At 42.3% G+C, this 71,717-nt stretch overlaps 2 protein-coding genes and 1 long non-coding RNA gene across 8 annotated transcripts in view; 1 reads left to right on the top strand and 2 right to left on the bottom strand.

Annotated features, from left to right (window-relative positions):
* Positions 1-5,883, bottom strand: part of col9a1c (collagen, type IX, alpha 1c) — a 32,221-nt gene extending 26,338 nt beyond the window's left edge. For 3 of the 4 annotated variants that reach the window (XM_078954551.1, XM_078954550.1, XM_078954552.1), the window contains exons 1-2: positions 5,704-5,880; positions 1,006-1,091 (exon numbers count right to left, since the gene is read on the bottom strand). In XM_078954551.1, the coding sequence (XP_078810677.1) occupies positions 1,006-1,091; positions 5,704-5,732 (115 nt within the window). In that variant the 5' untranslated portion in view covers positions 5,733-5,880. Of the gene's footprint in view, positions 1-1,005; positions 1,092-5,703 lie in introns of all 4 variants that reach the window. The other variant, XM_023960205.2, reaches the window with a different exon arrangement.
* A 298-nt stretch (positions 5,884-6,181) lies between these two features.
* On the bottom strand, positions 6,182-6,995 carry LOC144995122 (uncharacterized). The gene is made up of 4 exons (XR_013658757.1): positions 6,869-6,995; positions 6,695-6,769; positions 6,383-6,449; positions 6,182-6,276 (listed from the first exon to the last, which is right to left on the bottom strand). It is a non-coding gene; the product is annotated as an uncharacterized LOC144995122 (long non-coding RNA).
* A 5,213-nt stretch (positions 6,996-12,208) lies between these two features.
* On the top strand, positions 12,209-56,682 carry fam135b (family with sequence similarity 135 member B). Of its 3 annotated transcripts, none has more exons than XM_011481302.3 (20): positions 12,209-12,466; positions 18,329-18,425; positions 22,174-22,253; positions 27,824-27,963; positions 35,163-35,233; positions 36,739-36,912; positions 37,440-37,566; positions 44,538-44,697; positions 44,886-44,935; positions 45,155-45,310; positions 47,567-47,640; positions 47,711-47,865; positions 47,951-49,586; positions 52,482-52,648; positions 52,731-52,822; positions 52,908-53,005; positions 53,523-53,674; positions 53,756-53,866; positions 54,061-54,174; positions 54,693-56,682. In XM_011481302.3, exons 1-20 carry the CDS (start codon positions 12,340-12,342, stop codon positions 54,896-54,898), a joined length of 3,987 nt encoding a protein of 1,328 aa, XP_011479604.1. In that variant the 5' UTR covers positions 12,209-12,339; the 3' UTR covers positions 54,899-56,682. The 3 variants fall into 3 exon arrangements, with proteins under 3 accessions (XP_011479604.1, XP_020563024.1, XP_020563023.1); XM_020707365.2 differs by having other exon boundaries at positions 12,221-12,466; positions 47,720-47,865; XM_020707364.2 differs by having other exon boundaries at positions 12,222-12,466; positions 45,161-45,310.
* The last annotated feature ends 15,035 nt before the right edge of the window (positions 56,683-71,717 follow it).

Here is a 71,717-nt window from a genome sequence, read left to right as displayed (position 1 = left end):
TCCTTCCTTCCTTCCTTCCTTCCTTCCTTCCTTCCTTCCTTCCTTCCTTCCTTCCTTCCTTCCTTCCTTCCTTCCTTCCTTCCTTCCTTCCTTCCTTCCTTCCTTCAACATTATACAGCAGTGTTTTCTTGTTTTCATGGGAGAAATGCAGACATGTTGCCAAGGTGGACTCTTTGGGGGCCCCCACATGGAGCGAAAGGCGGAGCCTTATAGATTAAGGCGTCTTAGGAAAATGAGCTGCGAAAACAACTAATATTTCATTAAAAAATCATTCTTTAGTGTTCCAAAGGTAATATATCATCATAAACTGTATATGGATACAGTTTTCTCTGAAAGGCTTAAGAAAAGCCTGATATAGCAATGAAACTTTGGAAGAAGAGGTCACTATACTTGTGCTATACTTTGGTCTGACAGAAGTTATAAAACCTTTCATGAAAACAGCGAGAAATGACGACGACCAGAGGGACTCCCCACTAAAACAACCAGAGTCAGCTCATTTGCAGTTGACAGTGTGAACAGAAGTCATCTGGAAGCTATTTCCATGTCCTTCACAAACTGCTAAATGAGATGTGGTGAGACGGTATTTCTAATAATTCATTTACCACCACGAAACAATTACATGAGTGCAAATGCAAGTCTGAGGTGGTAAAGTTGCTGACTGTTGTGGTGTTTTCCTCAGTCATTAGTGCAGGGGGGACGTCAAACACTCAGCTGCAGAGCTTGGCAGTAAAAAGGTGGACCAGCACACTATTTGCATAAACCTCTCTGTGTGCACTTGTGTTAGATTGATTGTCCCTTCAAGCAGGAGCAGAGGTGGATTTGTTGTGATTTTTATGGGGGGGGGGGATTAATCCAATTTAATCCTGTGACACAGGACAACACTTCTGTGCTATTTTTGGCTTTTGCGTTGCAAAAAGCGAATGACCTAGCAACTGTCTGTGTGGGTGTAAACATGGATTCTCCTCATGTTTGCATGACAAACACTTTCAGAGTGAAATGACTTACGACCGAGCGCTGGGCTGAGCAGAAGGCAGAGAAGAGCCACATGCATGGAGAGGGGTGCCAACAATGACTGCTGGTTCAACTGCTTTCTGTTGAGCAGGAGAAGAAGAAATCAGGATTCAGTCAAGCATCCCATTTTGTGTGACAGTTTCTCTTTTGACCAGATCAATAAGACGCAGAAGAGATGGAACAGTGAGACAGGCGACTTGATGTTCAACCAGGCCGAAAAGAAAAGCTAAAAAAGAATTCAAAATAAACTATCAAACTTTTTGCTTTTTATTCCATAAATAAATTTGAAAAAAGGTGCCGGTAACATGAAATAACATCACATATAAACTCTGTAAACAAACGTTGCATTGAAAGTACTGCTATAGGTTCAGAAGTACTCGCTGGTTCCAAAGAGCTGAAACCCCATAGACTTCTATAGAGAAATAAACATCTATTACTCAGACAAACTATTAGTCAGAAGAACCATTCCTGCTCCGATACCTTCTATTAACATGCTATTGATGATCCTCTTTTTATCAATTTTTTTGTTGTAGCTCACATTATTAAAGTTATAAAATGACCAATCAGATGCCTCAATAAAAGTAGGTGGACTAGCATCGAATGTTCAAAGCATTTGATTGATAGATTTTCCTCAGCCTCCTTTTAGTGAAAGGGGTGTGGCCTTCTAACATGTTCATTTCTGATTGGAGAGAGTGGTTGTCATAGAAATGCAGACTACGACTGACACAGACTGATCACAACTTAATGAGGACATCTTGCTCCAACATGGCGACAGACATAATCCCAAAAGTGGCAAATTAACTGACTTCAGTTGGTTGGAACCGGGAGTAGGTCATGTTCTATCGGTGACGTCACGTTCACTCAGTCCAGTTCTCCGTTTATAGTCAATGATTACTTCACACACCCATGCTAGCTTAATGCTAGTGGTAAAACACTGCACTGGAATTAAAGACTAAAATGTTATACAGACGAACTGAAAAAAAACCAAAAAAAAAACAAGATGGCCTGGAGGCTGAGAAATGAACAACCATTGGTAACAAACAGCAGGTTTGTTAAAGCTTGTGTTTGCTAACAGGGTGGCTAACAGGGAGGGAGGTAAATCACAAATTAGACTAAAAGTGGTTCTAAATACATTTAGTGTATTCTTAATAAAAACTAAAACACTAACTTACTTTTTTAAAATTTACTTTTGTATACAAAACGCATCAGATTCTTCAGTTTTTACAGTAAAAAAGCTACAATTAAGCAGTTTAGCATGCTAATTTGTATGGAAGCGATTCTGTAGCATAATTGAATGAAGCTGCATTTTGTGACTCAAAATTAAAATGAAGTAGCAATCCGCCAAAATGCTTTTTCATTGTCTTCTTCAACACGCCTTATTCTGTCACTTAATTCGAATGATAAAGAAAATGGTATTTGACATTTCATTTTCAACAAGGTCTCTAGTAAATGTGTAGCAAAATTCATTTAGAAATGTCTATTTGACAATTAAAATGGATTAATAGAAATGCTTTTTAATTTTCAAAATGTAACTGCATCAAATGACTAAAAATTCAAATGAAAAATCAGTACTTGAAAATGCTTTTGCATTTGTGAGAATTACATCATCCTTCATTTTGTTCCGGACACCACTGGAAACACAAATTCATATGATGGCTTCTCAGATCGTAGCCTTCGGCGATCGGGAGCTTCGGGTCGCGGGGCTTTGCGCTCCGCTATACGAAGGCAGCTGCCGGTCTGAAGAAAAAAAACTTGTCCGCGGTGCGACCGAAGGAGGACCGCAGAAGGCGGAAATGCTGCTACGTAGTCCTGAGAAGCTGTGTACAATCACCAGAAGTTCACAACCAACACAAAGCCGTCTTCTCTGCCGCTAACACAAAGCTCTACTGCTCCTAGCATGTCTGTGTCTCTTATTAGCCGGACATGTGAAGTTAGCACTGATGTCATCGCCCCGCCTCCCCTCTGGAAATGCTTATTCGAATTGAATAATGCGACAATGTTTGCAGGGTGGATGTGAAAATGAAAATGCAATCCCCTCTTTGCATTTTTGTTTTAATTATGACAAAGAATAAGCGGTTTTTAGGTAGAAATGAAAAAGCATTTCGAAGTATTGCTTTTTCATTTTAATTTTAAATCATTTAATGCAGTTACATTTTGAAAATGAAAAACATTTCTGTTAATCCATTTTAATTGTCAAATTAGACATTTCTAAATGGATCTTTATACACATTTACCAGAGAACTTTTTGAAAATGAAATGTCAAATATCATTTTCATTATCATTTTAATTAAGTGACACAATAAGCAGTGTTGAAGCAGAAAATGAAAAAGCATTTTGGCGGATTGCTTTTTGATTTTAATTTTGAGTCATTTGATGCAGCTCCATTTTGAAAATGAAAAAGCATTTCTGGTTTTGACTTTTATTCTTAATTATGCTGCATAATCGCTTCCATAAATTTGCTCATTGTCACACACGTAAATTGTCGACAAAATTGTCGACAAAAACAAGCAGAGAAAAGTTAAATGGGTTAAAGAGTTAGCATTGATATTTGAAACATTTTTAAACTTCCACAAGAAGTGAAAAGAAATGTGAAAGTAGCTCCTCACTTCCTCACACACTTAAGCTCCACTAGGATGACGTTTTAAAATAGTCAGACAAAACCAACAGTTGGGTTTGGGTTTGAGTTCTTTGAACTTCCCAGGAGTTTTGCTGAGGAGGCGATGGATTAGGACTTTTTCTTAAAAGTAATTTTTCTTGAAGATTTTTGTTTCCTTATTTTTTTCCCAGTACGTTCTGGTACATTCTGACCGGACACCCTCTGGTCCTTTGAGTTCCTTCATGTTGGTCTTGAGTTTTGGCTTTCACCCCCGCTTCACGATCAACACGAGTGATGGTGGTTTTAAGGAATCGCCCCGTCCGTTTGGAGAGCTGCTGTTAAAGAGTTGGTGGTACTGGAGACCCAGATCACCTCTCTAGTGGAACTTTCTGATTATCTATGAAAGCCCATGAGTGTGCGTGTGTGTGCGTGTGTGCACATGCGTCTGTGCACGAATGTGCTTTGGCAGTGATTGATGATGAGGTGTGTTCAGAGGAAGAGCTGGTCTCTCTCGTTGTAGCTTTCACATTAACCCTTGTGCTATCCTAGGCACTTTACCATTGGGAGTTGGGTCATCTAGACCCACTAGACAGTGCTCTGAACCTTTTTTCTTCAATGATTTGTGATCTTCACTGGTGTCCATGGATTACATGAAATCTTTCCACCTTTATCCACCTTTGTCATGGTAGGAAGAACACGTCAATGGAAGGGGGGGGTCATCTAAGATAGCACAAGGGTTAAAGCAGCATCTTCAAAGCTGCAGTGAGACCTCCGTCTGCCGCAGATGTCAGTTTATCTGAAGCGCAGTTCTTGGAGGTCAAAGTGCTGAAGGATTTCATGACAAATCAGAGTTATGTTGATTGATTTCATGGAGAATATCAAAGGGGAATTAAGTAGAAGCTGCACTTTAATCCTATTTAAGTGTAAACATGTTGTCTCTGAAGCTAGAAGTCTATATAAAACTAGACCATTAGGCTAAATCTGTTAGCTCTGTAGTATATTATGGCTGATTGCCAAAGGAAACACTGAATTAAGCTTAAGAAACCTGTTTTTAACTAGATCCAACATTCTTGGAAAACAGCAGAAAAACTGAACATCTAAACCTTCAAATACTACAAACAGAGAACGGGAGAAAAAGTCATTTTACATTTTCAAAGAAACAAATTTCACTTGAGCAATACATTTTTGCTATTCAGGACTTGAATGATTCTACTGTGACTTTTTTCTACTGTGACGCTCTTTTCTTTATATCTCTTACCCCTTGTGCTATCTTTGATGACCCCACCCTTCCATTGACGTGTTCTCCCTACCATGACAAAGGTGGATAAAGGTGGAAAGATTTCATGTAATCCATGGACACCAGTGAAGATCACAAATCATTGAAGAAAAAAGGTTCAGAGCACTGTCTAGTGGGTCTAGATGACCCAACTCCCAATGGTAAAGTGCCTAGGATGGCACAAGGGTTAAGGGTGTACCTCACCTCTTGGCCCCCCAGGATCAAGTGAAATGTATGGAGCATTGGTAATAACGCCACAAGAAGACAGTTTCTCTAGAGAAGAACATAAAGGACAGATGCTGGTTTTCCTGGAGGTTCTAAAAAGATCATCAGGCCCGTGTTTAAAGCAGAACAGAGTCAAAGGGGAAGAACCTTTTTCTCACAGAGGATGGACTCATAGATCTAAACTAGTCGAGACAGAGTCAAACACTGATCTTCTCGTAAATAAATTGTTGGGCTCACGGGGGCTTTCCACCATTTACTGCCCACATCCTGAGCCATCCTGGTGGTACTTCAGTAACCCCGTGATCACCCTGAAGTAAAGCGCTGCTGATTATGATGCGGACAGCTGTGCACTGCTGTCATTTTTAACGGGTTCTTTGCATAAAAGAAGAGGCATGAGGGATGTTCTGTTGGACTTGATGACTGATGGACAGATTTCTAAGCTTTACTTCAACCTAAATCCACACCTAAAGTCACAGGTTTAAAGGAAAATACGATACATTGATAATCTTTCTGCAATAAACCCTTATTAATAGTCAATTAGCAGCTTTGAGGTGGCTCTTGATGGTTTGCTGAAGTTCTAGGGGTCTTTATTTACCTCTTCCGTCCCGAGCCGAGGGAAGCCATGTCTCTCTTCACTCTGGGATGGAGACACGCAGGTCTTGGAAAGGAGGCTTTCAGCAGCCAGATGTAGGAGCAAAAGGATGTAAATTCCCTCCCTGAAGTCAGTCGCACCTGCGCATGTTGAGGACTGACTGAGAGACGAGGTGCAGGGGGGCTCAAGCATTTTCGGAGGACACATAAAAGTTTGTAGAGTGGATTCTCATTGGCTGAAAGCTCCTGAGAAGGTGGCGTCTACTTTTTTTATTACCAACACTTAAAATGATGCAGAAACCCACGAGCCTTTATGTGAACACCACCAACTGCTTCCTCCTTTACAGCCCTCATAATGACATGAGCCGCCTGTGTGTAATTCTCTTAATAATTATCGTCCCGATAGGAAAGAAGAATCCAATGAGTGATTAAATGTGGATTTCCACCTGAAGAATGCATGCTAGCTAGTCGTGTTGACATGAGGGAAACCCTGTGATTACCTGAAAGGCCCGAGGCAGAGCAGACGTGCTGTTTATGTATCCTCCAGGTTATGTAACTCATCTGCACTGTAGAAGATCTGAGGAGCAGAACCTGACAGCTTAAAGATTTCCTTCAGGAAAAGTTCGCTGACATTCACAGCAGCTTTGTTTATTCCTCAGCTTCTTTGATTCCCTGACACTTACCAAAGTTACACTTTCTTCGGGATGTGTTTGCAAAACCTCTGCTCCCAAAGTGTCTTGTTCTGCAATCCTGACAGTCAAACATTTCTGTTCATCACCTCCAAAACAGAGACTTGATTTTGTGTCAGGAACATACACACCGCAAAGATCTTTATATAAAAACAAAAAAAGCTGGTAGTCGCTGAAGCCTTGAAATAAAGATTTATTTGCCTTCTTGCACTTTTTTCTGCTCCACTTCAATTATTTAGATTGTAAAAAGTAATCATGCTGAACAAAAATCATCTGACAGATAAAACATTAAAAATAACATCTAACCATGAGGTATTTGCCAAACTAAGCTTTCAACAACTTTTTTTGGGAGATCCCATCCAGACCGGATCACCGTCAGACCTGTTGGCCCAAAATATCACTAATTACTTTTGAATTCAATTACATTTGAATCTTAATTTTCTTCATATTTGTCCACCATCATGAGAAAAATGATCCTACCATGGATGTAATCCCACTATCTGTCAGAGCAGACATCATCATCAACTAAGGGAGTAACAACAGCGATGCTCTCCGATGATGAAGCTACAGCTTCTCCTCGAACCGCGTGCAGAAAGACAGAACTTTGAGATCTTTGGTTTGTCTTCAGTCTGTTTCATGTCATGTTTATCAGAAGCCTCTGAAGTAACCACGCTCTCATTTATTCCCAGCACTTCAGCTGCTTTCTGCATCTCTTCTCAAAACAGTCACTTCTCAGATGAGGAGGAGGAGGAGGAAGAAGAAGGGAGGATTATGTAAACAATCAATATGAAAGTCTGTGTACTGCTAGCTCTGGAAGCTGCTCCTTCCAGTTGTCAGAGCTGGTTTCTCCTGAGCTGGTTTGAACGCCTCTTCTGGGTGTCTGACTCACCATCTGGCTGCTGCAGAACTTCTGCTCTGAGCTTCTCATGCTGCTTCTAAAACCAAAGTCAATTGCTGTTCGTCTCTGGTGGCATTCTGCCATAAGCTCCAAGCTCTCTTGATTAAGAGCAGAGCACTATCGATTTTTTTCTCCTGTCTTGCGGGCGGTTGCCAGATTCATACAGAGTCTAAGAAAAAGCTGGCAGCGTTTTCATGGATGCCGAGCAAGGACACTCACTTTCTCACAATGTCAGCAGGAACTGCTGCCTTTGAAGGCTCGGCTTTTGTTTGGAAGATGTCGGTGAAAGTAAATCTGCTCCATCTTCTCCCACTGCGGCAGCCTTAACTTTCCTCTTTTGTCCTACAACAAATGTTCCTGTGTTTGTCTCTTTTTGGTCCCCTCAGACTCCAAACTGTGACAGCGGTTGGTCACATTTATGGGTCAGCTGGAGGTTTTTGCAACTCGAAGGGAGTTTGTTTCTCTTTAGGGTCCCATTTTATTTGTTCGGTACAGAGATTAAACCAAAAACTCTTCTGTTTAATCTGTTTGTCACTAATATGTCATTGTTAAATCATAGTTCACAGTCAGACAGTTCTGATCATCGGTTTGACAGCTCTTGCTGTCGTCTCAAGAGCAGCTGGAGCAATAATATATGATTTAACAGAATGTGTGTCTGATATAGGATGAAGAGGACAAACATGAGACACTAAGCAGAGACAGAAAAAAGAATCAAACATTTAAAATTCCTAAAAATGTGGTCTGGTCAGAGGGGTTTGAATTTAACTCTCCATGACTCCAATAGTTAAGTCCCACTCACATCATCTTTTGATCTGAACGTAAAGGCGTTCCCAGAGGTCTTTTGATTATGGTTATGCTGTTTTTAGACAAAATCGGAAAAAAAACCCCGGAGTTCATCAGAAATTCACCTATGAGTTATAGGCAGGCCGCTCCCTGTTGCCGAGAGCTCTCTGTTTACATGCTTTCCCACTAGCTTACAGGCCCTCACACACTAACATTAGCAGTGCTCCCCTCTCCCTCTTATTTTCTATGTCATAAATACGATCCTGGTCAAAGGGCATTTTTTCGTCTGCTCCTGATACACAACAATTCAATTATAAAAAAAAATACTCAGAAATGCAATTTTAAGATGAATTTTCTTTGTATATGTCCTCCATCATGAAAAAATGCCACAAGAACATGCTAGAAACACCAAAAACACCATTGTCACTGGAGTAGGTGCTTAACATTTTAGAAAAACTAAAAGATCAGTGAGAGAAATGGGTGGATTTTTCGAAGCAAACCCAAAGAAATGATACAATTAGCAGACTGAGCATTTCAGCAGAGTTTTGTGTTTTCTAAAGCATTGTTGTATTGTTTGCTTTTTAATATTTTTATGACTAAAAGAAATAGGTCCTTAAATCCTTTTAGGTTCACTGTTGAAAATGTCTTTATTTAATTTTATTCATCTTTTGGTTTGCCTTAGAAGATTTAACTGTACAAAAATATAAAACTTTAAGAAACTAGCAACCACTTTTAGCAAGTAAACCCATGTCAGTTCAGGTCAAGTAACCCAACAGAAGTACACTTACTGACTGTCTGGTGTCAGGGTGCCTCCGGCTGCTACCCCTCCCCTCCCTGCTCCTTCATTGGAACCAGCTGACCTGCATCATCTCATCACCTGGCAGACCTTCATAAGGAGATCCATCCCAGCATACTACGCCAGTCCGTTATACTCACTCGAGTATAACCTCATATATACCTGTAGAGGGGGGCAGTGACCTCTGAGACCAAACTGTGGCTGACTGGAGACGGCACCCAAAAGCTGTGTCATGCCAACAGGAGTTTAGGAACAACACTGTTTTGGTTTCAGCAAAAGATGGTGACTAATTTGATCAACTTCCAATATACAGTCATGGCCAAAAGTTTTGAGACTGACATAAATTTTGGAAATTGGAAAAGTTGCTGCTTTAGTTTTTATAATAGAAATTTCCATTTACTCCAGCAGGTTATGAAGAGTGATCAGATGAATTGCATAATCCTTCTTTGCCATGAAAATGAGCTTAATCCCAAAAAAACCTTTCCACTGCATTTCATTATTGTCAGTAAAGGACCTGCTGAGATCATTTCAGTCATCGTCTTAGCTCGTGGAGAGAATGCTGACGAGCACAGGATCATTCTGTCAGGCTGATGGGGTTAGAATGGCAGACTTGAAAGGAGGGTGATGCTTGAAATCATTGTTCTTCCATTGGTAATTATGGTGACCTGCAAAGAAACGCGTGCAGCCATAATTGCGTTGCATAAAAATGGCTTCACAGGCGAGGATATTGTGGCAACTAAGATTGCATCTAAATCAGCATTTTGAAGGATCATCAAGAAGGACAGAGTCTGAATTCTTGTTAAGAAGGCTTCAGGACGTCCAAGAAAGTCCTGAAGCACCAGGATGGTCTCCTGAAGACGATGGGATGGGCGTGCCACCAGTGCAGAGCTGCTCAGGAACGGCAGCAGGCATTTGAGAATTTGTGGTCAATCCTTAAGAGGCGTGTGGACAAACAAAAACCCGCTAATTCTGACAAACTCCAAGAAGTGATTCTGAAAGAATGGGTTGCTATCAGTCAGGATTTGGCCCAGAAGTGGATTGAGAACATGTCCAGTCGGACTGCAGAGGTCCTGAAAAAGAAGGGCCAACACTGCAAATACTGACTTTGTATAAATGTCATTGTTCATAGAAGCCTTTGAAACAAATGAAGTACTTGTAATTATATTTTAGTACATCACAGAAACTGAAACAAAGATCTAAAAGCAGTTTAGCAGCAAACTTTGTGAAAACTAAGATTTGTGTCGTTCTCAAAACCTTTTGGGACTGTAGTGTCCCAAACTGATGAGGCAATAGGAGCTGCAGTCCAGTAAGATCACAGCTTTGAACTTCTCATTGTTCTCTCAGTCTTTCACAGTCTGGAGAAAAATCATGAAGCATCATGAAGTTAGTGTTTTTGTTTCTGTGCACACCCTTTAGTTCAGGGGTGCCCAAACTTTTTTCCTCAAAGGGCCAAAATCTAAATGTGACTGTGGACTGTAGGCCAAATACAATACGTCATTATATAAAAGCAGAAAATAAAGAATTTGGTTTAATGTGTTTATTGTGATTCTGTATTCATCAAGGTAACACACAAGAAGAAACATTCTTTCAAATCATTAAACATGACAGCAAGGCCTTACTGGCAATTTTCAACTAAAAAACAAAACAAACTTTTTTCCAATGAAAACAGCAAACTGCGATCCTTAATCAGAGACATGGAGCTGGTCTTTTGACTTCATCAGTGACTGAATGTTGGGCTGCAGCTTACTCACTGATAGTGTTAGTATGTCTTGCAAGTGTGAGTCTGTGAGGGTCCCCCTGAGTTTGATCTTGTTCAGGTTCATGAGACTAAATGTTTGCTCACAAATGGAGGTGCTGCCAAACAGAGATAGCATTACTTGTGCATTTTTTCTCATCTGTGGGTATCTTTGTACTGACACATGTGGATAAAAATCCCTCAGGGGTAGTGATACAATTTTTCTTTTTAGCTCTGTGTCACATTGAAACTCAATCAACTCCATCTGCTAATGCTCTGGAACTGAGTCGGGGCTCACGCTGAAGGGCTGAGAAAAATGTCCATGTCATCTTCTTAAAGTCCACAAAGCGCAAATCAAACTCCTTGTTTAAGTTGCTGAGAAGTTCTCCATATTCTGGCAACCTGTCCACCTCCACATTCACTTCTGTCAGGCTGGGGAAGTGTGCAAAGTTTCCTAAAGAGACAAAGTCAAATAAGAATGTCCATTAGTATCATTTGCACTACTATGAGGCACATAAGCTACAGGACACAAAAGACAACAAGAGAGCAATGAAAGCAGACACACAAAGACAATCAATGACGTTTTCTGTCAAACAGGCGTAAGCACCACGGACAGCGACACATCACATCGACGGACACACATGGAGCAGCACGTGTTACAATCACAAATACATTTTTATTGACTTACCTGCTGAAAGATGCCGGCAGAGTAGTTGCAGCTTCGTTTGGAAAGCCTTGATGTGGTCAAACAGCGCCGTTATGATCTGTTCTTTGCCTTGAAGTTTAACATTCAGATTGTTGAGCAGGTCGGTCACGTGATGTCCATCATAAAGGCCACGTCAAAAATCCATCTTTTATCGGAGAGGATTTGTGTGTCCCTGCTCGCACTCGAAAGAAACTCCGCGATAAGTTGATGATGGTAAAGAATTTCTTTTTATTGCGCATCAACTTCATCCAAAAAGGTTCTGAACTGGCGGTGTGAGAGTGCCTTTAAGCGGATGCCGTTAATTATTTTGACGAAATCGCGACAACGTCTGCCAGTCCGATTGTCTTTGCACACAGCTGTTCCAGGATACAGTGGTATTGCGCTACCTTTCCCCCACACTCCGAAACCTTTTGGGAAACGAGAGCAGTGAGGCCAGCTTTCTTCCCAATCATGGCAGGTGCACCATCGGTTGTTATTCCAACCATTTTGTCGCAACTCAAGTGATATTTGTCCATTCAATGCTTTGATAAGCATTAAAACGTGACAAAAAACGAAAACATTGTTTTTAAATAAAATGATTGACAGTAACAATATAAACGAAAGTGGGGGGAAATAAAAAATAAAAATATAAAGGGGGCAAATACTTTTTTGTTTCTTTTTTGTTTTCTTTTGTTCTTTTTCAGTGTTTAAGATTTAAACTCTGCTGCAATAATGTCACAATCTTTAGGACAAAAAGCACCTTTTCCGTTCCTCACGTCCTCTGCATGTCACGTGACCCCCGGTGGATTCTTTTGTTTTAATGGCTTTGTTTACATAATGGACAAGCTTTGTGTTCAGGGCTTGTGACGTCACCTCGACCAGCAGGACACAAAGCGCGCGCGGTGGTTGATCCCGAGACTGTGCACGACACGTGGACGAGCACGCGGGCTGATAATGCGACGAGACGCAGCCGCACTTTGTCATATTGAAATCCGGAGTGAGAGACCTTCAGGATGAACGAAGGGAGGGGAGAGAGAGAGACTGCAGGGTCTGGATGAGTAACCATGGCAACAGCAGCAGCAGGACCAGCGGCGGTGGAAACGCTCCTCCGTCAGACAGCGGTCCTCTGAGTCCGGACTGCCGCCGAGCCACGAGCGGATCCTCCCTGCATCTCTGCCAAGGTGAGACTGTTTTCTGTCGTCCGTCCGTGTCACGCGGCTCCCCCCGCGCGCGGGGATGGCGGTGTTGCGTGTGAAGGGAAAGGGAAGCGGCTCGCGAGGCTGTTGAGGATGGATCAGACCGGAAACACAGTCTGGTTTAGACTTCTGTCAACATCTGTGGGTTCTAAACACCTCGCTGGAGGACTTCTTAGTACCGGGAAAAAGGACCTTTCAAAGTAAAAGCAGCAGGAAAGTGTGGACGTGCTTGATGAACTACAGCAGAAGTGAGAGGAAAGAGCTGCAGCAGGAGTTTGTGTATGTGTTAGCCCAGCTAACAGTCAGCAGCAGGAAAACGGAGCAGCAGCAGCAGATTATCCAGGCTGCTGTGCTGCAGGTCAGACACGCGTGACCCGCCAATGGGAACATGTCCTCACATAGCAGCCAAACCACAATCCCGCCTTCTCAGAGCAGCAACTAATTCATTTTTAAATCTCCATATTCATGCCCTGCTGTTGCAAGGACGCTTGTGCACGCGCCCATGCCCTTTCTCAGGAGTAACTTAGCTGTGAGTCAGAGTTGTGAACACAAACAGTGAGTGTTTGTGATCCAAAGAGCACTGCAGGCCTCGGGGAATGATCCTGCTCTGGCCTTTTCCATAAAAACCCCTTTGATTATGGAATATTATGCTGCAGAGATTAGATAGATGCTACTGGCGTTCCTCACAGAATCCCTGCTCAGTGCTCTCATTTGTTCTGTGGGTTTGCACAGAGCTTCAGCCGTCTCTGCTGTGTTAGGCAGGTTTTTCTTTAAATCCATACCTGGACCCGGGTCTGCAGTCTCCTCTCCTTATGTTTTTTTTGGTCTTCTGCACATTACAGCGTTCGGCTCTGTTAGGAAGATGCTAACTAAAGTTGAATTGCTCCTGCTTTGTCTCTCAGTGTCACCCACACTTGAGCACATTCTATACTCTCCTTCTTCTAAAAATACGTTGCTCTCCATCCTCCAGATGGAGGCAGGAGATGTCACTCAGCGTTCCCCGCTGAGCTGACACAGCAGCTGGCCTGTGGGGGGTTGGCAGCTTCAGGGCAGCAGAGGGTTTTGGCCCTGAGGTGGCTGACTTAGCAAGGCTGCAACCTACGGACCTCCAAGAAGCTCCGCATGTGTGTCTGGCATGAAATAGTCATTATAGCGAGGACGCCCGTTTTGTACTGATTAGTGTTTGATGCGAGAGGAAAAATCTGAAAAGGAAGAATTAAAAATGCACCAGCAGCAGACAGGAAGCATTAGCAGGGCTACAGGTTATGCAGTCGCGGCTTTGAGGCAGACGCCAGAGTTCAAACGGGGAGGACAAAGCACCAAATGCCCAAAGACACTGGGGCAAAGGTGCTCCTCCCCTTTCCATACGGTGGGCGTCTTTGAGCTGACTTCAAAACATGGAAGAAAACCACATTTGCCAAGAATACCATATTCTCAAGCAAACACTGATGTCTCCAATCACTCAATGATGAAAAAAGTTTTCTTTTCAGAGAAACTGTAGCGATCGATTAAAGTAAAAGCTGCTCTCAGAGATGTTCTGATCTGTAATCCTTCAGCTCAGGGTAGCTCCAGGTGGCAGAACTTCCTGCTATTGCTTTTACTTCCTTCTGGCCTCACCTCCATTGAAAAGTCAACGCCTTGATCTGTTTACCTCAGACACCACAACCCTCATCATACAGAAATAAAACACTTTGGTGAGAGCATTACAGATGTAAACAGGCTCTGATTGGTCAGAATTCCTCTGCTTCCTTGCATACTAGGAGGGCGCGGGGGGGGCACTCAGGCTTTAGGATGACATTGTCAATAAAACCATGAAGTCAAAACAGAAAAACGCTGGTCAGAAATGTTAACACATCTGAAGAAAGACAGAAAACAAGAGAGATTAATGGAAACCGGTTCAGCCATCACGGGTGTCCGGGACACAGGTGACCCGCACAAAATGTCAAGATCATGGAGCAGTCAGTGAACCCGTAGAGAGAAAATCTTTATGCACAGTTTTTCCACAGGCATGCTGCAGGCGACAGGTCGTAGCAAACACTTAAAGAACACATCTAAGGGTGAAGGGGAGATGCAGGCATGTTGGACCGTTTTTCCTGCAGACTGTACATGGAGCTTGGTAGTGATGTTGACGTGATAAATGTGCCCTCCTTGCTGCAGCCAGCACAGTCAGTAAGGAGCCACCTTATGAACCACTAGAGCACAGGTGTCAAGCTCCAGGCCTCAAGAGCCGCTGTCCACACATTTTCTAACCGACCTGCCATTGAAGCTCCTTATTGGCTAAACACACCTGATCCAGGTAATCAACAGCTGATGAGGCAGGATTTCTGAAAAACTAGCAGGAGGTCGGCCCTCGAGGAGTTTGACACCCCTGGACCAGAGTGTGGCGTAAGGACACGGTGTGACAACATCATAAGTGCATGCAACGTCCAATATTCTTACAAATACTACATGATATTCTTAAAACACGCATGACAATGGTATGTGCCGTTTTTATGATGCCCCTCAAGTGACATCTCTTATTTTCAGCCGCTCCTCTCCACAACCGTCCACGACAACCCAAAACCCTGCAGCTCCCCTACCGGTCACCCCTGTATTTGTGAATGTGACTAAGGGTTTAATCAATTGAAAATAAGGAAGAGTCGTGGAGTTTTGGCTTGCAATTTGACTAAATCTTCTAGTAAAAGTTACGGGTACTTAACGATGCTACAGTACTTTTTCATTTCTCAGAAGTCTTTGTTTCCATTAATGTGATCTTTGGACCAGACAAACAAAAACAGGAGATGCTGGTGGACACTGCTGCTCCAATTCTCTTTCATTCATTTATCTTCTCATGATTCTGAGGAGACCTGCAAAAAACACTCATCATTAGACCCGCTGAAGCGTGTGAGCATGTTTCCCAGCATGCTTTGCAGCTGTCAGCAGCAGGTGCTGTCGCTCCCTAATTTGATCATCTCATCAATGAATTTTCAGCATCGCAGCTCTCACTATCCTCGTGTTCTCTGCTGTTAGTGTGGAGAAAAAAGCAGTGATGTGGATCGTAGTGCTGTGAGCTTCAACCTTCTGGAAGTACACGCTGTTCATTTTCCTCCTCACAGCCTCTCTAGGAGGTAGGGGGGTGGGGGCTTATCTCCTGAATCTCAGAAATTGCAGGTCACAGATAAGCAGCATCCATCAGGCTAACCTGGACTAAACCGAAAATATGAGTCAACACTGAAAGAAACGTGCATCTTCATTTCTGACCCATACTGGACTGAGTCACCAAAACCTGCTAGCTCTTTGTCTAGCGTCTGACTGCAGCACAACAATGCTGATCCCAACAGATGTGGATGTCATCTGTCAACCAAACATGTCAGAGTTAGTGAGAAGTTAGACAAACTAACAGGAAGTCAAAGGAAAGCACAGAAATGGAATTGGGTCCAGGTTTTAGCCTGAGACATTCCCGCGGTTTTCCTACTGCTGCTTTCCACGCTTCCATCTGTGGATCAGTGATGTGCAGAGTAACGAAGGAGTCCAGGAAGAAAAACATTTGGAGGCAAAGAGGGGCTGTTTAAACTGACCCCTTCGAGCTTTCATGTTTCATGCCAACATGTCAAAAGTCTGAAAGTTACCGGAGGATGTTTGAACATTGACTCTCCCCCTGAGATGCTACACAAGCTGTGTGGACAGGATCAAAGCAGAGCTCATGGATATGAAGATAGAAAAATGATCCTCTGCAGGTTTTGTTGGGTGATGAGTGCCCCTCCCCCCCACTGAGATTGCTAAGGGGCGGGATAACACATTCAAACCTCCAGTCAACGGGTGTTTTCCTCACAGAAGTGATGTGAGTGTTGATGTGAGACACTGTTGTGTTACAGTTTTTCTCCATTGGTTTGGCTCATTTCTTGAAACAGGAATTACATTCTGAAAACTCTAAGATTATTTGGTAAAACAGTCTTACAGTTTAGCACAACACAATAGCTCATTTGCAAAATCTAATATATCTCCCAAAACTGTTCTTCATGCTTCAAAACTAAATTCTTTTCCCATGTAAAGAGTCAGTGCCACCAAAATGGCAAAGATCCTTCTCAATAGCTTTGGTTCATTTCTTGATCAGACCGGACGTTGTCAACACTCTTGGTGCTTTTGTCAAAATAATGTGGATGATTCGGCATCATGGTTCACCTGAAAAGCTCATATCTCTCCCAAAACAATTCACTCCCGTGTCAAAAATAAATTTCCTTCTCATTTGAACAGTCAGTGCCTCCAAAATACTTTGTCCTTTTGGCATTGTGTAAGCACTGCAAGTCAGAATGATTAGATGTTTTTTCACTATAGCAGAGGACCATTGAAATATCCCTCATGTCCACCTTTCAGTCTTAGCTCAGTCCTTTATTGACAATGGTAACTGTACTGTTTTTGTATAGCTAACAGAATACAATTTTGTATAAAACTGAAAAAAAGAAAAAGGATTTTAGGGTGAGAGTAGCCTCTTAGGTTTACAGTAACAGCACACATTGCACTCATACTGCCAAGGAAATTCTAACCATTATTATTCACACACAGAAAGTAACTTTCATACATCAGAGTAAAAAGAAAATGTATACAGCATAATGTACTTTATAAAATAAACAAACAAAAACAATGAAAATGGTATGCAGCCTACAGTGCTGTAAATAATGCTTGAGTTACATAACTAACAGTTCTTCACTGGTCGCTGTCCTCACCCTCCCTCTCCTGGCCATCGTCCTCACCCTGCTGGTCATCCACACGCTGCTGTCTGTCTGGCCACTTGATTCTTGTCACACTTAATCAATTGCAAAGATGTACTAAGACATTTGCAATGTGATAAAATCAATAAGAAATTCCATTCTGTTTTGAAAAATTGCCAAGTGGTTTGGAGGTTTGTCCATGTTGTTTTGAGAATGTAATTTCTGTTTCAGGAAATGAGCCAAACCAATGGAGGAAAAACTGTAAGACAGGAAGGTTATTGTACCTTGAAGAGATCCTTCCTCATTTCTGGCCCTCAGGTTTCCTGCAGCATCCCAGGATGATTCATGCCAGATGAAGCAGGAAACGCCTTTGTGTTCTTCTTAGAATCTATTACAAAAACACAGTGAAGAAGCTAACCCACCTCGTTCTTCCGGCTGTGTCATGATCCTGACATTAGGATTCACTCAAACCAAGCAATCCTGCTGGGAAACAAAAAGCATCTACGCTCAGAAACAATGGTTCAAAGAATCAGCATGTCTGAATCTGTGGAAAAGGAAAGTGGGCGGGGCTGTGACTGGTCAACGCTGGTGTTGGACACTTGTCTTCAGATAGTTTTTACCTGTAAACACGTTGAAGCGTGGGAATCGTTCTCTTTCTGTTGATTTGATACAACATAAATAGGAGCAGTGTCCCACGCCGCACACACGCCGGGATTCAGTTTCAAAGCGTTCAGGAGTCATTTGAGATGCTTTCCTGTGGACAGGTCTCTGTTTCATCTCCTATCAGTGCACATCTCTGTAATAATTCTGCAGTCTGATAGTTTTGGATGTTAAACAGTTAAGAATATATAAGGTTAGATCTTGTAGTTAATGAACAAGCACTCATAGAATAACTGTTTAGTCTCTTTTCAAAGTGTGACGCTGTCATTGTCATGGTGATTTTCTCAGAGAAAAGAAAAAAACATTGAAATCGATAATGCAACTCCAGTATAAGCAGATCTAGAGCAGTAACCATAACCAGGAAGTGCAGATCAGGACTGCAGCATGCTCCTTTGCACGCCTCAATGGGTCATTCACACCGCCTGTCACATGATAGTGGCAGCTGGTTTCAAACAAGAATTTGTCCATTTCTGTAACAGAACATGCTCTGTTTCTGCAGGTGATGAGCGGGATCGGATCATGTCTGAAGTACAGGGAACGCTGGAGTTTTCTCTGGAGCTACACAAGTTTCACAATGTGGATCTCTTCCAGAGGGGGTGAGCAGCTCACGCTTCCACTCACAGGCATGCAGAACGTAGAACTGACTCCATGGAACATGATGAGGAGGAACAAGCCAAAAACTAGTTCATAAACGCTGTGATCTTTAAATCAGATAAAGATGTTAACCGTTGGATAAATGTGGATTAAAATGGTTATACTTTCAGCGGCAGTTACACTTTCAGTAGCTGTTACCCTTTTAGCAGCTGTTACACTTTCAGCAGTGGTTACACTTTCGGTAACAGTTACACTTTCAGCAGCGGTTATACTTTCTGTAACAGTTACACTTTCAGCAGTGGTTACACTCTCTGTAACAGTTACACTTTCAGCAGCGGTTATACTTTCTGTAACAGTTACACTTTCAGCAGTGGTTACACTTTCGGTAACAGTTACACTTTCAGCAGCGGTTACACTTTCGGTAACAGTTACACTTTCAGCAGCGGTTATACTTTCTGTAACAGTTACACTTTCAGCAGTGGTTACACTCTCTGTAACAGTTACACTTTCAGCAGCGGTTATACTTTCTGTAACAGTTACACTTTCAGCAGTGGTTACACTTTCGGTAACAGTTACACTTTCAGCAGCGGTTACACTTTCTGTAACAGCTACACTTTCAGCAGTGGTTACACTCTCTGTAACAGTTACACTTTCAGCAGTGGTTACACTTTCGGTAACAGTTACACTTTCAGCAGCGGTTATACTTTCTGTAACAGTTACACTTTCAGCAGTGGTTACACTCTATAACAGTCACACTTTCAGCAGTGGTTACACTTTCAGCGGCGGTTATACTTTCTGTAACAGTTACACTTTCAGCAGTGGTTACACTCTATAACAGTCACACTTTCAGCAGTGGTTACACTTTAGGTAACAGTTACACTTTCAGCAGCGGTTAAACTTTCAGCGGCGGTTATACTTTCAGCAGTGATTACACTTTTAGCAGTGGTTACACTTTCAGCAGTAGTTGCGCTTTCAGTGGTAGTTATATTTTCAGCAGTAGTTACGCTTTCAGTGGTAATTATATTTTCAGCAGTAGTTACACTTTCAGCAGCTGTTACCCTTTCAGCAGCTGTTACACTTTCAGCAGCTGTTACCCTTTCAGCAGCTGTTACACTTTCAGCAGCGGTTACACCAAAGCCTCAAAAGCTCTAAGGATCTCCATCCCTGCTCCTCCATAGCTACTGTGTCACCTGCTGTCCAGCTGATCCTGCCTCTTTTACTGCTTATCACCTGGATCAGGTGACTGACAGAACACCTGATCCAGGTAACTACTATGTCAGAGGGAAGTGGACAGAAGCAGGGCAGGAGTTCTGGAGTACCAAGAAAAGCAGCATATGCTCGCTGCTATCTCTGCTTCTCCGTCCAGATTGGAGCCGGCGCCTTACCTAACCAAGAATGAAAGTGGAATGGCTAGGATTTTAGGGCACCAGCTGTTACTACCGACTCAGCTGAGCCATGCACGCGTCTGCTGCTCACTAGGTTTAACGTCTGCCCTGGATCAGAGGAAAGCCGAAACCCCTCCCCCGCAGTCTGAGGACACATGAAGGTCATTTGCAGCATGCCACTCCATTTAAAAAGGAAACCAATTCCTGAATTCAAATCACTGTCTCAGCGTCTACCCTCAAAGTTGTTGTGGAATCCACACCTTGGCCACAAACAGAACCGACCTTCTCTGAGCATATTTTAGAGAGATGATAGAGACGGCATCAGAAAGCTCCTCAAATAAACTTACATTTTAGGTTAAGTAATAAACATCAGCAGCTTCCACCTGGAAGTCCACCTTGAACCACAGCCTGTGTGGGAACTGTAATCCCGCCTCAGTTTCCCCTGAGGTCTGCCCTGTTCATTCAGAACCTCTTCAGCTCAGATTCACGCCCATCGAAGCTCTGAGCGACTGAAACACTTCAAAGGTTCAGTTCTGTTCTGTTAAAATAGTGTTTCCTCTCATTTGTTCATCTTTGAAATATTACAAAGATTTCTACATTTTATTAGTCTGTATTTTTAAAATACATCATTTTACTTTGTTTGCAAATGTTTGATGCTGTTTTAAAGGTTTACTAGTAGTTGTTTTTAAGAGTAATGTCGCCCAAAGAGGTTTAGACCTAAAGTCTTGCAAGTCTCGTTAAATGAATGTAAAAAAATAACATTTGTAAACATATTCACTCTTCAGCTAAAGTGCAGTAAACTGTTAAACATTAAGACAAACTGATATTATTCAGATAAAACGACCAGATTTTTTTTTTTTTTTTTGTTGGTCTGAAAAATGTTCTGACAGAAAAGGGACCGAGCTAATCCTGCCGTGACGTGTCTGCAGGAAGATTAAAGCTCTCATCTGGATCCAGTCAAATGCCAGCTTTAGTAAGAGGGAAAAAAAAAAGCTTTTTCTCTCCCTACCTAAAACCAGATCACAAAATGTAATGAAGTCCTGGTAGGATGTGTTTGTCCGCTACAGTGGGGCTAAAAGTATTTAGTCAGCCACCAAGTGGGCAAGTTCTCCCACGTACAAAAGATGAGAGAGAATTGTAATTTTCATACCTCAACTATGAGAGACAACATGAGAAGATCTAGTAAATGACCTGCAGAGAGCTGGAACCAAAGTAACAAAGGCTACCATCAGTAACACACAACGCCACCAGGGACTCAAACCCTGCAGGGCCAGACATGTCCCCCTGCTAAAGCCAGTACATGTGCTGGACCGTCTAAAGTTTGCTAGAGAGCATTTGGAGGATCCAGAAGAGGATTGGGAGAATGTCCTGTGATCAGATGAAACCAAAATAGAAAGTTTTTGGTAAGAACTTTACTGGTCGTGTTTGGAGCAGAAAAATGCTGAGTTGCATCCAAAGAACACCAGACCTACTGTGAAGCATGGGGGTGGAAACATCATGATTTGGGGCTGTTTTTCAGGAAAGGGACCAGGACGACTGATCGGTGTAAAAAGAATGAATGGGGTCATGTATGGTCAGATTTTGAGTCAAAACCTCCTTCCATCAGCAAAGGGCATTGAAGGTGAAACGTAGCTGGGTCTTTCAGCATGACAACGAACCCAAACACACGTTGCCCGGGTAACGAAGGAGTGGCTTCATATGAAGCATTTCAAGGTCCTGGAATGACCTAGCCAGACTCCAGATCTCAAACCCGTAGAAAATCTTTGGGGGGAGTTTAGAGTCTGTGTTGCTCAGAGACGGCCCCAAAACATGACTGCTCTAGAGGAGATCTGCATGGAGGAATGGACCAAAATACCAGCAAAAGCAGAAAAGGGTAGATAACAAATTATTGAGTTGTACTTTTGCTATTTAACCAAATACTTCTTTTCCACTGTAATTTACAAATATATTCTTTTAAAATCAAACAATGTGACTTTCTGGATTTATTTTTCTCATTTTGTCTCTCATATTTGAGGTTTACCTATGATGACGATTAAACAGCTCTCTCATCTTTTTAACTTGGAGAACTTGCATAGTTGGTGGCTAACTAAATGCTTTTTTTGCCCTACTGTATGTACATTTTTATCCAAAACTTGTGTTTTAAAAGAAACATGATACCAGTATCTTTGAGTAAATACTCTGTTTTTTTTCTTAATAGAAAATTCTTCGAATAGATCATATTTGTGTGTTTGAGTGTCTTTCGTAAGTTAGAACCCCTCAATCTTTGAGCCAAAGATAGAAGTCTGGACGGTGAAAAATCTCATTTGGAAGATTTTCTCAACTTCTTCCTGTATTTTGTGTAAAGGCTTTTTTTCTGCTGAAACAGGTTCTACCAGATACGAGCGGGGATGAAGGTCTCGCCTCGGGTGCCACATCGGTTGACAGTAGCAACACAAAACAGCTCAGGTGAGTGGAAATGCCGTTCGCTGTGCAAAGGCACCATCAGACTTTCCCAGAATCCTCTATTTCCTCTGCAGGTCACGTCCTAATCTGAAACTCTTACAACCTGCTAAACTGCACAGTGGTTCAGTGAGATGAAGGACTTTGGTGGATTATTTTGCTCCTCACTGGTCTCTTCCGTTATGGTTTAATGCTGATAAAGTTCTTCTCATGTACAGCTAGACGTTAAAGCATGATCAGGTGTGGACCGTGGCGTGTTTAAACACGGTGAGCATTCCTGCTTCATGCAGGACTGAGTGTGAGGAATCATCACAGAGGACTTCAGCATTTTTCTCTGAATTACACACATTTGGTTCCTTTGCAGCTTGAAAACAGTAATCTGTGATCATGACTCTACCGTGAAGGAGGAAAACATTTGCTCACCTCTGTGCGTCTGTCTGCTTTTGCCTTTAGCAGACTTAACTAATATGTTTATATGGATTCGAAATCACTTTGACCTTTGCATCCATATGAAGACGTGGAAAAGATTTCTCTGACAGAGTCCAGATTCTGGTTTGATTCAAACCTGAAAACATTTCTGCATTTAAATGAAGATGAACATGTTGTTTCATCTTCTTAAAATCTTAAAGGTGAAACATTTTGCAGCACAAACAGCTGTAAACATCTGGCTAAATAAAAGCTACATTCTAATGTCATCGTTCACTTTCAGTTTGATAATTTTCTTTGTTTTTATGGAAAGCAAAGAAAAAATAAACCAGAAAAAGAAGTCATTATTTGATGAGATTATGATCTGTTTTATTTATTGTAATTTATGTATTTAGTTTTGCTGTTATTCAACTGCAAACAAAATCTAACTTACAGTCATAAGACAAATTTAGCTCATGAGAATAAAGTGTGTGTGTGTGTCGGGTGAATTGGAAAACAGAGTATAATTATTTTAGAGGAATTTCATCCGTTGGTCATCTGAAACACAGCACTTGTTACGTCTGGAGATAACTGAAGGTCGCAGAAGCAGCTTTGAATAAAAATTTCAAGAACAGCTATTGTGTCTCAGTTTAATCCTACAGCTAACAGGTGAAGCGGTAAATTCTGGTGAGTTTAAGGAAGAATCCAGCTCAGGTAAACTGAAGTTGTCTGTTAACTGAGGAGGCTTTAAATGTGTAGACTTTTTTTTATTCATTGTCATCTTTATATTGATTTAATGCAGGTTATTCTCAAAAGTACCAGCATATCTGTTGCTAGTGATCTGTAGGCTTCAAGAACTGTCAACATGCTGTCATAACTGCCCTTATAATATGTGCAAACCTGTATGGGGCACGCAGGTGTCTGCAAAAATATCAAGGTGGAACACCGCTCAGTGAGCCCAGGGAGAGAAAAAGCTAATCATGGACTGTTTGGACATGCTGCAGGTGTTTGGGTTGTCCCGGCCATAGAGGGTCATAGAGAGGAGTGGCTGCACCTTAAGGGGGGTGCAGGCGTGTCTTGCAGTTCCCTTGAGGGTCGTGCGGCTATCTCCAGGGACATCATTAAAAGGGATCATCCCGTTGTTGGAAGTGTATTGTGAAGTACTTTTAAGGTTGATATAAGTATCACACATTTTTTTAACCCTTGTGCTATCTTAGATGACCCCACCCTTACATTGACGTGTTCTCCCTACCATGACAAAGGTGGATAAAGGTGGAAAGATTTCATGTAATCCATGGACACCAGTGAAGATCACAAATCATTGAAGAAAAAAGGCTCAGAGCACTGTCTAGTGGGTCTAGATGACCCAACTCCCAATGTTAAAGTGCCTAGGATAGCACAAGGGTTAACGGGCGATGCTGTTGTACGGTGCCCTTTACGCAGCACTCCAGTCTCAGCATGCCCAAATGCTGAGACTGAAGTGCCCATAAAATGCCTGTAGGACCCCTGTAGAATGTTTACACAAACCACGTCCTTCTTGTCTAATTCCCTTGTTTCTAACGGACGCTCCCTGAAGAAAAAATGAAAGATCCATGCAGCCAGCCTGCATCTCATCCCCTTCACCCTTACTTAACCCAAAGCGAACTTGATTTTTCCTTGCAGGCCACCTGAATGTCCCCTAAACATTTGCCTATTTTCCACCTGCTGACATCCCGTGTCCACCTGTGAGGGCAGTTGTGGCAAATTAAGGCATTGGGGCACCGTATGACAGCATCACCCACATGTCAGAATTCCGTGCAACTTCCATCACAGCATTGAGAATACTTCACAATACAATGATACATTCCATTTTCATGATATCCCTTGAGTTGGCTGTATGAGCCTCAAGGAAACTGCAAGACACACCTGTGCTCCTCTTGAGATGCGGCCCAAAAACATGCAGCACCTGTTCAAGCAGACCCCCGCATGGGTGCATGTAACTGTAGATTTTCCCTCAACCTGCATGCAAGACTCTGGATCACATTTGATTCGCTGACATTAAGGAACTCTGCAGTAGTGAAATCGTTTCCTCGTCGTCTTTTTGTCTTTAGGAGGCTTCATCCCCCCACCCCACCCCACCCCTGCAGCTCATTTCACAAGGTCACCACGGCTGAAACCTCAAAATCAATGCAGCAACCAGCTCTCTGGTCAGGCAGAGAAATGTTTTTATCACTAACAAAACACACACTGACTCACACTTATGAAATAATCTCTGCATGTGCGGTGCTGCAGAGCGTTGTGCTGCAGAGCGTTGTCCTGACATTTCCCTCCTCTGTGCCCTTCACGGGTTTTTTATGGATCCTGTCAGCTCACACTGAAGAAATGAATTTCTGGTATTAAGATTTTATGCTGATCAGGGAGACATTTATACAGACTTTCTTTTTAGTAATACTTAAAACAAACACACAGACACATAAATACATATACAAGCATACTCACAACACAAACACACACATGGCGACAAGCTTATCATCACAAATTTTCTATGTGAATTATTAGATTCCAGTTTTATTGAGCTTTTTTCTTTCTGGATCGCTTTAAGTTAAAATAGATCATATTTGAGTATTTGATCTTTCTTCATACTATTATAATTTTGTCTTTAACTTACATCAATGAAGACTTTTTTCTTTTGGAAGGAAATTCCCTTCCTGATATTTTCACCTCTGGACTCATTACTGTCCACCTCGAGAGTTTCTTCTGAAAGCACTAAAAACAAAGTGCTGATAAAGTAATCAATCGACCTGATTGTTGCTTCAACTCCTAACAAAGTTAATTCCCAGAAAACATGCAGAGTAATTATGCTGAGCAGAAAGACAGCAGTGGATTTGCAGAAGAAGGAAGTGACTCTGTGACACGTCCTCCAAGTCGTGGCCATGTCCTGCTGTCTGGGGGGGGCTTTAAGCTACAAGCAGTGAGGATGTTTTTTGAAAAGGTGGCCTGCAGGGAGGAAAAAATCTGAATGATGCAGAAAAGAGCAGAGCAGCAGGGGATAGCATGGACCTCTGAGGGCGCCCAGCTGGACATCAGCTTTCCAGTCGCCATGGTAATTGCACCGTAGCACAGAGTGCACATGCAGCGACCGTGTCACCTGCCAAGGCAGTGGAAACTCCACAGGCCACGTTTCTACAACATGTATCCAGAAACAGTTCATCAGCTTCCTGATGCTAAAACATGTTTAGTTTCAGCGACATGTTTGTGTTCTCTTTTATGAGAGACTTTTATGGGAACTCTGATTCTCTTAAGAATGCAGCCGGTTTGAATCTAACAGAAGATGTCTCCTGGAGCAGACAGTGGTTACCTTAAAGCAGCTTTCTGAGATCAGAAACAGGGAACATTTGAATCATTTTAAAGCATTGATCTGCTTTTAGATGACAGCACGAAGCCATCTCCTATTCCTGTCCCATCGGTTTGAGGCCAAACATACAGACTAGAAAATATACATTACTGACTCCTTGCACAGACTGTGCAAGGAGTCAGTTAGTCCTGTTCACTCGATAACTACATGCTCCTTGCTGTAGTCTGACTGCTAGAAATGAGGATATTAGACAATCAGATTGCAGTTTGCGTGGACATCCTACAGGCACTCAAATATGGCATGCACATCCCGTGTGTGCAGCATTTGCAAGCGGTAAGTCAGGAACCAGTACCTTACTAACGACAGCATGTCATAAGTGTGTGCAACTTATATTTTCCTTTAATACTTCATTAGACACCTACCGCATACACAACAATGCTATGTTCCATTTTCGATGAGGGGGCTGCACGAGCTTCAAGGGAACTGAAAGACACACCTGTGCTCCCCTGAAGATGTAGCTTCTTCCTATTTCTGACCCTCCACGGGCCAGAACGACCCAAAGCGGCGCAGCGCCCTCACGGGTCAACCCCTGTATGGGTGGATGTGTATCAGGGATCCTGGACTGCACGGTGGTGCAGTAGTTAGCGCTTCCACCTCTCAGCGAGAAGGCCCTGGTTTAAATCCCAGCTAGATCCTCTCTGTGTGGAATTTTTTATGTTCTCTCCATGCGTGTGTGGGTTCCTCTCACAGTCGTAAAACATGCTTGTTCCCTCTAAATCACCCCTAGGAGACTGTGTGTGTGTGTGATTGTGGGTCCCTGTGACGGGCTGGGGACCTGTGGGTGTACCCTGCCTGTGCCCAAAAGTAGCCGGGTTAGACTCTGGAAATTGACTCTGAAAGGGATAAAGCACGTAAAGAAAATAGACGGATGGATGGATAAGACATCTTGTGGATAGTACTACTACTAATAATATTACTCCTCTTTCTAGTTATCCTAAAACCACCTCTTGGGTATCTTTAGCTGCTGGTGTGCAGACGAAGAACCTGCAGCTCCCGCCTCTTGGTTGGCTCCCTGAGCTGCAGGGTCCATTCCTTCTGGTGGTTTTGAAAATGTTTTCTAGTTTCTGCTTCTTATTTATCAGGTTTGTTTTAACAGGAGATCTCTGGGGGGTCTTAAGGACCTTTAGCTGTTCCTAAGGTTAAATCACTCCTGATGCAGATTGTGCTCTTGTTCTTCAGGTTTTGGGGGGTAAAGGGGCTGAGGATTGGACTATGCTTTTTATTTAAGTTTATCCTGTTTGAACAGATACAAAATATTCAGAAAATACAGACTCAATCGTTTATCCATGTGGCCAAACCCCTAAAGGGTCTAATCTGCCCTTAACCGCACACACAGCTGAGCTTCAGATGGGCATCGTGGTGGTTCTGTCTGAAAGCAAACTGAAGCTCTCTTCTTCAATGTGCTGTCAGGTGTTTGATGCAAACACTGACTGTTGGTTTCCACGGAAATGTCTGTTCATTTCCTGCTGGTTACTGGCTCCACATTTGCCCTTTTTTGATGTCAACCCCCACCCCACCCCCCAGTACCTGTTAGAATTTGAAAAGTAGAGCAGGTGAAACCCCACAGAGGCCAACTCAAAGTTAAAGACGAGCATGAAACAAACCTGACCTGCTAGCTTGAGATAAAGGCAGATTTCATCTGAAAGCATGGGTGAACTCTTTATCCATGGCTTCAAACTGGATTGTGCGTCATGTTTTGGTACCACATATGTTCCTGCAGTGTTTGACAGCACAGAGCAGCACCGCTCACTGAACCTTTGTGTGGTTTCCTCATCAGGAGAGTGCAGCTTCAGCTCAGCAGGGGTTTACGATGGCACGGTTTTCAGCCGGATATTCCAGATCCTCTACAGAAATGAGGAGATTGCTGTGAACGACTGCATGATCTTCAAAGTCCACCTCCTGCTGGATGGAGAGAGGGTGAGTCGTCCCACAGACACACTTTCAAATGGACACAAAAAGCAGGGAAAAAAGGCCGCCGCCGCCGCCGCCGCCGCCATGCCCTTTGGCAGCTGGATCAAAAGCTGAATCGAGATTCTCTCAGATTTCTGATGAATGACATTTGAATATTTGTGTTTCTATGCATTAGAGCATATTAAATAGATATTTATGGATTTATTTTATGCGACTCTTTTCAACTTAGTCCTAGAACTGTGACATCACAGAAAAACTGAAGCCCAGTACTTCCATTTCAAATATTTTGGATTGCAATAAAGTAGTCACATTAAATAGGCATAGAATGCAGCGAAAATAGTGTAAATCCATTTTCATACAAAATGTGTTTTTATTTGTTTATTTTGTAATAAAAAAAATACAAAAAAAGTTTAATTTTTTTAAACAGCAAACTACTTAAAAATCCATTTTGATATTCTGTTAACCCTTTAACACTGCTCTTGGACCCGTCTTTTGAGGTGGTCTTGGTTCATTTTCAATCGGACTGAGTTCCAGTTCGCTCTGGGTTTTCCTCAGTCTGAGTCGGTTTTGTGTTCAGAGTGCAACAACTTGACCAAAACGGCCACCGGAGCCGGGCATTATGGGTAGCAGAGCAACAACCAGACTAAACAACTCATTGAAATGTGGTGGGATGAATGCAGGCTCATTAAAACAACTTTTAACGTGATACACATCACTTCTCACACGGTTTTCCTTACAAAATATGTCAGAAACACTTATCAGCGTACCTTCATAGCCGCCATCTCCTCGGCAACCGTCTTGCAGCATGTCTTCACCCGACCAAAGTAAAAATAGTTGAGCCTGACGTTAATACAGACGTTGAAAATTGGTCAGCGAAATATAAAGTTTAAACAAGTAAACTATACTGACAAGGAACCAAAGTGCAGAACCTCCATAATTTGGGCCTCTCATTGCTTTTAGTTGTGTTTGCGTTTTGTTAACAAGCTTCGGTTCAAAACAGGTTGGTTGTTGACGCAAGTCTGAATCGGACCAAACGCAAGGTGAACTTGCTCTGGACCAACAGATTTTTCTAGTCTTGATACACCCTTGAACTATTTACACCATCAACATAATTCCAGCAGGATGCATTAAAGTCACCTATGTGTTGCTCACAGAGCCGTTCTCTGGAGACTGAAATGAAGCAGCAGCTTGCTCACAGACCTGCAGGGGGCACATCATGCTAGAACCATTGTTGGGGCTGAAAAAGTTGGATTTCATGTAAATAAGGCTCCTGAACTGAATATCCGTCGATGTAATGGAGTTCTTTTGAAATGATAAGATCTATGCGTCTCCATGTAAACCTGCTGCAGAACTGTCGCTGAGCTCCTGACTTCCCTTCAGCTCAAACGAGCAGATGTTCGAATCTTCAATTGTGCTTGATCCTTGGCAGTCCACGGCGGTGGACTGAGGCCGGGAGATGTCAGAGATTTCCTTTTGATTAGGCTGAATGTGGAGGATGAGGTGTCGAAACAGACCTGAAGCCCCTGAAGGCTTTTCTCATTAACCTCCTGGATTTTATCTTGAAGCAGCAGACTAAAATAGTGCTTATCTCCCTGTGGGCCTGGATGTGTGCTTCATCTGAACACCAGCCCTGTGAAGACTCCCACATTCACTGTGTCCTCACATTTATTATTAGAAAATCTCAAAGAAAAGAGTTGAAAAGAGTTGCGACTTGACCACAGCGGCTCTTCTTTGACAGCTTCATTCCAGCTTTGGTTTCCTAATTTATTCTGTTTTTATTCATGTGACACTTTGAACATGAAAGTTTCATTTGCGAAAAAGAAGCCCCTGCAGAAAAAGCATGCTTACTCCACAGATTTGCTCCTTTGACTCACCTCAATAACAGGAGAAGATGAGTCACATCATGTTGAGACTCCTGCTTCTGCTCATGCAGTGTTTCCTGTTTGACCTGAGGCCAAACCCCAAAGGAGAAGCACAGCAATGGCTGGACATGAACTAGTCTGCAGCCAAACGAAAAGGTTTTTGATGAAAGAAAAGTATCTCATCCTCTGTGAGAGCTGAAGACCATATTTTCTAAGATTAAGACTTAAGTATACACATCAGCAGAAGATAGTGTTCATGATGGTTCAAAGCGCGTGGTCCCATCCAGATGTGAAGCAGTTTCCCAGCCAACAGTTACTTCCTTCTGATCAGAATTCATGTTTGTCTGAAGAAACTTTGGGTTAAACTTTATTCCAGAACTCACTAAAAAGCTAAAAAAGCCGTTTTTCCTGATGAAGACCTTTGGGGCCTCATGCACAAAGCGTATGGCTCCTAGTCAACTTCAGCTGGTCCCTCCCACATCCATGGGCATAGAGTCCAGGGGGTATTCCAGAAAGCAGGTTATGCTAGCTCCCACGGTAAGTTTGAGGCTTATTTCAGTTCCAGAAATGGAGGTATGTTTCAGGGTATGTCAAGTTACCATAGCAACTCATGCTCTGAACATAACCTGGTCTGGAGCAGGTTTAGTTGAAGGTTAGTTTGTTTTCATAGAGGTGAAGCAGCATGGCGTGTCCATTTAAAGATGATTTAGTGGATGAAGAAGCTCAGATAATACTTTTTCCACCGTGAGAGGGTGATAAGACCACATATGGATGTTGGAAAAATAAACTTTTTTACATTGTTGATCTAACTTAAATATTTGCTTCAGTTAAGATAATTAAAAATCATTTTTTTGTTAAGTCAGTTTAAAAATAACACGTAGTTTTCAGACAGTTATTTTACTTTCATTCAAATTAATTCAATTTAGTAGGTGTAACTTTGGTGCTGCTGTTAGATCGGCACTGCAGGGGATTGTGGGATACCATTCCCTTTGCCTGTCTGGACGGATCTGGGTTTAAGTGTGGGTTTTTGACCAAATGTGTTTAGTTGTTTAGCTGTTTTACTGTGTTTCACCATGTTTTGCCGAGTTATTTTGTCCTACTATGCTTACGTCTCTGCACCATGAGTGAGAGGGAAGGAGAGGATGATGAGTTTATGTAGCACCCCTGCTTCCATAAATGACAATGTTGGAAAATTCCTAACTGAATGTATGCTCTATGTGTTAATATAATGGTCTTTGTATTGTTATAAAAATGAGTATATCTGCCAGCTCAAACTTAGACATATGAGAGTTCAAGAATTATAATTAATTAAGATGGGAAAAATATTGATTGAATTGGAGTAATGTGACATTTAGTTGGATAAATACATAAATTTGATTTGTATAAACAGTTACTGAATTTTATAGACGTAAGAAATTAGGTTGAATAAATTTAACTCAATTACTTGTTACCAATAGAAGTAATTCATTTATGTTGGCAAAATTGGATGTTATAAATATATATATATATATATATATATGCCTCACAAGGAAAATGGAAAAAAATATCAGAAACTCGTGCGTTTACTTTGTCAGTTTTTCTACTACAAGCAGAAACTCTTTTTGCGGATGCAGCCGTGTTACTTTTTTGATGAGCGTATAATCTTCATACGCCGTCATTAAAATCTCAGACTCCGTCTCACTGAAGTGTAGCGCTTTCTTTTTTCTCCACCCGTTTCCAGGGTGACTCCGGAAATCGGTGATCCATTGAGAATGTCTTTATGTACCACCTGTGCACGTGCATTAACCCAGGGTTACCAAGTCGAACATAATTACGCCAACTCATATCCGGTCGTTTGGAACCGACATACCCAGAGTAAGCAAGTTCAGGCAGATTTCAGCCAGAGTTCAGGCTTAAAGTCAGGCTAGTTTAAACATGCTTCCTGGAATACCCCCTCGCTCCAGATCTTGAGGGCACACTATGTTTGTTTTTTTTTGTTTTTTTCCCAAAGATCCATCCCCGGCCTCTTATTGGTGGCGGAATCCAAGTCCAGGTAATTAATTACAAACTGGACAAAAATATCAAAGGAACCATCAGAAGCTTCTGGAAACTTTAAAGAGGCTGCTCCTCCTGCAGCAGCTGATTATCTGCCCCTAAACCAGCTTTAGCTCCTTTTCTGTCCAAAGTATTTGCTCTGTTACACATTACATCAAATGTAATGAGTCAATTTACAAATAAAAACAAAACAAAGAACGAAAACGGTTTGTCCTCTAGTAAAGCTCTACATTTGCAGTATGATGTTTCACAGATGTGACAACCATAAAACACATCTTAAACATTTGTTTTCTATTTCAGGTGTTTTATATTATTCATAAAAGGTTAAAGCACATGTTGTCTAATGCTGTTTGGTTGCTGTTCAGTGGGGAAGTGCTTGAAGTGTACAAATTGTACACAAATTCTTGCTACTGAACAGTGAAGTTTTCCAGATTCTTGGATTTCTTCCAGATCATCAAGTGGAAATGAAATCTGTGTCCAAACCAACAAGTAAACTAGAATGAATGTCAAATCCATTCACATGTTAGTTTCCTAAAGTTTAGTCCACTGTTGTTTTTCCACAAACAATCCAAAGGGAAGATTCTTAGAACATTCTAGACACTGGATGGTCACATGACTTTATTCAAAGTCTGTCCACACATTGGACTGGAATGATGGACTGATCAGTTTTAATGACATCACGTGTGTGTGTGTCTGCTGTGAGGCACTTGCCATTTTTATGTTATAGTAAAATAAATCTACCATGTCTCAATCTAAATTATATTTTCCAAGATCGATATAATCGATTTATCTAACTTTGAAATGTTTTAATGCTATAGGTTAATTTGATTAACAACTCGTTTCACGCAGATCAATAGCTTTGACGCATAAATATATATTCGTCAATTAAGTCGATCAACTGTTATATTCCTAGAAATGATATATGAAAATAGTACCATTAACATGAACCCAAGGCAGTGTTGCATTTTCCTGAATGGCTTCAGATTCTCTGCAGACACATTTCCACTCCAGTCGTCTTGTCATGTATTTTCAAAGCAACCCCAGTGGTATTTTAACTTCGATTACTGTATGCCATTTTTAGCCCAAACCAAAAACCTGTTTCGTTTTCTAGGACATAGTTTATGCAGAGGACCAGGAGTTCATTTGAAATTCCCCTTCGACTTGTGGGCGGGACTAGTGGCACAGAGTAAGCCTGCCCCTGGTTACATACATCCTTCTGTTTATGTTCTCCCCTGCTAGCTTCCAGCCCCTCACAACCCCAAGTAAACATTAGCGGTGCAACAAAAATGTTGATCAATATTGGGTCTATCCAGTCATACAGTTTAGATCCAGATTCCAGCTCAGACCAGAAACACAAAGACGTTCATGGATCCATTTGTCTGACAGTGGATGATCAGAATGGAGCAGAGCAGGGGGGTATTCCAGAAAGCATGTTTAAACTAGCCTGACTTTAATCCTGAACTACTTACTACTACTACTGAACTACTTACTCTGGGTATGTCGGTTCCAAAAGACCGGATATGAGTTGGCGTAATTACGCTCGACTTGGTAACCCTGGGTTAATGCTCGTGCACGGCAAGTACATAAAGACATTCTCAATGGATTGCCGATTTCCCGAGTCACCATGGAAACGTGTGGAGAAAAATAGAGAGCGCGACACTTGAGACGGAAGTGAGACGGAGTCTGAGCTTTTAATGACGGCGTATAAAGATTATACGTCCATCAAAAAAGTAATACGGCTGCATCATCAAAAGAAAGAGTTTCTGCTTGTAGTAGAAGAACAGACGAAGTAAACGCACGAGTTTCTGATCTTATTTCCATTTTCCTTGCGACGCATATATATAACGTATCCAATTTTGCCAACTTACCATAAATGAATAACTTTTATTGGTAACAAGTAATTGAGTTAAATTTATTCAACCTAATTTCTTACGTCTATAAAACTCAATAATTGTTTATACAACTCCAAGTTACATATTTATCTAACTAAATATCATATTACTCCAATTCAATTAATATTTTTCCATCTTAATTAATTATATTTCTTGAACTCTCATATGTCTAAGTTTGAGCCGGCAGATATACTCATTTTTATAAAAATAAGAAATGTAACGCTAAACACAAAATGCATAGAACCAGTTTAGGATTTTCCGTCATTATGATTTTGACATATGACCGTAGGGGTGCTATATAAACTCATCATCCTCTCCTTCCCTCTCACTTATGGTGCAGAGACATAAGCTTAGTAGGACAAAATAACTCAACAAAACAGGGTAAAACACAGTAAAACAGCTACAACTAAACACATTTGGACAAAAACCTACACTTAAACCCAAATCCGTCCAGACAGGCAAAGGTAATGGTATCCCACAATCCCTTGCGGTGCCGATCTAACAGCAGCACCAAAGTTAAACCTACTTAATTGAATTAATTTGAATGAAAGTAAAATAACTGTCTGAAAACTACGTGTTATTTTTAAGCTGACTTAACTAAAAAAATGATTTATCTTAACTGAAGCAAATAATTAATTTAGATCAAAGCAAAAAAGTTCATCTTTCCAACATCCTTATGTGGTCTTATCACCCTCTCATGGTGGAATAAGTATTATCTGAGCTTCTTCATCCACTAAATCATCTTCAAATGGACACGCCATGCTGCTTCACCTCTCTGAAAACAAACTAACCTTCAACTAAACCTGCTCCAGACCAGGTTACATATATGAAACATACCTCCATTTCTGGAACAGAAAGCTGAGGTTATCAACTTCCTTAGCCTCAAACTTACCGTGGGAGCTAGCATAACCTGCTTTCTGGAATACCCCCCAGGTAAGCAGTATAACCTACTGTGTTAGTAAAACCCAACATAAGATGTCCGTGCACGGATGATGATGCCAGGTCTGAAGAGCTTAAAATAATGAATTCCATAATCTCTACAAAACAACCAAAACTAAGAAATGGTTCCATTGACATGAGCCCTTCATGATTATGAAGGCCTGTGAATCTAAAGGTATTTTGGACACAAAGCATAACTTCTTCATTGCTCAAACACATTAGGTCAAACTCCAACAGTGTAGAATCCCAGATTTAATCAGCAGTGAGAATGATAGTAAAAATGTATACATTCCTTCAACAGGACATCTATTAAAAACACCATTTTCATTGAAGTGGGTCTTTAATGGTTCGGCTGAAGAACTCCACTGCAGTTAGAATCCAAATGAATTTGGTTATGTTTTTAATTCAAGGCTGTGGAGATAACCATTTGGATGTTTGTCTCTGTAACCTATCATGAAAATGTTCTGCTCTTTGGTAGGTGGAGGAAGCCTTCAGTGAGGTGGACTTTCAGCTAAAGCTGGATCTCCATTTCACCGACAGTGAACAGCAGTAAGTTCAAACTAAAAGTGCAAATGTGTGTCTTTGTACGCATACAGAAAGTCCAACATGTCCACAGCTGCGCTGTAGTCCTGTTTGTTTTCAGTGTGTCTGTATGGAACCTTTGGATTTGGGATCATGCAGCGTTGAATGTGGTCCATCTGTGCTCCTCACAGCTCTGCAGCTGCTGCTGGTGCACAAACAGCTGCCTCACAGACTCTGTTGGCTCTTTGAGGACTGTTGCACTCACTGCCTGTGAGGACACTTGGTTAGAGAGGAAATAAGCTAATCGGATCAGCAGCCTCAGCAAAATGATTAAGTCTCCTTCATTGTTGGCTGAATACCTTAATTGAGTTTGAATGATTCTAATTCCAGCCTGGAATCTGTGAGGAACAGCGTAAACAAGCTTTGTCGTGTTAAAGTAAAACAATCTGCTCACATTTTCAAATGCAGAAATAAGCAAAAAACATCACCAAGAGAAATCCTCAGCGGAATTTTTCTTTTTACTGCCTCTTCATTTAAACCAGGGCTGCCCACACCTCTTTGGCATTCAAGCTACTTTTGAGATGACAAACTCCAAAAGATCTACCCATATATGTCTCAAAATACTATTAATATATGTAGTATTTTGAGTCTTAAATATTATGTTTATGCACTAATAATTTGAAAACTAAACCATAAGAGTACACACATCTTTGTGAGGAGATAACTTTGTTTTGTGTGTTAATATTATTTCTGTAGTAATTCATAATTAGAACAGATAAGACATTTTTTTCCTAAAATAGAAAGCAGCTACAATCGCGTTTCATGCTCTGCTGTAAACCGTGTTATGGGGGGGGGGTCGCATGACAACTCTAAAGCACGGCTGGCTTAACCACTGTGGAGCAAACGGCGGCCTCTGCTCCATGGGCACAGCTCGAAAAAGCACGTGCTTCAGGGCAGCACTGCTGCTTGAGTGGGGTCAGATCTCCATGGCGGAAACCGTGGAGCTGGCCGCAGGCGCCGTGGGCCTCTCGCTCCCGATTGAGGAGGCTCGTGGGGCGACCTGGGCGTCCTCTCAGCTGGAAACCCGACACGCAGCAGGGCTGATAAGGACCTTCCGATTTGCAGAAAGCGCTGTGCAATTAAACATGCATGTGCAGGATGTTTGATTGGCCACTTCTCTGTGTGGATGAGGATTCGCTGACGGATTTCATTTGTAATATATTTTAATTTTATTTTATTTATTTTTTGGTGGCCTGTGATCTATCGTCACATCATTCCATGTAATGAGCATCCCTGATTTAAATAGAATGACTCCATAGATAAGACAAACTGTCGTTCATGAAAAAAAGAAGGCTTTCTAGTGCACTCTATAGTGTAGAAAATATTGTACCTTCTTCAGAGTTGTTATGATAACATGTGGTGCTGTTGCAGTGAAAACATGCAAAATAAAAAAAAGCTGATTAACAACAATAAAGAAAACTCCTAAATCTTGGTTCTGGTGCATCTGAAACCATGTTCTTCTTCTCTGACAGGCTGGCAGACATCACCACGGTTCCCTTGATCAGCACTCGGACCCTCGGCCTCCACTTCCACCCTCGAAAAGGCCTCCACCATCACATTCCAGTCATGTTCGACTATTTCCACCTGTCGGTCATTTCTGTCTCCATCCACGCCTCACTGGTTGCCTTACATCAGCCGCTAATCAGGTAGAGTATGAAGCAGCTTCAGCCCAACAACTGATTGACCAAAACACCAAAGAAGATTTTCCTCTTTTTAGTCTCATTCACACACAAGCATCAAATCAAATTCACAAAATAATATTCAAAAGCTATCAGAAAGAATCAAAACATCTAAAATGTTACGTTAGATCTTCCCATAAATGAATCTTTTTATTTTTATTTGGAATTTGAACTGGGCTTCACTGCAGCAGATCCTTTGTTCACAAACACACAGGTCTCAGCGCTGAAGCTAGAAATGATGCAAGTGATAAGAAATGAACTGGAAGAAGTTTTTAGATGATTTTCTAAGTTAGATACAAATTCAGTTTGACTAGATGCTTTTTTTCTCAAACTGATGAAGAATTCAGATCATTCCACTCCATAAAAGCAGTTTGCTCTTGATATTCAGGACTGATTAGAACATTAGCAACGGCCTCTAAGCTTATCCATCTTTCTTCAGACACACCGACACACACTGGATTTGACCCTGACTGTGTCCTTCCTCCTTCTCCCAGCTTTGCTCGGACAGGGAAAGGCTCTTGGCTGGGAAAAGGCTCTCCGGAGAGCGCCAGCGACCCATCTGCTGTGTCTGTGGAGAATCTCATGTTTGGAGCGGGTTACTGCAAGCCTGCCATTTCTGAGGTTTGTCTGAATAGCACAGCCGTCCTGCTCTCAGAGGAAACCCCTTTGTTTCCCGCTAAATGCCGTGGAATGACATAAAATGTCATTTTTAACACGGATTCTGGTTCTTTCTGTCCGTCAGTAGGAGTCAGCTCGGCGGTTAGACCTTTTTAATTGATGAGAGCTCACAGATGATCATGTCCTCATCTTGGCACGTTGGCTGCAGGCATCTGTGGACATTAGAAATGACGTCTGTTGGTGTCAAATCTTTGGCAATGTGGCTGACATGGACAGGTGCACAATGCAGAGAAAATTACCTAAATAATTCCATCACAGGCATCATTGAGATTTATGTACATGGTTTAAATCTAAGCCTCATCTTTTTTACATAAACCTACCGCTGCTCTGAGCCTTAGCTGTGCAGTTTGTTATTAATAGAGCTCAAATGAGGCATCATGAGGTTAGCTGTGTAGTCACTGCTCTCATTGTGTCTCAAAACACTACAAGTTAGAAGCTCTGGCTCAGAATAACCGATGCGCACTCAAAATATTAATTATGTGGATGATTTACCATCCGAAAAGACACCAGCCTAAAGTCAGACAGCAAAACAATAAATATACCAATAATGAGCAAAAGAGAAGCAAACATAAATGCAAAAGGTGTGAATGTTTTCCTTGCAAGTAAAAGCAGTTCTAAGTCCTGGTGTTAGCGGTTAGCCTAGCTCTTTTTCTAGCATTAGCTGTCTGGCTGTAAAGGTGAATGTCTGTGTCTCTGCTGCATGGCTTCAGTCTGTAACCTTTAAATGCCGTTTAGACAACTGTGACAAAGCAACAGAAGTTTCTCTAAAGTGGTATCCTTCATTACTGTTTACAGATACGGACAACATTAGCTCATGTAAATCAAATCCTAACAGAGATGCGGCTGTTCAGATGGAGGATATTGATGCCTGAGAATCTAAAGTAACAGCTATAAACTTTTCTTTGAGCGTTCAGATTCCTCTTCAGGTGTAACAACAAGGAAAGAGGAAACAGACTTCCAGTGAAGTTCAGTTCACCCTCCATGCTCTTATTTTGAAGGGTAACCCTACAGTAAACAGGAGTTAGTCACAGCCAGCAGTGGACCACATTATTAGTTGTATTTAAAGAGTCAGCTGTCAGACGAGGGTACTTCTGTGCTGCTGCAGGTTTAGTTGGCTGAAAAGGATGACATTCCCACCCTAACTGCTGACTACTGAAAACTATATAGAGCCCGGAATTTTCAAAGCAATTTGGACATCATGCTCACTACTTTTTTTTAACGGCGAACATGATGTTGTAGGTACCATAACCGTTCCCAGGACCCCTACATCGTCACCAATTTCACAAAGTTAAAATGTAATTGATATGAGCGTTTTGCAATGATGATTTCTGAGTCCATTGTTTGCTGAAGATAAAACATTGGTGCTTTATTGAAAAAATACATTTAAATACATCTTTTGGGCAAAAATTCTTCCGACGCAATGCATTGTGGTCTACATTTGCCGATCTAGTGAGCATCGATGCACACTGGTTTTCACAGAGACTTCGGGGAAATTTCTAAGGCACTCGATTTTGGAATTGTGGATTCGGACAGCACTACAAAATGGTGAATGCATCTAGGTCACTATGTAGTGAGTAGAAAGGGAATTTGGACAAAACCCCAGTCATCCTTTCATTAGCTTTCAGGCTTTTAGCTTGTAAGCCAGCTCCACGTTGTTCTAAAAAACAGGCTCGTATGAGGTTTATCTTAAGGTAAAAATAAAGGAAAAGAAAGACGTGAGGTCTTAACGTAAAACAGGAGCTGACACTGGTTTGTTGTTTTTGACAAACCAGGAGAAAAAATGGATTTTGCTGCAGTTACAGTCTAATAATGTGCTCAGTCTGCCTGTCCTCTGAAACGTGCTGTTAATTCTCCCATAAATCATTCATCTGAATGTGTTGCAGGTTCCCCCCCCCCCCCCCCCCATCTCTTTTATGACAGACATCTGTCAGGTTACAGCGGACGTCACAGTCAGCACTGTAAATTCTAATGAGCCCCCCGACCTCCCCACCGCCGCCGTCCTCGCTCCACCTCTGGGTTTTTACTACGACCCCCGGCTGGGCACTTTAATAAGCTCTGCATTAAGCGAAGCAGGAGGGTTGCGTTTGATCCCAGTAATGAGTTCTGCTCACAAACGCCACGTAGCACAAAGCTGCAGGTGAAACAGCTTTACTTACCTGCAGCTGCCTTTCAGCCTCAGCACTTTGCCACTTAACGCTGACCCATTTCCCTAAGTGTTTGCGAGGAAAAAGAACAGCGTGTTTCACCTTTTGTTTATTTGCTTGGTAGGGAAGAAAGCTGAAACGAGAGAAAATGTCTTTGCAGCGGTCGTGTCTGGATTTACCTGAACAGCCCAGACATTAAGAAGCCAAGAAAGCAGCCTGGCCTTGAGGATAATGACTAGTTCATTCAGAAAAATAGCTATTTCTCTCACAGACTGATGCTCCAGCCCTCCATAAACCTGAAGAGAATTATGAAAGTAAAAATACAGATGTTCCTTCCTGGTCTGGGTACAGTGTCCTGCTGCGATTACAGAGCAAGCATACATATGATGACAGGGCGGCAACGCCACACGCTTGAGGCAAATGACTGTACATCATCAGTTACTCCTGCACTGCATGCCTCTCTGGTCCCTGATCCACAGCAGCTCTTGACAAAACACCAAAGCCATTAGATGTGGACAGATGTTTAAGGGATGAGAAACCACACAGGGAAATTTGACCTGAGTGGACTCAAATAAACAGTAGCACCAAAACTGAGGTCTGTTTCTACCCTGAGATCACACTGTTGAGGGTGTTTACACTGTTAGAGCGCCATCCGCTGGAGTCACAGCTCTATTACAGCTTCTGTAGAATTTAAAACACTTAATTGTTCTACTTTCGCTGCTTTTCTGTCTTTGTTTTGCACATTTTTCACAACTTAATGGTGAAAATAACCAATTAAGTGTCGAAATAAGACAACGATAACCTGAGAAAAGACTAATCTAAAAATCTGTTTTTAAATTTTCTTGTAATTCTTTTGAAAATTACAAACTACAATAAAAATAAACAAAAAGGTCCAATGTGAGAAATGACTACCCCCACTTCCTGAATTATATAAATGATTGAAACTACCTTTTCTTTTGCCTTAGTAAGACCTGATCACTGTCAGAAATGCTGGTCCCATTATGCTGCCATGTGCAGAAATTCAGGAACAGAAGCGGAAAATAGTCTCACAGGCATGTTTCGGTTTGAAAAGTTTCTTATCCTTCAGGTAATTCAAATTCAAATTCAAATTAATTTTTATTTATATAGCACCTTTCATGACAGCAACGGCAGCTCAAGGTGCTGTACATAAAAACAAAATCAAATGCAATAAAATACAATAAGATACATTAAATTAGCCCCACACAATACAATACACAGAGACAAACACCAGTGGAAAATAAATAAATAAACAAAGATAAACCAGAGAAACCAGAGGGCGCCGTCTGCCCTGTCCTCCTATTGGCAGGGGTGTCAGTATAAAACCCAAACACCCCAGCCAAGGGTGAGAAAACACTCGTAAACAGTCTAATAAAATAATTATGTGTTAAAATATCATAAAAAGTATACAAGTAAAATTCTAGATTAAACAGATATGTATATGATAAAATGTCATAAAATACAAAAAATTTTAGATTAAGCAAATAAAATGATAAAATGATGTGATAAAACATCATAAAACATAAAAAGATTGAAGAATAAATATATATGATAAAATGTCATAAAATAGAAAAGTTAAAATATATATATATATATATATATATATATATACATATATAGATTAAACAAGTAAAATGTTAAAATTATGTAGTAAAACATCATAAAACATAAAAAGACATAAAATCTAATTAAAAGCTAATTTAAAAAGGTGTGTCTTTAATTTCTTTTTAAAAACTTCCACATTGGATGAGGCCCTCACATCCTCAGGCAGACTATTCCACAGACGAGGCCCGTAGTATCTAAATGAGGCCTCGCTGTGGTTTTATGTCCTGACCCTGAGGACCTTCAGCAAGCCTGCACCTGAGGACCTAAGGACTCTAGGTGGTTCATACGGTAAAAGCAAGTCTGATATAAAAGAAGGACTAAGACCATGGACACTCTTAAAAACTATTAAAAGAATTTTAAAATCAACCCTGAAGCTGACGACGAGCCAGTGCAAAGATTTTAAGATTGGTGTAATGTGCTGCCTCTTCCTAGTTCTTGTTAAAAGGCGTGCAGCAGAGTTCTGGACTAGCTGCACGCGGTTGATAGTGGTTTTCTTTACACCAGAAAGGAGGGCATTACAATAATCTATCCTTGATGTAATAAAAAAGCATAGATAGTAATAATAAAGCATGGATTAAGATTTCAGCACTGGCTCCAGAGAGAAAGGGTCTCACTCGGGCGATATTCCTTAGATGGTAAAATGCAATCTTGGTTACTTGATTGACGTGTTTTTCAAAGCTAAGATCTGCATCTAAAATCACACCGAGGTTCCTTACTGTATCACATATTTTCATAAAGTGGGTTGACAGATAAAATTGGACCCTATCACTCTCAGCTTCAGAACCGATAACGAAGACTTCAGTCTTGTCCTGATTGAGCCGCAAAAAGTTCTCTCCCATCCACATTTTAATATCTAGAATACAGTTTAAAAGGCTATCCAGGGGTCCAGTGTCATCAGGAGACACAGCTACATACAGTTGAGTGTCATCAGCATAGCTATGAAAGTTAATGCCGTGTCTCCTGATGACATCACCAAGTGGAAGCACGTAAAGATTAAAAAGTGTGGGACCCAGGATGGAGCCTTGAGGCACCCCACAAGTCAGTTTGTGCCTTTCAGATGAGAAATCCTTTAAATTAACAATAAAATCTCTATCTGTGAGGTAGGATTTAAACCAACTAAAAGCTGTCCCAGTAATTCCAACCATGTCATGAGGTCTGTTTAAAAGGATAGAGTGGTCAACTGTGTCAAAGGCTGCACTCAGGTCCAGCAAGACTAAAACAGATAACCGCAGAACCAAGGTGGGATCCATCATCCACACATGCCGTAAACAAACCAAAAAAAAAAACTGAGGAGATCCTTTGCACACCAAACACACCGCGTTCACACCGCGTTCACACCGCGTTCACACCGCGTTCACACCGCGTTTACACCGCGTTCACACCGCGTTCACACCGCGTTCACACCGCGTTCACACCGCGTTCACACCGCGTTCACACCGATCCCCGGAGCAGAGGTGGCCACTTTCAGTGTTAAGTCAACGATACAGACACGATCCGTGCTCCTGCAGACGCAAAGGTCTGAAAGCAGCGTGATTTGAGCGGTGCTGCACGATTTGGGTGACGTGCTGCAGCGAGCCAAAGTTTAAAAATCTAAACTCTGGTGAGGTTGTCGCGTCAACCAATTAGGGGACTCAACTTTGGACTCATGACGTTTTCAGTGACAGCGAGTAGAAATCACATCCAACATAAATAGTGAATCGATCCATAGTTCTCCCTCCATTTCCTTCCAGAAACCCCGCTGTATCTTTCGGAGCCCATCCCAGCTGCTGTTGGGTGAAGGCAGATACAACCTAGACAGTCTGTCACACGGCCAGCTGGAGCGATCTGATCACTATACCGGCTCGTAGGAGGCGAGCTGGCGGCCAAAGAAAGACCCGCTGCAGCATTGAAGAAACTCCTGGCCTTCTAAACCTTATATTTTTCTTATTTTCATCAAGACAATAATTAAAAAAAACGTCCCCTGATTTTATTCTTGTTGTTATTTTTCCCCTCTCGGACTAATGAGGGAAAGCAAGCCTTCAAACTCAGTCAGAGAGAGACGGAAAGACCGTGGAAGCGGCCGTCTTACAGAGACAGCAGCGGGAGTGAAGCTCACTCTACCGGGAGAATCTCTGAATGATGTCATGAACCCAGACATGTGATTACTGATGTTTTTGTAGAACATCATCTGTGTCTTCCATGCATTGTAAATAAAATAAACGCAGACACCGCTCCATGTAACGATCAGGCTAAAACCATTAGCTGGTAGCTCCTCCCACACACATGCCAGGGCGTCAAGCTTAAGGACAGGCGGTGAGCAGAGAATTCCCCGCGTGGCGAGAGAGGCGGCCGGCGTGAATTTGTCGCACAAATTGGGTTTGGTGTGAATACAGCTTGACAGGACCGAGCAAACATAGTGAGTGCAAGAACACAGGCAGGACGAATCAAGAAGGTCAGACGGTGAAAGAAGCAGAAGAAGATGAAAAACATCTAAATTATCAGGACAAACATTCTGGAAACTGTACGTCCCGTTACACCTGGACTCAAAATACCAGCACTTCAAAACAAAATCATCATAACAGTCAAACACGGTGGTGGTAGTGTGATAGTGCAGGTGGCCTTGATGTTGGAAAGTCCTTCAGTGAGTCTGAATATAAACGAGAGTTAGTGAAAATTCTTCCAGAGAAAGAAGGTTAGGGTCCAGATGGAGCCAGGCTGCTTAAACAGCTTCCTTCCCTTAACAATGTAATTAAAACATCAGTGTGTTTAATCATCTGGACACTTTGAGGCCCGAAAAAGGTAATAATTCATTCAGCAAACAGCACTCACTTTGAGTGTCGGCTTAATATGATCCATCATCTTTACAAAGTTCTGGACTTCTGGCTAAAGGCCAACCTGAGGGCTTTGATCCTCTTTGAACTTCACCAACTTTCAGCCTTTTGAAAGTCATAAAGAGGATTCTCAGCGGTAAAAGTAGTGATCCGCTTTAACTGCACACAGCATGCTGTGTTTAGGGCCAAACTGGATCCTCTGAGTTTTCTTTAGGTCTGAAATAAACCGCTCTGCTCTGCTGCAAACAGGCTGCATGACTGCTGCAGCAGCCTGGAACATGTCGGGGCTTTTCTTCAGGGTGCACGGCTGATGTTTCCCATGTGCCTTTGTCTGCAGGGGAGTTTTTACGTGCCCAGTGAGAACTGCCTGGAGAGGGCTCACGCATGGCACCGCCGGCTGTGTCGCCTCCTGCTGGTGGCTCACGGCGGCCTGCACTCCTACTGCACGGCGCTGACGAAGGAAGTCCCACAGCTCCAGCAGATTCCAGCAGAAACAGGTTTCCATTCAAACCCATTCCCTCGTTTGTCATCCCATTTGTGTTTCATAACTTTACTTTTATGAAAACAGATGCGATGATGGAAGAACCAACAAAACATGCTCTGAGAGAAAAAAGGGAAATGAAAAGCTAAGAAAAAGGAGATGGGATCGCTATGAGAATAAATGAAGTTCTGTGTGTTTCTGCAGAGTTGGTGCCCGTAGAGGAAACTCTGAGTCAGCTGTCCATACAGTTACAGGTGAGTTACAGGAAAGTGCTGAAAAGACGGTGATCAACCTGGCATCTGCTCCTGTTTCCTGTCTTTTTACGTCTTTCCGCACTTTTGTTCTGAAAGTTCACTTTCTTTTGTAAAGAGCAAAGGCCATCCTGAGTTCAGAAGACAAGTGTGTCTGTTGAGTTAGAGTGGAAAGCTCTGTTCTTCATGAACCCTGACTGCAACGTGCTGCATGTCTCGCAGCTGCAGGGGGGCCACGAGGCGGCAGCAGAGCAGATCAGTCGGGACGTGAGCCAGCTCTGCTCCCAGCTGGCCGCTCTGTGGAGGCGCTTCCTGGAGGCCGCTGTGTTCAACCCGCACATCCTGTCCTATCTGGCTCAGGAGCATCACACGCTCCGGGTGAGTCCTGCCTTCAAATATAGCAGTTTGCGTTCTCGGCGCCCACGCCCAAGCGCAGGAATACTTGACGTTTTAGGGCTGCAAGCTGCTCTTCAAGACCTGCGCCAGTCTTTTCACAAGACAGGGAGCAGCTTCTATTCCTTTGGAACTGAGAGCAGAAAAAAGTCAAACGTATGAGAAAGACACAAATTCTTTCAAAGAAAGTCTTGGTGATTGCAGCCTGGACGTTTTCCAAAGTGTTAAGAGAAGTTCTCCTTTGAACTGCAGAAAAAGAAACCAAATTGCGTGTTAGTAGAATCACAGACATCATGATTTTACTCCAAACCTCTAGGAGGTCTGAAGCAGCAAACAGGATGTGAATGAAAGACCATCACATCATGCTCTGACCTCAGGGCAGCATTCAGCAGCACCGAGCCTTACAGGACTTCTTCCATTAGAGATTTGGCTCAGTACCAGAGCAGCAGCACACATTGTTACCTTCAGGGTAAAAGCTAAGATGAACTGTTAAAAAAAAAAGCATGTAAAGGTCTGACGACAGCAAAGAGCTTCCTGTAATTAAGACAGTTACTTTTTGTGCTGATGGGCTTTTTTTGGCTAAAAGCTCTGACAAAGTCCAGAAATGGCGCTCAGTGGGGTAAAGGAGAACACATTTAATAATGAAGTTGTAAAGGAAATAAACGTATGTTCTCTTCAGATTTACAACCCTTTCTCACCTCTGTGGCAAAAACATTAAAACAGACATTAAGCACACCTTCACCTTTCTACTTCTTAAAAAACTTTAAGTCTATATAAACACTTTTACAATTTTGAATTCTTGTTCATTTTTTTAACTGAATTCAGGATTTGTTCATCTCGATTTTCCTTTTTAAATAAAGCAGAACGGCTTTAACCCTCTTAATCCCCCTCATGCTACATCAGAGAATTGACAAAAATTCAAATGTTTTGGAAATAAGATGTTTTTTAAAACTCTTTGATGAATTCTGCAAAAAATATTTGCAACTTCCTTTCTTTATGGGATACAGACAGTATGAATTATGATCCGTTGTGAGACTCAAGATTCCAGATTTGCTTTATTGTCATGATTGGGCTGATTCCCTCCACTTCAGCAGGTGTGAAGGGCTGATCGGAGGCGCTCTGCTCCTCGATGGCTTCAGGCGTCTGCAGTCCTGACAATCTTGCTGAGCCGTTGTTTGTCCTGAACCGTGCAGCTGCCAAACCAGGATGTGAAGCTTTGTGTCAGGATGTTCTCAAAGGACCCCTTGTAGAAGGTGATGAGGTGAGGTGTTGGAAACTCAGCCTTCCTGAGTCTCTGGAGGGGATGGAGGCGCTTCTGTGCTTTCTTGATGACCATTGTGGAGTTGGTGGAGGAGGACAGGTCGTTAGTGAGGTGCACCTCCAGGAACGTGACGCTGTCGACCTTCTCCACAGCAGCACCGTTTATGCTCAGATGAGTGTGGTGATTGCCAGACCCTGAAGTCGATCATCATCTCTTTTGTTTTGTCCACGTTGATCTGGAGGTTATGGGATGTGCACCACACTGCCAGCTGCTCCCCCTCCATTCTGTAAGCAGACTCGTCATTGTCGCTTATGAGACCGATCCCTGTTGTGTCGTCTGCGAATTTGACAATGTGGTTGGTGTTGTATCGAGCTGCGCAGTCATGCGTGAGCAGACTGAGCAGCAGTGGGCTCACGACACCCCCCTGTGGTGTGCCCGTGCTCACTGAGATGAGCCTTGATGTGTGTCTGCCGATCTTGACTGTCTGCAGCCCGTCTGTCAGGAAGCTGAGTGTCCAGTGCAGGTTGCCATTTTCACGCCTAGTAGCCTCAGCCTCTCCAGCAGCTGCTGTGGAATGACGCTGTTAAAAACAAATCTGGAATCGATGAAGAGGACTCTAGCATAGGTGTTTTTCCTCTCTAGATGTGACAGTGTGAGGTGGAGAGTGGAGGAGATGACATCTTCCGTGGATTGATTTGCTTTGTATGCAAACTGTAGAGGGTCGGTAGTTATTGGAAGACTGTTCTGTGCTTTAGGACCAGGCGCTCGAAATATTTGGTCACAATTGGTGTGAGGGCCACGGGGCCAAAGCCGTTTGGGCAGGCTGGATTTGACTTCTTTGGGACCAGAGTCAGCAGCGTCATCTTACATGACCAAAGTTCTGCATGTGAAGCTGACAAAGACAGATTTAAGGAAATTGTTAAGGAGGTTAATTTTGTTTCTCAAATGACAACAGTTGTGTCTCCATTTGAAACCATCAGGTCAGAAGGTTCTCAGAGGCGTACTTCTTCACCGAACACCCTAAAGAGATGTCCCTGACGTTTCAGGAGGAAATGTAAGCACCACCCTTTGAATCATCCTCTGACCTGAAGGAAGTGAGATCAACTGCATTCTTTTCCTCAAAGCATCAACAGACACGCTCAGATAGCTGCAGAAGTGCGGAGCTCAGACTACTTGATCAAAATGCCTCCTTTACCCGTTGAGTGCCTGGACATCGATGGAGATTGGAACAGCCTGCCCATCATCTTTGAGGACCGATATGTAGAGTCTCCACAGAGAGGTAAGTCTCTCCTGTTCGATTCTTCTCACAGGTTTAGATTTTCTGCTGAGTGAACTTGCTGTCCATGTTTGGAACACTTTCCCAGAGCCTGCATCACGGCTGCAGACGCCTGAAGCCATCGAGGAGCAGAGCATCTCTGATCAGCACTTCACACCAGCTGAAGAGGAGGGAACCAGCCCAAATCCAGGATTAGCATCAGCAGCAATGCAGGAATGTAAGGAACATGAGGCTTCATCCACGCACGTCCCAGTTATGAGTGGAACATTCATCAGTACCCAGAGCCTTATCCACCAAGGCCAGAGTGCTGAGGTTTCTTCAGAGGAAGCAGAAATCGTGAAGGAACCAGAGGAAGATGAGGGACGAAGGACAGTGGAGTGTGCAGGAGAGAGCAGCAGCATTAAAGAGGAGGAGCCTTCAAATCCCTCCATGGAGGCTGAGGGGGAAGACAACTGCCTTCTTACAGCCTATCTGCATCCAGGTACACCATTCTTCTCCGGTGACTTCAGAAAAGAAATGGCTCACCGAGGCTCTGCGGGTGCAAAGGTCATGAAGCGCTCGTCTTCCGTCATCTCAGACTCTGGGATCGAAAGCGAGCCCAGTTCAGTGGTTTGGCCTGCAGAGGCTGTGCTTCCAAGACAAACCTCTCAGGAGGAGATGCCGAAGCAAACAGTTTGTAACCAGCGTGTCCATCAGAGCTGCCTGGAAGGCCTGCATTTAGAGAGTAACAGCAGTCTTCCCAGTGGAGGCATTCAGGCATCTCTGACCTCCATCAGCTCCTTACCCTACGAGGAGGACAGGCAGCAGAGGCACCTCAGTAAACTGACAAAGTCAGCATCTGCTCCGCAGATAAGCAGTCCAGAAGACGAGGAGGAAAGCTCTGCGCTTCCTAAACAGGAAACGGACAGGAGAAGCTCAGTGCGGCAGCAGGATCTATGCAGGAGAAACTGCTCCCTGAACTGTAACCTGGATTCACAGCAGTATGAATCATCTCAGTTAGTCGTAAACGTCTGCCACAATCACAAGCAGAGGACTTCTGAAAACCCCTCTGAGGACCGGCCGGAGACGTGCAAGACAGCATCCAGCGGTGCTTCTGAAGAGCAGCTTTACTCTGCAGAAAGTCCTCATTTGAAGGGCAGCGCTGCTGTGAGGAACCACCAGACACTCCTGAGTGACGACTGCGCCTCAGTGGAGGATGTGCATCTCGTTGAACCTGACAGGACGCTCTATGAAGCTACGAGCCCCGCAGAGGAGCCTCAATGTTCCCAAGAGGACAAGCTGGGGGGTGTCTCCCACCAGCCGAGTCTGGAAACACCCTCAAAAAAGTCTGCTGACGCTCTCAATGCTGCTGGTGTCACTCCGAGGCCGAGCGTCCTCTCAGGGCTGACACCCAGAGATTCCCCGTTACCCGCCAACCCCACCGCAACGCCAGCGGGGGACAAGGAGCCTTTGGAGAACCACACAAAGCCCTCCAAGATCCCCAACTCAGGGCTGGCCTTCATGAATAAGAAGATGGTGGAGGTGGTGAACATGTCAGTGTCCTGTGCCCCCACCTGCCTGCCATTTTCCTCTGTCCTCAGAGACTCTCCCTCCATCAGCGGAATATCTACTCGCCAGGCCACCTCACCAATCACCCATCAGCCCCTGGGCTCCTTTGGCATCATCTCTTCATCTTCCCTGAGTCCCCTGAACATGGACGACGAGTCCAACGAGCGGATGCTGAAGTGAGTTCTAGCTTGAGCCCCATGACACTGAGCTGCCGCTGTAGTAGCTAAAACAGTTCAGTTTCTGAATCCTCGTACATCTGCAGCTCAGATGTTCATGGTTAACTGTTTTTTATAAAAAATGTAGTAATTAACCTTAGGCTAGACTTTTCATGGGACTTTTTTCCACAATGACTGCTGAACTAATGAACGTTTCGGAGTAAACTGTGTGCAGTGATACTGTCATACATTCAAAATCCTAAAAGCTCATTAAGACTGTTTTTGTTTGACAGCATATTTTTTCCTTATTCCAAGTTATTCAAGTTACAAACTGACCAATCAGACTTCAAAAAAAGTAGGTCACATCAAATGTTCAAAACATTTGATTGACAGATTTCAAGTGATAGGGGTGTGGACTTCCAACAAGCTCACTCCTGATTGGTGAAACAATTTGTCATAGAAATGATGACCAATGATGACTCGCACCAATCGTCTGGAGAGATATTTCTGCCGTATGCTGCACACAAAAATTTTTAAGTTGAAAATGAAAATATTAAATATTTGCTTTTCAATAATTTTTTTTGTTTTCAATAATTTTTGTTTGCTTTAAGTTTTTTTTTGCTTTCAAAAATATTTTTGCGTTTGCAAAACACGTTTTCACATGCGTTGTGTGTCATCTCACTTTTTCCCGATCTTTGATTTTGCTGAGTTAAGTGTCAGTTTAGCGTGACAAAGCTGCCATCAAGCAGCTGCTGATTGGTCCATTTTCTAACCAATCGGGTGTCTCTGTCTCATGTTGACGGTGCTTGGAGGCAGACATGGACTTTGGACTTTGTGTCGGTTTTGTTCAAACGGGATTCTGCCGTTTTCAACCATTCTGGCCCGTTTCTCTCAGAGTAAAACCCAGAAGGAGCAGCAAAGCAGCTAAAATCAAACAGAGTTTTTTACTTATTTATGTCAGTGTTGTGACCAACGTGTTTAAAATGTCTGCAGCAGAAAAAAAATTGTCCGAGCTCATAGTCTGTCCAGCAGGAAGTAACACTTTATAATTTGTATCTGAACTATGGTTTTATTTTGATCAATAAATGTTGAAATATTAAGAGAAAATAGCATTTTTTTCATGAATACATTTTTTTTAACTTAATTTTTTTTTATAAATATGTGCTTAAGATCTGTTATTGTGTTGTTTTAACAAACAGATCTTAAAGAAAATCACACTTTTTACCAATAATTTGCTCCGCAGGATTGAAAAAAAATACACACAGGCCTGTTGATTTAATGTCAGCAGGTAAACTTTACAGTTTATTTTACAGTTTCAGGAGATCCTCAGCCATAAATTCACAAATCTGACTTAATAAAAATGAATCAATGCTAGACAGAAAGAAAGTATGAATTATTGTTAAAATGATAATAATGAAAATGTCTTCTTCCAAAGGGACAAAGTTGATAGTAAAAGGAGCTGGTTTGGTTTCTCTGCCTGGGTAGCAGACACCATGTTAGATAAATGAGGCGATTTAATTGGTTACAATCTGGACCAACCAGCAGCTGTTTGATGGCAGCTTTGTCACGCTAAACTGAAACCAATGTCAGCAAAATCAAAGATAGGAAATAAGTGAGATGTGACACAACGCATGCGAAAACGTGTATTTTGCAACCGTAAAAAAGTTTTTGAAAGCAAAAAAAAAAAAAAAGAAAAAGAAAAAATTTTAAAGCAAAAAACAAATAATTGAAAGCTAATATATAGTATTTTTGTTTGCAACTTAAAAAGTTTTGTTTGCAACATAGTGGCAGAAATTTCCCCCCATACAATTGCAGCTTACTGACGGTTTCTGGTTCCAACATGGCGCCGTCTGCAACGAGAAGAAACGGCGACTGAATTGACTTCATTTGGTTGGAGCTGGAAATAAACCGTTTTCTGTGGAAGACGTCACACTGACTCAGTCCAGTTGTCAGATGCAGTTAGTGGTCCCATCAGCAGCCTGGTACTTTGCTCAGTGTATGCGGGCTGAGGGTGAAACCAAACGCTTGCTGACTGAAAAAGCTGACTGGATGGAAGTGTGTCGATCAGAGCAGCTGCCAGTCTCGTTCCCGCCTCACAGAGATTTTTTCATATTGTTAAATTTGAATGAAAACTTTTATGATTCAGTTAAATTTGAAGTCACTGCGTCCTGCTCCCGATCACATTCTAGACCCTCTTTGTTTGTTCAGATGTTTTTTTAAGAGGAAAAAACAGATTGATGGTCACTTCAAACAGGCGGTAAGTGATATGGTGTCAGTGCAGAGCCCATCAGCATTTGTTCATGTGTTATAGGAAACTTTACAGGAGTGCTTTAACCATTGTGTTATCTTAGATGACCCCACCCTTACATTGACCTGTTCTCTCTACCATGACAAAGGTGAAAAGATTTCATGTAATCCATGGACACCAGTGAAGATCACAAATCATTGAAGAAAAAAGGTTCAGAGCACTGTCTAGTGGGTCTAGATGACCCAACTCCCAACGTTGGAGTGCCTAGGATAGCACAAGGGTTACACAGGACCAGAACAGGAGCTTTTCTGAGTCCAGGAGCTGGCAGTGCCTCCTGCCTGGATGAAGAAGCACAACTTCATGAAATGAGGGGAAGTGCTTGAAGAGCAAAAGTCAAGATGAGATTACATGCATTCTGGTTGATTGAAATCCCATTAAAGAGCAGGTGGAGACGGATCCATGATGATTAGCTGTGAAAACAGAGACAACAGTCGGGTTTGTTTTTGACTCCTGGTAAAGTCTGGAAGTTGGCAAGACAGGAGTTTAGAGGAAATGAGTGAAACATGTTTGCACAAATCTGCAGTTTTGGGAATGTGCCACCAAACTTGGTTTCCACCAAGTGGAAAAACTGCAGAAGTTCAGTTTGCATCTTTATAAACTTTCCTCAGTTTCTACAAAGCCAAAGAGGAGCTGCTGAAGGAGCTGAGCTTCCAGGCCACCTTGTACAGCAACCTTCCTCTCCTGGCTTCAGACCTTCCGTACTTCCCACCTGAGGAAGATGATGAGGAGTTTGAAGACGGCATTCACCTCGTGGTGTGCGTCCATGGGCTTGATGGTGAGGCTGTCCTTCATAGCAAAGATCGCCGCCTCCTTCTCAAATCCAGAACTCGGTGTGACTTTACCCCCTCCGCCTGCAGGAAACAGTGCAGACCTCCGCTTGGTGAAGACCTTCATCGAGCTGGGACTGCCGCAGTCCAGGCTTGACTTCCTCATGTCTGAGAGGAACCAGGTGGTTAAAAAAAACATGAAAGCCACTCAACGACAAAGCGACACAGAGCCTTATAGCTGCGTTTTTCCCGCTCTTCCCTCCACAGGCTGACACGTTTGCAGATTTTGACACCATGACCGACCGGCTGCTGGACGAGATCATTCAGCACATCCAGCTGTATAACCTCACCATCGGCAGGATAAGGTCAGTGACGGGCGTTTGTCATCTTACCTGACCCTCAAGGGTTGCAGTGTTCAGCGGGGACAGCAGATGGCAGCAAAGGCTCTGTTTTGTGCTAGACAGGAATGTGTGCTGAAAGAGAGAATTCCCCTTTCCTGACTGACTAAAACATGGATCACACGCTACAGCAACGCTCCGCCTGGCTCCAGTCAAATTAAGCTGTTCATTTTTCAGCTTAATTGCCCTCATTGTGCCAATTTGTGTCTTTGTAAGCAATTTCCCCAAAGTTTGGTGACTCTTCTTGTTGTGTGGTATTCTCTGGAGAGCATTGTCAGACAGGAGCGATGGAGTGCCTCAGCAGCATCTGCTTCTTTCAAAGTTGTCACCATATTTGGTTTGCAGGCGGAGTAATTAAAGCGCCTGACAGATGAGCAGGATCTTTCCATCTGTGTTGTGTCCTTTAGCTTGTCAAGTCAGGATGTGTCTTAAGGGGGCGGGGTCAGCTGTGTTGTTTGTGACAGTTGCGTGTCTCTGACTGTAGCTTCATCGGTCACTCCCTCGGGAACATCATCATCCGCTCTGTGCTGACCAGGCCTCGCTTCCGCTGCTACCTGCCCAAGCTGCACACCCTCCTGTCGCTGTCGGGCCCCCACCTGGGCACGCTGTACAACAACAGCGCCTTAGTCAGCACAGGTGAGGCGGTACTGCTGCTGCTGCTGCTGCTGCGAGGACCTCCCCTGCCGTCTGAGCTGACTGTGCGGCTGTGCTCCTCAGGTCTGTGGCTGATGCAGAAGCTGAAGAAGTCGGGATCTCTGCTGCAGCTCACCTTCAGGGATCACGTGGATCCACGGAAAACGTTCCTCTACCTCCTGAGCCAGAAACCAGGTCTGTCCCTGCACATATTCACAGTCACACCACCTCATTGTTCTCTGACACAAATTCTGCGAGCGTCGACAAGAAGCGGGCTGTTAAAGGGGTCCAAAGAGCCATGTAGAGCCACTGCTTCATCCTGTCCAGATTGTGATGAGACACACATGCTCCTCCCTTCTGTCTCATTTGGTTCCTCTGTGTCCTTTCAGGCCTGCAGTTCTTCAAGAATGTGGTTCTGGTTGCATCTCCACAGGACAGATACGTTCCCTTCCACTCAGCCCGGATTGAGATGTGCAGAACCGCTCTGAAAGACAGAACCACAGGTCAGAACTGCTCTCTCAGAACTACTGTAACCCTCCTGCCTGTTGATGTCTTTTATTTTAGTTTCCCGTCATCCTTAATGACAGACTTTCAAATGAATCTTCAGTTTTTCTCATGTCTCCTTTCGGGATCACTCTGTTCACCAGAACCTTTTCCTGTTGTTTGTTCAGCTGTGAAATACTGATCTATGGTTACATGAAACAAAGGAAATATTTGCAAACGACGGCTTAGAAATCCTCTGAAGAGGATCAGAAAGATCTGAACTGAAGCAGCTTCCGGAGCTTCCTGCCTCATTCCTCCCAGCTCTGCAGGTCTCTGCAGAAGTTTCCATGTTTGTTCCACCCTCATCACACTTCATCTGCTGGTTTCTATCAAACTGGTTTCTGTGCATTTTGAACACTTTCTGAATCTGGAGTGGAGTGAGTCTTCATCAGTGTTTTAAAAACCCACAAACCTGTGGATCATTTGAAGAAATGTCTTATCAGGTCATATATTTAGAACCCCCTCTTCTGCCTTGCAGGGCCCGTCTACACCGAGATGATCAACAACCTCCTGCAGCCGCTCGTGGAGGCCAAGGACTGCCGGCTGATCCGCCAGAACGTGTTCCACGCCCTGCCCAACACAGCCAACACGCTGATCGGCCGCGCCGCTCACATCGCCGTCCTGGACTCTGAACTCTTCTTGGAGAAGTTCTTCTTGGTGGCAGGACTCAGCTACTTTAAGTAGATGATCCAGAGGATCCAGTCTGTACAGGTCATGGAGGAAAAGGCCGGAAGGTGGTGGTCAAGCCACAAACTCAGGCCTGAGTTTGACTTGTAGCGATGCAGGGAAAACCGAGAGACTGCTGGGAAACCCAGGGCTGTTTAGTCTCCTCTGTGAGTGATATCTCAGCAGGACAGAAAGTGTGATGGTCCAAAGCATTCCTGTCTCTGCTGAGCTGGTTTTAAGCTCCCTGATTGAACAAAACGTGGTTAATTATAAAAAAATGCACCTTAACATAAAAATGAAAATATGGTTCAAGCTTTTATTTTTTTGTACCTGGAGTATTAGCAGCCAACGTGTGGCAGAGGAGCCATCTGATGAGTCCTGTTCAGATTTAAATTCTGAGAAAGAAGCAAACCGAACCACAGTGTTTGGGTTTGCCTCGGGGACTTGGTCTGCCCTGTGATCGGCAAACTTTGATTCAGGAAATGAAAAGTTAAAACAGGACAGATCAAATTTGGAGGCGTGTGCATTAAAAATTTCCCATAAATCAATGTGCCACTGTTTGCTAAATTCGGTTTGTTTGTTGAACTTAACTCTGTGGGAACTTGGTTCTCCAATATTTTCCCTATTGCCTGTGAAAGTGCAGAGAAGCCCGCGGCCAAACAGCAGAGCGACCTTTGAAACATCCAGAGTCTGTTCATCTCTGCTGTTTAAGGGCTTCTGTTGGGCCAACCAGCCTGAGTTATGCCCGTCCTAAAACGCAGGAAGTGATTACTTTCACCAGTCTCCATGAGTTATGTGGCAGGCAGGTCCCATGATAGTTTCCACATCGTGATGCCCGGTTTTGCTGATTCTTAAGGACCAGGTCCAGTTCTCATCCGTTTCCCCCTTTGACAGATGAAACCTCTTTAAGATCCTGGTTCCTGCTGAGACTCGGCTGTCAGCGCTCCATTTCACAGAAGAGGGACGGATTCTGTCTTACACTGTGCACTTTATGGACCTCAAGTCAAACTTTAGGATTCTTCTGGAGTCCAGACAAAAGAAATGTGTAAAATCTTTTGGCTTGACACCCCCCTCCCCCCTCTGCGGAGTGCTCTGGTGTAGTTTTGCAGAGAAGAACCAATGACACGCTGTAATTCTGCAGACTGTCACTGGGATTGACCTTAATCAAACAAGCTCCTGAAAGAGGCCCCCCCTCACCCCCCAACAGAATGCATGTGGATCCAGCATCCCCCCTTACAGCCCTTATAGCCGTCTGTTTGCCCATCGGGAATCGATGAAAGGAGAAAGAGTTTCGGGGCTTTTTCAGATCCGGGCGTCAAGGGCAGAGAGTTTCCACGGACTGCAGGAACTTTGCTCATGCAAACCAAAAGCTCTTTGACTTTTGGAGCCTGAAGAGGCCTCGGACGGCTGAGCGTACATTTATGCAGCTCTCGTATGTGAGAGTGAACCTGACCCAACAGATCCTTAAGTGCTGTCAGCTCTGGGAGGAGCTGACCTGAACCTGCCCTTTAGCAGAGGGAGCGTGACTGAAGTCTTGTTATTGCTGCTGGATCACCTTTCATTCCTTCAAACTGAATGTCAGCCATGTTTGAATCCACTGTGAAGAACATGTTTTCATTCCTTTTTCTGCTGCAGACCGTAAATATAACTCACCTGTGCCAACTCTGTCACATTACATGTTGTGGATCAGACTCTGTTCATTCTGTGGTAGCTTCAATGTACAAATATAAATAAAGGTATATATATTGCATAGTATTACTGCAAAATATATGACACTAGAATAAAAATGTTCCTTTTGCTTTTGTGGTTGTCATTCATTCACTAATCCGGTTATCTGGGATTTTCTTATGTTCCTACGTCATGTTTCTCCTGCAGAACTTCAGTCACATGTAGTCATTTCCAGTCCCGATTAAATGATTATCACACTTAACTGATGCCTGCACCTCCTTCCATCTTCCTGTGCTTCTTCCATGACCTCCTGGATGAGTCATTCTTCTGTCCTTTGACTCTTTTTGGTCGCTCATTCCTGGAAAAGCTAACTGTACAGTTACCTCCATGTATGGATGATGGATCTCACCTAGCAGTTTAAATATCTGATCTGAATATGACGGTAAAATTCAGCTCTAATTCCAAAGAAAGCTGCTCCTTTGTTCTGGAGCTAATGATCTCAAAAGTTGGTTTTTATTTTGAGCTTTTTTGCTTTGGCTTCTTCCTGCTGCAGTATCAGAAGGAAATTTGATTTAGTGAAGAACTTGCAGCTTCTTCAAGGAAACACAACTGTCTGTAGAAGAAATAAAAAGAGGGAGAGGAGACCCACATCCAGTCAAACATGTGGAAGAGGTGCTGACAGATTTCCACACCTACCCAGACAGACGGCAGGATGGGTCTGTGGACGCGTCCACTTGATGCTTTATTTTGAGCTCATATATCTGTAGATGTCCCCTCAGGTCCAGAACCGCTGTCTGCCAGGATCATTTGTGCTGCTTCGTTTTCAGAAAGGGCTTCATTTCCGATCACTTATAGTAAAATAAGAACTGGACTGAACAACCCCACCCAGCTCGCATTCCAAATACCTGCTTGTTTCAGAAAGCCAAAATCTCATAGACTTCTAAAGAGAAATAAACAGCTGTAACTCAGTCATTCTATTGGTCAGAATCATCATTTTCACTCTGATACCTTTTATTGACGTGTTCTTGATAATCCCCTTTTCTGATATGGTGCCGCTGTCAGACTCCTCCCCCTCTCCTCTCCACTTGGCTGTTTCTCCATCCCAGCTGCTCCCACTTACTTCATCACCTCTTCTGCCTTCATAAGGAGCCTCTGGATCACCAGTCTTCGCCAGTCCGTTGCCCCTGATGGTGCATAGTTGGTCCTCTCGTCTCGTTCATGGTGTTCTGTCTCGTTAAGCCCTTGGCTAATTTCTGTCTCTGCTCATCTCCAGGGATCCATTGTCACAAGTGGTCGCCTGCATCAACCTCTGTCTGGAACCTTCCCTCCGTTCGCTCCTGCTGGTCCCACCTCGAGCCTCTGCCGTCTTCCTGCAAGAAAGGAAAATCCGTAAAACACACCTGCGCCTAACCTACCCCTCACTTACTCTTACATGTTGTAGAAGTGTTCACTACGATCCGCCGCTCACAGCATGCTTGTAGAAAAAATGTGCACAAACATTTTCACTGCATGGGTTCAACATGTGGTCTACGATCATAATATTTTGTGCGAGTCACCAGCATCCTGAACAAGTTTGACGTTTCCCAGAAAACCAGTATGTACCTGCAAGGACAGTTGTGACTATGGCTTTACCTGTGAGTCTACGTGTTGTTTTTTTTACCTGCCCTTGACAACGCTGCGTGGACCACTTTTTGTCTTTTCAACTAAACCCATCCATTGTCTTTTCATTGATTTTTAAAAAAATCTGTCAGCAACAGAATAAAACTGAGGCATTGAAGTCCACAGACCACACAAAGGCTGAGGAGTTCTAGGTTCCAAACAAGCTGTTGAGGTGGAACAATGACCATCCTTTTGGTCATTCACGCACAGCAAAAGAATCGCGGCGGCAGTCCTCTGTGGCGGTCCATTTCAGCTGCATCAATTTCCCACTTCCAGGTTTGGGACAGCAGAGCTATAAATCCAAGCCCACAACAATCCATACTCAATTTGATTCCAGGGTGTTCCTTCTCATTCCGCCAACCATTTGTCACTGCATGTTGGACTCATGATCCAACCGAGGCTCGTCTGAGTCTCTCTGCTGGTGTTTTTTCTCCTCTTTTTTCCATTTCCTTGGATCGATACAGCTCATTTTTCCGCCCAGCCCCTGAGACAACAGTCTGTCACCGCAAACTGATGAGGGAACTTTGCTCACAAAAAGGAGCGCGCTTCATTTGCCGCCAGTTAGCAGCAATTGATCGGTCACATCCACTTATCATCCAATGCAATGAAATCATGTAATAAATGGCGCATTCTTGTTTACAGCTCGGCTCCAACATCACCTCAGAGACTCATCTTGTTGTGCGTCGCTCCTTTTCAGCAATAATGGAGAGGGAAAATCATTTTGTCATTAAATCCATCTGGCAGACTTGACTGAAGCGATGCTCTTCTCATTGTTTGCCTTGTGAAGGATGGAACCCATTAGTCCCAGAGTGACACTTTGGGCAGGCATTGTCAATAAGCTGGCTGCCTGTGGGAGTAATTATTGCCACATGAAACTTGTGTGCTGGAAGATAATAAGATCTCACATGGTCTCATTATCTCCCTTGACACTGATGAGCAGGCTTACACACCTAACTATGAGGAAAAGAGCTCCAGCATGGCACAGGTGGACCTCCAGGACCGTCTGACAGGCCGCCAATCCCACATGAGGCCAGCTTGTTGGAGACATTTTCGGCGTCTGCCAGTTTGACATGAATAAAGTTTGGAAAAATGTAAACAACAAGAGGCCACACTAGAAAGGGAGTGATGATGACGTAGTGACCAGTGCTGCATCACGATGGTCCACCTGGTCTCCAGGTCAAGTCTCACAGTGTCCATAACAACGGAGACCCCCCCCCCCATTCAGTCGGTGGAAGTATTTTCAACTTATTATCCACACATGATTAACCCTTGTGCTATCCTAGGCACTTTACCATTGGGAGTTGGGTCATCTAGACCCACTAGACAGTGCTCTGAACCTTTTTCCTTCAATGATTTGTGATCTTCACTGGTGTCCATGGATTACATGAAATCTTTCCACCTTTATCCACCTTTGTCATGGTAGGGAGAACACGTCAATGGAAGGGTGGGGTCATCTAAGATAGCACAAGGGTTAAGAACACATTCTATGTGCTTTACTTTCAAGAGAATAAGTGGAAAAATGTGCACCACTTTGGAACAAATCTGTCAAGCCTGGCGGAACGCGTCACATTCACTTCCGCTGCCTCTTTTGACCTGCGTCAAATTCGATACCTAATGCTTGTCCCAAAATGTGATCATAAACGAGACGCTCGTCGCATGTGGGAGGAGCTACCCTCAAGTTTTTCACTACATGGAAGCATTGACTGTTTATCTCATTCACAATCAGTGGAAGACATTGATGAAGAAGAGAGATCAAGCTCGTTTTATTTGAAGGAGTTCTATAAACAAAATATCTAAATAGTAGTAGTTACTATTTAATTGAGCAAATGTGATTTAAGTGACATTTTTCTTTTGTTTTCTGTCTTTTTAATCTATGCATTTCATCATTTCTGTAATGAGTTTGATAAATATGTGTAAATTCTTTATTGCTCTGACTAGAATGCTTGAAATAAATCAAATGTCTGACTTCAGGAGATTCTTCTTTTCTATTATTATTTCTTTTACGGCCATCGTTACCTTCTATGCTGCAGGAGCTGCATCTGAATGACGGACGCTTTCAGCGCTACTTCCGTGTCTCTGTACCCTCCATGTTCGTTTTACAAAGATACTGTTCCTTTAACTGTAAGAAATAGAATGCAATTGGCGAGAAATAAAAAACGTTACAAAGTTTTAGAAATTTCAGAACAGCCCAAAAGAAAGAGGAGGTGTGTCCAAACTTTTTGTCTGTACTGTATATGACTTTTTTTTCACATTTGGTTAAAATTCCTGTGAATTACTTTGACAGAAGCTTTGAAGCTTTGACTGGGATCTTCACTAGGCCTTGTTCATGTAACAATTATTATTTTTCAGAAAATTTATTACAAAAACTCAAACGCATTATTCTTGAATAATTGGGTTCTCTAAAAGTAATTTTAAAAGTATTTTTGCAACTCAAAATTCACTATCAAAAAACGATTTCACTGAACTATAGCGTGAATTTAATTTCCTAAAACGTAACTTTAAATGAAATCAAACTAAAATGTCATGTAACCAACCTGGACTAGTTGGGACTTGTTCTGCACGTGCTCACAAAGAACTGCTTTCATGGACATCTTCAGACGTATAGCTTTTTTTGTGACTCATCATTATGTTGTAGTCCTTCTACAAAAGCATGTTTTATTTAGTTTACATTCAGTTTATGTTTTAAGTTTTAGCTTCTCTAAACTCATCAGTTAGCTTAAGCATTACAGTGAGACTGTACTGAAGCAAAGAAAAATTTTTGTGATACTTTTAGTATTTATCATGACTAAGTTAAGCACTGGGTTAAAATAGCATCTGCTTTAAAAATGTCAATGTTTTTACTGCAGACAGTTTGTGTTTAACTAACCCAGACACACGACAGTGAAAGAAGTGCAGAAGAAGAAGATTTAGGTCAAGATTTAACTGAAAACCTCAAAACACAAGCGGTGAACAATTGTTGATTTGATCATGTGATGTCTGGTCTTTCAGTGTTTGATCCTGCAGTTTGTTCAGTACTGAAGCAAAGTAAGCATTTTTTGACTAATGGCTTTTATTACAAATAGCTCATCTGAGTGATACTTTTGGAACTTTGCGATTCTGCACTCTGTAGGTGTGAAAGTGGAGGTTGTGTGTCTCCGTGGGATGGAGGACGATGTCCAGCTCTCTTGAAACAACGTTCTGATCCATTTTTATATTTGTAAATTCCAGGATGGTTGATATCATCATGTTAAAATGTTAATTTTCATCCTAATACATAAACACTTTGATGTCTTCTAGATGAGGCAAGAGTTTCAAAGATGTACTGCTGTTCACCGGAACCACAGAGTTGGGTCGACACAGCCCAAAACTTCTAAAGGGGTTCAGTGACAAAGGGGGGAGCAGTAGACCAGCCCTTCAAAAAACCTGATACAGGTAAGACGCAGGTGGATGCTGTTGTTGAGGCTAGCTCCACCATCCACCTGGAGTTGGTTCAGTGACTTTTGTGACATGAAGAACACTTTCCTGCTTTTCTCAGCCTGACAGCAATCATTTTGATACTTCTGCTTAGTTTTTCTCAAACTCATTTTCTTCTTTGATGATGGGTTTTCACAGGTTTTGTTGCTCTAATTCTTAATTTTTTCCCTTTTTTTATCATCGCTTCAAAACATTTCAGAAACTCTCATAAGTTCTCCTCAAAATTCAGAGCAATCAGCTGCAGTTCAGCAAGAATCTGAGGGAAACCTGAAAATGTCTGGGATAAAATCAAATCAATATCAATCAACTTTGAATTCAATTCAGAAATGTACCTGTAAAGATAGTAACAGATTTTCTCTGAAGAGAAATCAAATCTTTGCACTTTTCCTTTATTGAAAGAGCATTCCAGGTACCTACATTTGTGAAGAAGTTTATCTAACAGTCCGTGTCTGTGAAAGTGGTGCCGATAAAGCTTTTCTCTTCAGATCGGTCACTTCAGGCTTCATGATCAGACGTCAACCAGCTGTCAGAACATTGGTGCCTGAGCTGACAGCAAGGGTCCTGCTCTGCTCAAACTAGAGCTCCAACCTTTCACAGAGTTGGGAATGTCTTTTTAAAGCTATGATTTCATCCATCACTGACAAGTGTGCGTGGGAAATCTGTCAAAGCTGTTTTTATCAAACAAGTCAAACTTGGGGAGGTTCTGAACTTTCTGAAGTTTCCCTGAATTGAAGCCAATGTTTTTTTTTCCTACCGCTGTTTTTCTTCTCTGCTGGAGAAGGATGGAAGCTTCTGGAAACCCAGAGGTGAACTGTAACAAAGAATTGAAGGATGTGTTCAGACTGTTCCGTTCTGTTTTCTGCCATGACCATCTCTTCCAGCAGGTGGTACTGTTTCTCCATTTTTCTGCACTGTGACTCAAGCTCCAGTTGCTAAAAAAGCAGACAATCACGGCTTTTAGCAGAAATGAAAGAAAACATGATCAATGCTGTTTGAAACAGAGAAATATTCTCATTCTCATGACAGTTTTTGGAGCCCAAGTTTTTATTCTTTCATCGGTTCTACCAAAGCTCCACACATCCGGATGGGTAACAGGAGACCCCAACAGCATGGAGGAAGAGACCATCTTCATGTAGCTCAGCTTCAGTTCATCCTGGAAGCAGCAGCAGAGGACGGAGAGCACGACTGACAGGGAAACAAGTCAAAACAAACAAAGAAACAAAAAAAAAATGAAACCATCACTGCTGCTCCATCAAAGGTTTTGCAGGTTTCTATTTGGAGTGATGCTGCGGCTAGCTTTGGAGTTTCTCTTGGACTCAGCAGACACACCAGGAAATGTCAGACTCAGCACCGAGATTTAAACTCCTCCGTCTTCACATTGTCTACTCTCAACAACATCAGAAACTGGTCCAAACCAGGAGATGGAAAAATGAGCTGGAGCTCTGATGGACTCATATCAGCCGTCCAAGGAGAAGCTCGGTCCTTCCAGGAGTCACCAGGACTTCAGAGCCCAAAACCGCAGCAAAGTGGCTGAAGGTGAAGACTTTCACACTGGGTCTCCAGACAGAAGTCAAATACAAATATTACTTTGAATTTCATCTGGGTTATATGTAGAAAAAAATTATATCTCAGTTTACAAATTCCTTTGCATACAAACACACATTTTCATGGACGGTTTTCTTTTTAGTTTTATCTGGAGAACATCAGGAAAATGCAAACACAGAAGAAAAGAAACATGAACATGAGGAACTAACATATATAAAAAAAACGGAGCAACAGAAAGTGATTAAAGAAGATCGGAAACTTTAACAAAGTGAAGAGGAATAACTAAGAACAGCTTTGATCTGCACAGAAGATGAGACACAACTGAACTCTACCTTCAGCATGAAGACACATTTGTCATCCGTGAGAAAACTGTCTGAATGAAATAAACTAAAAGGAAAATCAAGCTGTAAGAAAAATATCATGTTTTTATACCATGTGCAGAAATATTACCTTCAAACATGAAAATCTATTGAAACAAAAATCTATTAATAAACACAAAAAAAGAGAGAGAGGATGATATAAGATAAGATCAAAACAAGTCATTTATGACAGAGCTAAATGTATTGCAGATACTTTAGCCCAATAATAAAGAAGGAAAGAGTTTTTGCAGATTCTCTGAAGAATCATTTGAATTACAAGCAGAAAAAAACTGACTGTTTGGTCCTCCCCTTCATCCACCCAGTAGATCATTAGAGGTGGCTTTGGGAAACAAACTACAAAAAAATGCTTCTTCACCGTAAAAGATCCATTCCAACCTCAGGTTTTTACTTTCTTTTGCCTTTTGTTTGTTAAAGACTTGAATAAAAGTCTGATTGTGCAAAAACATGGAACCTGAAGGGTTCCCGACCCGTTTGCTGTCGGAAACGCCACCCGAGCAAAGACAGCAGACCTGCCAGAGTGGAGAAGAAACCTCTGAGAGGGGTTCAGGATGATGGAGATTCAGCAACTTTGCAAAAAGCTGCTGGATGGAGAAGATAAAGGCAGATCTGGCAGAAGGCTTTTAAAAAATATGAAGTAATCTCTCGGTAATCCCGGCAGATCCCTGCACGGAAAGAAATGGTAATCCCATGTAATGATAGATGATCCTAACAAAGGTCTGTTTCTGTCATGCAAAGAGAAGCTGAGAGGAAAGTTTGGAGACGGAGAGGTCCAGGCCTGTGGTGGCGTCTCGTTCTCCTCATCTGAATCTGCTGCAGCAGCACATCCACAGATCTGCTGAGCAGACACGCCGCTCCCTGGTATGTTCTGAATCCATTTCATTTTTAACTACAGATTAACCTTGATCCTCCATTTCTCAGGATTATCTGCTCAGTGACAAGTGCATATGGTGTGCTTTTCTAAAATGCATCCAACTGCCCCCCCCAATTCACTGCACTCTGGAGCAGAAGTAGATTGAAACAATCACCATCACCATCCTGAGGCTGCAGTTCTAGATGTCTGCACATTTCTAAGGCAAACACAGACGCGCTTTAGTCTGACTGAGTGATAACAGAGACGTTTGATGACATTTAAAGCACTCTCAGAGCCTCAACATTCAGTCAGTCTCCATGTGTAGTTTAGTCCAGACGAGGAAACCAACAGCTTTCCTGTTCAGAAGGAAGTTGGCCTTTGATTGACAGTTATTCTGTTATCTTTTTATTGGTTTTGGTCTGAGTCTTTGTTTTAGGTTTTTCATTTTACAAATAAGTTTCTTCATTTAACTTCGGCTCAAAACCTGATAGAGCAGAGCATTGGCTTTCATCGCAACTTCTACCCACAAAACATGAAAGTCATGAAAATGTTAGAACAAAACATAATTGAACGGATAAAAGTGTCAACAAAGCAGGTGAATGAAGGTAATACATGATAGAGTTAACTGATAAACCAATTCCAAATGCAGTTAACCACGCTGGTTTTAACATTTTAGTAAAAACGACTTTCTTTCTAATACCCACTCCAACCATCTTTTGATCCATCTTAAAAGTAAGAGACCTGGGACGAAAGGCCCCATCTCAAGAGAAACATACAATTAAAACAATAAATTGGAAATAAAATATGATTAAAACGAATAGTACAACAATAGGGTTCAATCATGGATTATTCATCCAGGTCAAGAGTGACATGTTCATATTTCTTTTAAAAGCTCAAAAAGCTTTGCATTAAAGCAACTGAAGGGAATTAGGTTTAAATCCAGATCCAGCTCAGACGAGAAAAACAAAGACGTTCATGTTTGTCTGCAGGTGAAAGCATCAGAATGGAGCGGAGCAGGGAGCTTTTAGCTCGCCCGCCGTGTTTTCTACGTAACAAAATAAGCTCTTCTTCAAATGGCATTTTTTCATCTGGTCCTGATTTACAACAGTTTAAATAAAGAAATAATAAGAAATGGAATTTTAAGATTAATTTTCTTTAAAAACGTCCATCATCATAAAATTGCTACAAAAACAAGTTAAAGGGTTTAAGGGCCTTTTCTTGAGCCTTTTAGAGTAAACGATATTCATTTATGTGATAACTTATTACCTTTGGCACGCTAAAGAATCAGTTTTTAAATGAAATAGGAGCTATTTCATTTTACTTCAATCTCTGAGGCACTGGCTAAGAGCCGTCAGATGACCTGAAAACAAAGATTATTCATCATCATAGTTTAGGTGAAGGATACAAAAACCTTTCGAAGAGACTTCAGCTGTCAATTTCCACTGTGAGGAATATGGTGAGAAAATGGAAGACCAGGGCACAGTTCAAGCAAAGGCCCGGAGTGGCCGGCCCAGAAAAACCTCAGATAAGCAGAGGATGGTGAGAACAATCCAACTCAACCCACAGAGCAGCTCCAAAGACCTACCAGGTGATCTGGCTGCAGATGGTGTCTCTGTGCATCGTTCAACCATTCAGCGCACTTTGCACAAGGAGATGCTGTATGTTAGAGTAATGCGGACCCTTTTCTGCGCACATGCCACAAACAGAGTAGCTTGGGGTATGCTAAAGCACATTTGGATAAGCCAGCTTCCTTTTGGAATAAGGTGCTGTGGACTGATGAAACTAAAATGGAGTTATTTGGACATAAGGGGCGGTATGCTTGGCGAACAAAGAACACAGCATTCCAAGACAAACACTTACTACCCACAGTCACATTTGGTGGCGGTCCCATCATGCTTTGGGGCTGTGTGGCCAGTGCAGGTACTGGAAATCTTGTCAAAGTTGAAGGTCGCATGGATTCCAGTCAGTGTCAGCAGATTCTTACAAACAATGTTCAAGAATCAGTGACAAAGTTGAAGATACTTCAACAAGACAATGGCCCTAAACACTGCTCTAATTCTACAAAGGCATTCATGCAGAGGAACAAGTCCAATGTTCTGGAACGGCCATCTCAGTCCCCAGACCTGAATATTATTGAAAATCTGTGGTGTGATTTAAAGCGGGCTTTCCGTGCTCGCAAGCCATCAAATCTGACTGAACTGGAGATGTTTTGCAAAGAGGAATGGTCCAAAATACCTTCAACCAGAATCCAGGCCCTTATTGGAAGCTATAGGAAGCGATTGGAGGCTGTCATTTCTGCAAAAGGAGGATCTACTAAATATTGATAACATGTTTCTGTTGGGGTGCCCAAATTTACACACCTGCCCATTTTTGTTTAAGTAACTTTTGCACAGTTTCTTTAAATACAATAAACTTCATTTCACTTCTCAAATATCACTGTGTTCATCTACTATATGATATATTTAACTGAGACTGATGATCCAAACAACCAATGATTTATGAAGAAAAATCTTGAAAAGTATCAGGGGGGCCCAATCTTTCTCATACCACTGTAGTTGACTCTGTCTCAGAAAATGATGTTAATATGCTGACATTTGGGAGTCTGAACTTGTCTTTGTTTTTCTGCAATAGCATTAGCACAGTTAGCATGCTGCGTTAGACAAACAGCACCTGAACACAGAGAAAAACCATCCATCCCAGACCAGCTTCTGCGATGCCCTCAAAGCCTCACACATGCTCCATCACCGCATCTCTCCAGCTATTACCTGCAGTTAGGATGTTTCCTCACTCTGCAATGCAGATGGAGTTTTAGGCAGAGGCATGCTCGCTGTTTAAATAACCCATACGAAAAGGATCTAGTAGAATCTTCTAAGACTTTTGTCTCTTGTATCTGAAACTTGTAAGTTAGGCATAAGACAGTCAAACCACTTATAAGATCCTTAGTAAAATTGGACAATATGAAACTTGTATTGTTTAGTATTATATAAGAAAATGATATGATAGTAGTTCCACATACATTATTTTTAGAAGACATGTGTAATATAAGACTTTTATGAGATGAGCAACTTTTAGTGAAAAAGTAATCCTACAAGTATTATAGAAAACATTTGCAAGTCTCATTTGAAAAAAAAGTTAAATGACACAAAACATTGGAAAGTTAAAATTTAGCAGTTGGTAGGTTTTCTAAAAGCAAGGTTGTTGATTATCTCTCATCTAATGGATGTTTCTCAAAAGTATTGCTTATGAAATTGGGAACTAATTTCATAACTAATTTCATAATAGACTAATAATATAAGATAATAACATGGAGTACAAAATGTTTTACAAAGGAATAAATGTGCAATTTATCTTTGACCTAATAGGTGATAATTCATTTTAGTTACATTGGTAATAGTTGAGACAGAAATGTCTCCTTTTGGAACCTCAAAATGAAGCAATGAAAACATTCTCATGTAGTTATTATCTACAGTATTTTGTTTTCAGTAGCTTGCAAACAATTGAGCTGGACTGTGAGCACTGAATATACACACATAGTTTAATTACAACACTTATGGCTTTGTTAAGGCCGGTGGGAAACTGAACAGTTGACATGTAGCTCAGTTCAGTTCTGACGTGAGAACCTCTGACTGACCTCTGCAGTGAGCATTTACCATAGTTTCCTATCGCATATAAAGACTGGTCAGCCATGCCAATAAAGTGTGAGACTAAAAATACAAGCTGCAGGTTTGAGTTGCTTGTTGTAGATCGAGATGCCGGTCTTCCTGTTTATCCAAATCTCTAGCAGAATCAAATCAAAATTAGTCCTACATTTGTGTTATCAGTATATTTATCCGAATTATTCACTCATTTGTGTAATAATTCATTAAACTCTGATATTTGAAATGCTCTTACACGTTTCTCAGAATAAATATATTTTTAATGAATAAATGTCAGACGAATGTCGGGATGAGATCCTAACAGATCTTTCAAACAATTCAGTTGAATGGATTTATTTGTATAACTTGGAAAGAAGAGTGTGAGGAAGGAGACGGCAGAACAGGTGTGGTAGGTAAAGGTGGGGGCTTCTGGGTCTCCTCGGTTGGTTAAATCTACAACATCCCATAATAATACGAGGCATGTCAGTTTGCTCATCTTTGTTAATGCTTTGCACTGTGGTCTGTAAATATTTCGTAGTGCTTGTGCAGGTAAATATCTAATCATCAAAGCCTAATTGAAAGCGAATTAACAGATTAGCAGCTGAAGGTCATTTGAGGAAGAGTCACGTTCATTGGAGCGAGGAGGAGGAGCAACTGGAATCCATCAATTCCAAACATGCAGGCTCCCCGGATACTAAAATTAATTGGCAGTGTGATTAAATTTCAGATTTGAATGAAAATGTTGTTTTTTTCTACTTCCTTGTTTAACAGAGATGTATTTTCTCTCAGAAGATGAAGAGCAAGAAGTCTATTAATAAAAAAATAATGTGATTCTCAGCTCATTTTTTAAACTGCTGAGCCGTTGGATCACTGGCAGATGTGTATTCTGGATATGACAGGAAAGATCTCACCATGAATTTTTTAAGTTGTCTTCTCTGTACGTTGCTGTTATTAAGCTGAGAGATCCACAGGAGAATGCTGAGTCAAAGGTAACCTATCTGGTTTTTTGGTTAAATGCTTTTCCTTTTTTCTTTCTTTCTGTCTTCAAGGCTTAAGACCATCCAAGCTGTGACCATTGACTATATGAAAACTGGACTGAGAGAGTGTGACATCACCCATAAACATGGTTTCCTTCCTTCCAGTTTCAACAAAATAGTCAATTCAGTCGTCATTTCTTTTTTGCAATACAGACGCCGCCAAGTTGGAGCCAGACGTTGTCACTACACAGTGATTGGTCCAAATCAGTCAAAGTCATTCTTTCTTTGTAAGCCACCCTCTACCAAGAAATCTGTCAATCAAATATTCTGAGTGTATGACGTGAGAAAACACTAAAGAACACTCAGTCCAGTCCAGTTCTCATATACAGTCAAATGTTGTGACCTGGTGCTTCAGGTTATTAAACTTGTAATTTAAATTTAAAGTAATTTAAAGCTGAAACATCTGAACTTCCCTGATTGGCAGACATGTGACAGGGGGAAATCTTTGGAAATTGCCAGCTGTGGAACTTCTGCACCTCATGCAGAAAAGTCTGATTTCCTTCAGCCTCAACAGGAGGTGATGTGGAGTCTGTCAACAGAAGAGCATAAAGAGCTGGAGGTTCAGTGATGAAAGGCTCCCAGGAGCTGGTTTGAATAAAAGGAGGCTTCATCTCGGTGGAAACGGTTTTTGAAGCTTTGATGTCTGACCGTCAGATCTCATTTTAATAGGGACCACAGAAACAACAGTAGAGAGTCTGTGCTGTGGAAGACCTGGTCTTTCTGAAAAACAGAATTCTGAGTGCAGAACAGAGTGGAGACCAGATAAAGAAGCACTGCTATTAGGGCTGGGCGATAAATCGATTTCGATTCATTAGAATTTGTTGTCTTAGAAGATTTACTATGGGGATTTTATTTTCACAGCTCTCTGCCCCTTTCTGGAATCCCCCCCTGTGTAGTGCTTGGCTGATGAAGCAGTGGAACATGTGACGATTTTTAACAGGATCCGGTCCAAACTAGAAGATAAACCTGCTAGATTGACATTGTGTTGTTGGACTGATGCCATGATGCTATGTAGCTACAATGCTAATGAGCTGTTCCGTGTGTCTCCAGTATGTGACCACAAACTGTGCTGTCCTAGGTACTTTAACATTAGGAGTTGGGTCATCTAGACCCACTAGACAGTGCTCAGAACCTTTTTTCTTCAATGATTTGTGATCTTCACTGGTGTCCATGGATTACATGAAATCTTTCCACCTTTATCCACCTTTGTCATGGTAGGGAGAACACGTCAATGTAAGGGCGGGGTCATCTAAGACAGCAAAAGTGTTAACAACAGTGGGCTAAACAGAATTGACAGACTGAATCAGAGCAATTTAAAAATGTGTTCTTAGAGATCTGATAATCAGTGGACAGGTGGTAGAGAGTCCATCCGGAGGCTGGGACATCGTAGGATTGATTCCATGCCCTTGACTGACAGCATCAAAGGTGTGGGTGGTGCGTTCAGCTAAGCGCATCATCCACACCGAGCTCCCTGACCTGCACTCAATCCTGCACTCAATCTACAGCAGGCGGTGCTGGACCAGGGCCAGGAAGATAACAAAGGACCTCAGCCACCCCGACAACGGACTGTTCTCGCTGTTGCGGTCAGGAAAGCGCTTCCGCTCTCTGAAGGCCAACACAGAGAGACTGAGGAGGAGCTTCTTCCCGCAGGCGATACGGACTCTTAACCAGTAATCATGGACATTATACACACAAGCCACTTTCACATATGTCACTTTAGAGCATATTTGCACACATTCGGACATTCTATTTTTATGTTTTTATGTTTTTATATTGTATATTCCTATATTTTATATCTATCTTCCTATTCCTATTGATATTCTTTCTTGTTTGAGGTCGCGGGCGGTCGCCTAAGCATTTCACTGCACATTGTACGCTGTATGATTGTGTGTGTGACAAATAAAATTTGAATTTGAATTTGAATTTGAATTAGATTTTGGCTGCATTTGACGCTCCTTTAACGCACAAAACTGAGCCCCTCCCCTCTTAAACATTAAATGTGAATTGAAGAAGAAAGCCTGAGTGAAAAGAGCTGGTCCTTTCCTCCTCACTCTTCCATCAGTGGATGGACCTCCTCAGAGATCTGCCTAATCTATGCTGAACCTTACGCACATCAATGTGTGGCAACGCATCATTCTGTCAGGATTCTGATGGGACTGGAAATAAAATCTGAATGTCTTAAACCTGCTTTCTAATTCACAATCAACCACCTTCACCCCTCTACGGAACACAAATGTGACTTTGCTTGATTTTCTCAGTTTTTTTCTCCTCCACCATCAGGGAAACGAGGGGATTTGGACAAGATCCCAAATGAACACATTCCCTGTTCAAACAGCACCTGTTCAGTAATGATGGATCAACAGTGAGGAGAATGTGAGAGCATATTTAATGAGATGTTTACATGGAGGAGAACGTGAACGCATATGGATGGGATCATTAGAGGGATGTGCACCCCACCGCTTCATCTGTATGACTCAGTAGGAAGGAGCTACCAAAAAAATAATGGATCTATAAATAAAAAAAATCAATAACATTAAACTACATGAAGTAAAAGAAACATGTTTCTGATTGAAATATGACAAAAAGTTAGTGCTAGAACAATTTTCATTT

The sequence above is a fragment of the Oryzias latipes genome, chromosome 11, assembly GCF_053564925.1.
Source record: "Oryzias latipes strain Hd-rR chromosome 11, Olatipes_Hd-rR_3.1".
NCBI classification, from domain to species: domain Eukaryota; kingdom Metazoa; phylum Chordata; class Actinopteri; order Beloniformes; family Adrianichthyidae; genus Oryzias; species Oryzias latipes.
Note: the sequence above shows the minus strand (reverse complement) of the source record. Positions and strands in the feature narration are given on the sequence as shown.

Excerpts from the sequence above, each read along its gene's own strand:
- fam135b (XM_011481302.3), top strand. The coding sequence starts at position 12,340 with ATGAGTAACCATGGCAACAGCAGCAGCAGGACCAGCGGCGGTGGAAAC. Across the intron at positions 27,964-35,162 it reads TCCTGCTGGATGGAGAGAGG|GTGGAGGAAGCCTTCAGTGA; the intron begins GTGAGTCGTCCC and ends GCTCTTTGGTAG. Across the intron at positions 36,913-37,439 it reads TTACATCAGCCGCTAATCAG|CTTTGCTCGGACAGGGAAAG; the intron begins GTAGAGTATGAA and ends TCCTTCTCCCAG.